At 40.6% G+C, this 72,089-nt stretch overlaps 3 protein-coding genes across 5 annotated transcripts; 1 reads left to right on the top strand and 2 right to left on the bottom strand.

Annotated features, from left to right (window-relative positions):
• The first annotated feature begins 5,751 nt into the window (after positions 1–5,751).
• lnx2b (ligand of numb-protein X 2b) lies at positions 5,752–30,344 on the top strand. Of its 3 annotated transcripts, none has more exons than XM_084041033.1 (10): positions 5,752–6,004; positions 15,347–15,996; positions 18,956–19,152; positions 20,786–20,985; positions 23,019–23,444; positions 23,558–23,704; positions 25,624–25,798; positions 26,412–26,655; positions 28,082–28,243; positions 28,338–30,344. In XM_084041033.1, the coding sequence occupies exons 2-10, from the start codon at positions 15,584–15,586 to the stop codon at positions 28,471–28,473; spliced, it is 2,100 nt and encodes a 699-aa protein (XP_083897159.1). In that variant the 5' UTR covers positions 5,752–6,004; positions 15,347–15,583; the 3' UTR covers positions 28,474–30,344. The 3 variants fall into 3 exon arrangements, with proteins under 3 accessions (XP_083897159.1, XP_083897160.1, XP_083897161.1); XM_084041034.1 differs by having other exon boundaries at positions 15,350–15,996; XM_084041035.1 differs by lacking the exon at positions 5,752–6,004 and adding an exon at positions 14,249–14,450 and having other exon boundaries at positions 15,350–15,996.
• Positions 30,345–34,938: 4,594 nt separating this feature from the next.
• On the bottom strand, positions 34,939–40,644 carry chic1 (cysteine-rich hydrophobic domain 1; the record flags this gene model as incomplete). Its single annotated transcript, XM_084085915.1, has 6 exons — positions 34,939–36,471; positions 36,583–36,642; positions 37,097–37,153; positions 37,610–37,765; positions 38,724–38,778; positions 40,493–40,644. 6 exons carry the CDS (start codon positions 40,642–40,644, stop codon positions 36,421–36,423), a joined length of 531 nt encoding a protein of 176 aa, XP_083942041.1. The 3' UTR covers positions 34,939–36,420.
• A 2,486-nt stretch (positions 40,645–43,130) lies between these two features.
• Positions 43,131–46,364, bottom strand: cdx4 (caudal type homeobox 4; the record flags this gene model as incomplete). The annotated part of the gene is made up of 3 exons (XM_084041767.1): positions 43,131–43,382; positions 43,904–44,049; positions 45,899–46,364. The coding sequence occupies 3 exons, from the start codon at positions 46,362–46,364 to the stop codon at positions 43,131–43,133; spliced, it is 864 nt and encodes a 287-aa protein (XP_083897893.1).
• Positions 46,365–72,089: the final 25,725 nt, after the last annotated feature.

The following is a 72,089-nucleotide window of genomic DNA, read 5'->3' on the forward strand; positions in this document are numbered from 1 at the left end:
CACCACAAGATCCTTCACACCTGAAAGGCATTATAAACTAGAATGGAGCATGGGGCACATATCTCCGCCAGGCTTGGTTGTCTACCCAAGGCTGTGTACGTCGTGGGTTGCAGCCATCAGGACCTGAGGAAGCAGCAGGCGCAAATAGCATTTCTACGACATACCACGGTTTAACTTTTCACATTTGTGGCATCCCCTATGGACGTAGGTGAAGTGAAAGCACTTTTTGAAGTGTTCTCTATAGAGGCCCCTCAATAGGTATTTCAATTTCGGGTTGATTGGATGTTACGTTCACACTATGCAATTTCTTTGCAAGAAATAAGCCCCGCCCACTACATTTGGAAGCCAATTACAGGAAAACAGTATTATGGAATATCCATATTTGAGATTGCAGTTGGAAATGAGCTCCAAGCTAAATCTGGCATGTTTACATGAGATCATGTTCAGTTGATTGAATGTTCTTTAACGCATTGTCCCGTCCAAATAAACAAATAAAGCAAAGTAAAGTAAAACCTGTTTGATGCTCTTTGTCACATATCAACTCTAGAGTTCATGTGTACCAATTTGGTGAAAACCTAATTCTTCTGCAAAACAACTATTTGAAATATATAATTTTTCCCCACCACGGCGGCGGTTGTGGGTTCGAATCCACCGTGGTGCATTCGGCTTTGTCGAGCGTCTAGCCGTGTTCGAGGGAGGTAAGGCGGGGAGGGTGATAATTGTCATTGTATGTAATCTTACAGGCTGGGGGGGGCACCTGTCAATTCAATTCAATTCAATTTTATTAAAGTGTCAAATCACAACAAGTTGTCTCAAGACACTTTACATGTAGAGAAAACTCTCTGCTGTCAGCAGAGAGTGTTGGGCGGGAGGAGTAGGACGAAGGCTTTAGTCTACGTCCTCCCGGTGGGGGCTACTCACTGGTAGGTGAGTCAGTAGGATACAAGCAGTGACCACACAGAAATGTGTGTGGGGAGGAATCCATTTTTGTTTTACACCTTTAAACTTGTCATGCTCTGTGGCACGTATAACATTGCTAAGCAGGCCCAGTTGACCTCGTATTTGGAGCAAGATGTCAAGAGGAAAACATCTAAATGACTATGAAAGAGGGTTCATTATTGGGGCACAGATGGCAGGAGCTTCAGTCACAAAGACTGCTGAACTGGCTAGTGTTTCAATAGGAACAGTAGCTAAAATGACATGCGCATTTCCATCTATGGGAAAGACATCAGTAAATAGGTCATAGCTCACATTTGATGAGTCTGATGCTCATGCATTAGTGCAATGTGTAAGGAAAAACAGAAAAACAAGTGACTGAGAAAGTCAATGCAACAGCAGCAGGACATGATCAGATTGTCAACAAGAACAGTCTGTCGACAACTACATATAGAGGGCTCAATTGCTGTGCATAAACCCCTCATTACAAAGGTTAGTGCACATACGAGAGCACAGTGGTTCAAAAACCATAGGCACTTTTCAGAGATGTTGGAAAAAAAGTGATATGGTCAGATGGTGAAGGATGGGCGAGTGAAGTTGACCTGAATGCATGAACCCTACAGTGAGGGGCTCCGTTGTGCTGTGGGTGCATTTCTTGCCTATAGTGTTGTCACTGCAAATCAATACAAAGTTATTCTGAATGATCACCTTCGTCCTATGATGAAACATTTTTATCCTGTAGGAGTGGTCTCTTCAAGGATGACAATGTCACCAGGATGACAATGTCCCCATCCACAGCACACGAGAGGTCACTAAATGGTTCGATGACTATTAAAATGATCTGAATCATAATATGCTATGGCCTTCGCAGTCACCAGATCCCAACCCAATTGAACACCTATGGGGGGTTATTTTGACAGACATTAGACAGTGCTCCTCACCAAATGAGGGAATATCTTTAGTTAGAATGGTGTTCTATCCCTCCAGTTGAGTTCTAGAGACTTATGCCATGGTGCGTTGAAGCTGTTCTGGTGGCCTGTGGCGTCTACTCTTAACACCATACTACTTTATGTCCACTTTCCCTTTCATTTGTCACCTGTCTGTATATTTATACCGTTATTCTGTCAAGCTGTGGATGTTGAAATGTCATGATTATATTTATCTCTGTACTCTATTTATGTGATTATTTGGACTCAATAGTTAAGACTTGTACCTCAGTTTTTCCTTTTTACTTGCACTTACACACTATATCAAGCCGAAGAAACGAGAGCAGGCCAGGGTATCATTGATCTCTTTACAGCCACACTCCATTCTAAAATCATTAAGATGTAAGCCTTTCTATTTGAGACATAAAGACTTCAGCAGAGTGAGTACAGCTGCCCCCATGGTGTGACTTTCTCCTCTCTCCCTCCAGAGGATCTTGTTTGTGTTGAGGATGTTTACCGATCCCAGGAAAGACAAACAGGACTCTTTCTTGTTTGTAGGTTCCCTGGCTCAAAGAGGGGGCCAGTGGGGTGTTCTTTCTGTGTGCACGTGAGAGCGAAAGAGACAGACTGAGGAGGATGTATTTCATTGTTAGTTCTGTGTTTGCCTTGTCTTTCCTTTCAACTCACTTCCACCAGTTCCCGCCAGAAAACAAACCAAATTCAATGTTATGAAATTCAACTTGCTTTATCATCCTATCAAAAATAAACAGACTGACCTTTCCAGAGATTTCAGTGATCTCACTTTGGAACATAATCATAACAGTGGGTGAACACAAAATGATGGTTTGTAGCATCATTTCTGTCCTACATTCTAGTGCACCTAAACTAGTTGTTTTGTTCTCTCTCTCACACACACACACACACACACACACACACACACACACACACACACACACACACACACACACACACACACACACACACACACACACACACACACACACACACACACACACACACACACACACACACACACACACACACACATTGGTGTTACCATAGCCTGAATTATATCTATTATTTGCGTGTTATTCTGTGTTGCTATGACATGTTGTGAAGTATTAATCAGGCATTACTCAAACCCTAGCCCCTGCCTAGACCTAACCTCTAAATGCTTCATCTTAATACTAACCCCAATTTGAATCTTTTCCTAATTGTAAGCTTAACTGACATCTCTGTAACGCACACACGCGCACGCACGCACACACACACGCACGCACGCACGCACGCACGCACGCACGCACGCACGCACGCACGCACGCACGCACGCACGCACGCACGCACGCACACACACACACACACACACACACACACACACACACACACACACACACACACACACACACACACACACACACACACACACACACACACAATGTAATGCTACTTCAGTTGACCACATGGTGTCGCTCTCGATCACCAATACCCACTATTAATCAGTCTCACTGAGGGGCTTAGCAGCCCACTTAAGGTCTACTAATATCTCTGGTGAATCAAATAATGTTGTAATAATAATATTAGTTTTAAATGTGATGGGTAATTAACGACTGGAACTGGTGTGGCATACAAACACTGCACAGTAGAATCCTCAGCTCGGAGAGTGTAAAAATGTACCCAGCTCCATTTAGATCAGTGTTAAAGTAACACTGGTGTGCTCTTCATATTTTGATGATAGTCATAGTGTGTCAGGAATGTAGTGGGGGATAAACTACTTAGATTCAGTTTATCCACCTTTGTTCCTCTCATTAAGACAAATTGTAAAATATTCTAATAATTTAGACAAAACCATGACAAAAATACATGACCTCCATCAGCCTTTTTTTTGTCAAAGACAAAATTGATTTTGATTTTCTTTGGGTCTCTTTTAGCCCATCGGCTAATTTTCCAAGAGTCCAGTTCACATAAAAACATAACATTACAGCAGCATACAATAATGATAAAAACAACAACCAAGTATTACAGCATAGACATCAAAATACAACTTCACACGCACGCACGCACGCACGCACGCACGCACGCACGCACGCACGCACGCACACACACACACACACACACACACACACACACACACACACACACACACACACACACACACACACACACACACACACACACACACACACACACACACACACACAAATCACATGCACACAGCATGTGCCTGCATGCCCATGTATGATACACATACCAGCATCCTACAGCCCACTGACAGTACAACAATTTAATTGAAAAAAAAATGAAAACAAAAGAAAACAAAACAATAATAAATCAATCAATAACAAACCAATCTACAATAGTACCTAATGTGACAAAATAGTGTCATTTCGTGAGGATGAGCCAGCACTTCAGGTTTCCTTCCTGAACTATAAATCATGGGGGAAAACAGATAAACACAGACACATAGAGGTTTTATGGCAGACTTCCCTTCCATTGCAGGGGGTATGGCACTTTTAAACTGCGTTACTTTTGTGTCAAAAGTAACTGTCTTAAAGCCTGTGTGATTCTCCATCACTGATGCCTACAGCAGTGGTTCTCCAGCTTTTCAGGCCGCGACCCCCCAAAACAATCATATTAAACTGGGGATCCCTCAGACCCTCACCCTGACAAGCACTTGGTATTGTAGGAGTTGAGGCATTACATAGTTTGACTCAGTTCCACAGATACATATGGTGAAAAAAGCAGATCTACAAGCAATTTTCATTTTTTTTGTCTCTTTAGTATATTTTGTTGATTACTTTTGATGCAGTAATGGTCTTATTTCTTTTCTTTCTTTCTTTCTTTCTTTTTTCGGTACTACAAAGGTCTTAAAAGTCCTTAAATTGTCACTTCACTGTTATCTGGGGACCCTCCCCCCAAAAAAGAAATCATGTGGGGACCCCCATGGGGGTCCCGACCCATAGGTTGAGAACCACTGATGCCTACAGACATAAGAATGTATTAATTTAACTACAAATAAAATGACATAGCTGGCCTGTGACTAAACAAAGGCATATGGTTCATAACAACATCAGCATCAACAACATCACAGAACATCAGTTTAGGAAATAGGCACTGTCCCACATATTTCTTTCCAATATCCTGCCAACTTAAAAGTGTATTTATTGTAGAATATTTCAACAAGTGAATTCCAATTAATCAGGCTAAATCCTTTGAATTATAATTGACATAATTACTTAGACATATTTGGCATTTTTTAAGTTAATTCTTATACTATATGGTATATTTGATATATTCCATTTGAACAGATGTTATGTTACCCATAGGGCGGGCAGGCAGGCTACCTTGACAGATGTGACCTGTGTTCATATTTGCATGGATTCCATGGACGTCAGCTCAGACCATGATGGAAGAAACTCACATGTTTTACTAAGTAAAATTATCAATATTGCAATGTAGATATACTCTGTTACATGTATTAAAAATGTACTTGAGTAAAAGTACAAAAGTATTGGCATCAAAATATACTACGTAAACAATACCTCAAAATTGTACTTAAGTACAGTACTTGAGTAAATGTGTACACACACACACACACACACACACACACACACACACACACACACACACACACACACACACACACACACACACACACACACACACACACACACATATATATATATATATATAGAGAGAGAGAGAGAGAGCGAGGCTTCTCCATGTTAAACAGATGTTATGTTACTCATAGGGCAGGCAGGCTACCTTGACAGATGTGACCTGTGTCCATATAACCTCGCATCACCAGTCTTTCCACCTAGTGTCCATATTTGCATGGACTTCCTGTGGTGAACGTCAGACTGTGGTGTGTGTGTGTTTGTTGTTCGAAACTGGGACTGTTGCCCAGCCAGCCTGAGCCTCCGCCTGTGTGATGATGATGATGATGATGAACCACACCTGGGGGAACAGCATTATGACCACATTTCATCGCGCTATGGTGATCTAACGCGATGCTTCGCTAATATAGACGCTCGTCTAACGTTTTTAGAAGTTTTTTTCCCATTTTAATTCGGGATTCATCGAGAGTTCTTTGTTTTAAGCAGAGCAGAGCTAGGCTAACTTACTTCCGGGGAAAACCTTTACAGGTAAGACGAGTTTCGGTCTTGTTGAGTTGACTCTGTATCAGGTTATGTAATGTAATTCAAAGCAAACATGAAACAATGTGGCTGAACATGATGTTCCTAATGTAACACCTATGGTGAAACTTATGGAATAGTTTTATTACAGATAGATTGACACCCGTGGTGTGGTGGAAAGTAACTAAGTATATCTACTCAAGTACTGTCTGTACTTGAGTACACATTTGAGGTACTTTTACTTTACTGGAGCATTTCCAATTTCCAGTACTTTTACCACTACATCTCAGAGGCAAATACTATACTTTTACTCCACTACAATTATTTGAAAACTTAAGTTACTAGTTACTTTGCATATATACATTATTATATTATAAAACATACATTAACCACTTTAGCCCTATTTTATTATAGGCTATTTGAAAATAGCAGATCTATAAGCTCACAACACGTCGCGATGCTTGTAGGTCTGCATTTTAGTACTTTTCCTTTTGATGCCAATACTTTTGTACTTTTACTCAAGTGACATTTTGAGCACAGGCCTTTTACTTGTTACAGAGCATTTTTATATTGTGGTGTTGCTACTTTTACTGAAGTAAAATATCTGAGTACTGAGTACCACTTCCACCACTGACAGTTTGACACAAACAAAAAAAGGTTTTAACAGTTAAAGGTGTTCGCAACAAGCCGGGGGCCATCATTACTGTATGTGTATAATACATCATGATGCCAGTCAGGTGTGCGACACAGAGAACAAGCAGAGGTCTGATTTGTTCCCCACGTGTGTGTACTTTTATGACCTTCTCTATCAGTTGGCTCTATTACAGGTGGACCAAAGCGACTGTCACTATAGCTGTCAGTGGAGGACATTGAATTATTTATGGCTTCAGTTCAGAGAACACCATGGCTACTAGCTAGCCTACTTTTATGGCCACTAGACCAGCAAGAGGCTCTCAAACTTTTACATTTCAAGGACCCATCTTAACTCTGACAGTGTACAAATGGACCCTAATTCCATTTGTACACTGTCAGAGTTACAGCATTGTAAGGGTCAATTTAGAACCCCTTCAAGGAACCCTGAGTGTCCATGGACCCCACTTTTAGAGAACCACTGCACTTCCCCAGCGCCTGCGCCTCTCTGTGTTTTCAATAACAACAATACTAACTTTGTGTTGTTGTTGTTGTTGTTGTACATAACATGCTACCCCAAAGTTTGTAGCACTTTTGATAATGTGCAACACCCCAAGACTGAGGAAAAGTTGAAAAAGAAAGAATGATAGAGCAGCCATTTTATCACGGCTCGGCTTCAATAACATGTATTTTGTGCACATTTTAAAATTTGGTTAGTAGGCTATAAAACGATGAGTAATTTGCCCAGATGCAGTATGATTATGCCTCAAACAGTTGTCATGTTTTATTATTTATTTATTATAACATAATTAGTTGGCTATTTATCATGTAGGGTAGGGTGTAGGCTATGTCCTTGGGTGGCATTGGTACCGTACCGTACCGTGCCTGTTACCAACCTTTCTTATCTCGTGGAAAGATTCAGGAGGCTGTATTGATGACTTGGCTTATTTGGTAAGAGCAGCACTGTGAATGTCCATGAGCTAGTGCAGTGGTTCCCAAAGTGGGGGTCCCCACATTATTAGCTTAATGTGCAACATTATTTTCTCACTCAATGGTAAACAAAGTAAACCAGCATACAGTAATGTATAAGTGTATACAGGGTATCTGCACATTTCTAAAGTGACAATTTAAGGGCTTTAAATACCTTTTTAATACCAAATTGGTCAAATTGTCATATCACGTTAGAAAGAGGCAAACGTTGTTCAGTAGCCGATCTACAAGCTCACAGCGGTGTGAGCTTGTAGATCGGCTACTTTCACAATTTTATCTGTGGAACCGAGTCAATGTAATCCGTACAATTCCAAGTGCTTGTCAGGGTGGGGGGGTCCCAGTTCAAATATGATCATTTTGGGGCGTTCCGGCCTGAAAAGTTTAGGAACCCTTGAGCTATTGTAATGTTCTGCAGTCATGCATATGACTAAATATAAAGCAAGAGGCCTTCATTGCAACGTTTCAAGTCACCGTTTTAACTGTGAGAATTTGGAGAGAGGGTCTTTGTTTACAATGAATTACTATACTTCTCACTGTTCCTGTTGAATGGAATGGAATGCCATGTTTTAGAGGAATCCTTGTCTGAAACGTTAATGCCATGGGTGCTGTTTTAGACCAGTTTGGTATGCGTAGATGGACACTGGTCTGCTGTACAGTGGGAGGTTTAGAGACCCCATGTATGAGCTTTAGTCTACAGCAGTGGTTCTCAATCTGTGGGTTGGGACCCCCAGGGTCCCCACCTGACTTTGTGGGGGAGGCGGGGGGGGGGGGTCCTGGAGAAGAATTATTCCATATACTATATTCCATATACTATATTGTTATTATGGTTGCCATTTATCTAATCTAACCTTTATATTTTACCATATATTAAATCACTTGGTGTACTTAACACATTATGATATTTGGTAACTTGTAAGCGCCTAAATGTCTCCACTAGGCCTGATAGCTATTGTTCATGTTACAGCCTATCTTGTTATGGTTCAGCTAGTCCTTGAAGCAGCTACGGTATAACTATGCTCTTATAAGCCTGTGTCTCTTGGCTGAACTACTCTACCACTGACATGAGTGTTACTGTACTTCTCCCCATGTTGTACATAAAGCATAACCATCACCACCTAGAACATTGTATTGACTCCTATTTGCCTCATCAATTGCTGATTGATCTAGAATTCCATGACAGTCCCCAGATGACAGTCTCGCCCTCTAGGCTGCCTCATTCACTTGAATGGGGAATCTCACTTCCAGCTGAAACAGTGCAACTTGTAGTAGTTTATAATGGCATATGGTTATATATCACATTTCACAAGACATTGTACCCTGTAGGTAATAGAAATCAATTGGCTGAAAATGCTTTAACAAGTCTTAACTTTATATCCAAGTCGCACTGTTTCAACCAGTCTAGTGAATGAGGCAGCCTAGAGGGCGGGCCAAAGAGTACACTGACCGTTTGTCACTGATCACATGACCCCAACAATCATTTTTCCAGTTTTAGGCAACATAGAAGGGGGGAGGGGAGACTTTTTTCTTATCTCCACACAACAGTTCTAAGGTATATTATGACATGGTTCAATGTTGAAAACGAGTGGTATTCCCCCTTTAAGGACTTTTAAGACCTTTTAATAGCTAAACAAGAAATGATAGTCATATATATCAGCTCGCAGCAAGCTAAACCCCTTAAAGTACTGTCAACTACACTGTTTCAGAGACTAGCGAATGTCATTCTTATTAAGCTATTAATTGTTATGTAATACAATCCTGATATGATCTAATAATTGAACTAGGCTATTGTATCAGACAGATCGCTGACAACGTCGTCAGATGGTGGAGGGGTGGCCTTTGTAAACTGTTGTTGTTTGGGCCATTCATCAATCAAATAGACGGCTTATCAGACCGTCACACTGATGAGTAGCAGTATGTGCGCAGTTTAAACAGAGCGGCCTGTTAAGCGTTCAGTCTGGGTTTAGATCCCGTCTACTGTGTCCGATCATTTCCACTCGCATATACATGAACACAAACGGCTGTTTCTGTGTCCACTCTAGACCGGATATGCAAATTACAAAGGGAATTGGACAGTGTTTCAAACGAGGTCCAAAAAACATCCCATAACCGTTTTCTTCATCGAACACGGCCAGCATAGCATTCTGACTAAACACAGAACACACTATGTCATACATGTGTTTAGTAATGTACTTTTGCGTTCTATCGTTAAATAAAACCATATTTGCCCTTCTGTGATCCTGTCCGCAGAAACGCTAAACAAGATGGCTGCTCCTACAAAAGTGAGCTAGCCCTTTGATTGGCTGGCCGAGTGAGGAACAGTGCCACAGATTTACCGTAGAGAGAGAGATATATATATATATATATACACACACACACACACGCACACGCACACGCACACGCACACACACACAGTGGCCGAACACAGTATCCCATCGACATTTTCAGATCCCATATGCTGCGTAGTTGTTTAGATGCCATATTCTGAGAGGACATTGAGCCCTCATTGGCTGGCCTTTTACCAAGGCCAGCCAATGAGGAAAATGTGTTGAGAATGTGACGACTAGTTGCACGTCTCTTTACTGATCAGCCCTGCGAGCTGAAAAAAAAGATTGCTGCATCTAAAGTAATCAACAAACTATACTATAAAAACTGGTGAAACATTGGCCAAATTGTCAAATTATTATTTCTTATAATAAGAAATGGACAAAAAAAAATCTAAAAATAGCCGACAAGCTCACAACGACTCGTGTTACGAGGCGTTGTGAGCTTGTAGATCTGCTATTTTCACTAGTTATCTCTGGAGCCGAGTCAAACTAAATTGAATGGCTCAACTCCTAGAATTCCAAGTGCTTGTCAGGGTGGGGGGTCCCCCGGTTCACATGATTATTTTTGGGGGTTGCGGCTTGAAAAGGTTGGGAACTAATGGTCTACACTACAGCAAGGGTTCCCAAACTTTTCAGGCAGCGACACCCCCCAAAAAAACATATTTGAACTGGGGACCCCCCCACCCTGACAAGCACTTGGACTTGGAGGCATTACATTTAGTTTGACTTGGTTCTACAGATAAATATTGAGAAAATAGCCATTTATATATATATATAAATATAAATATAGTATAAATCACTTGCAATATGTTACGTAAACATTCTTTATTTTTAAGCAAAAAAACTTCTCAAAACCTATAAATCTTGAGAAGATGGCTCGTGCACAGGTGATGTTGCTCATTCATCCTTATGGTCAAATCAGTGCAATGCAAATATTGTTCATTGCATTTAAAACATTTGGATTTGCATGTTGTTGTGCAATAATGAAAAAGCAATATTGATGCAAGGAACAAGAACAATATTTTAAAAAGGAGAATATTTTTAAATAATAAGGTATAGGCTACTTGTTAGAAATAAATATTGCTTGACACTAACATTTAAATAATAATTCATATTCCAACTCTTCACTTGGTAATGCATTACCCCAAACTGTTTGCTACAAATGTCTTCTAAATGCTAACAGTTTTCTGAAAAGCTTTTGTTGCTATATCAGTGTGGTTCTCAAACTTTTTCAAGTCAAGGACCCCCAAAATGTATTTGGCCGCAGACCCCCATCTGAAAATATTTTGTTCCAGGGACCCCCAGAAGCAAAGTCTGAGTACAAATAAATTCCCTTGAAAAACTTTTTTTTTTATAGATTTGCACAAACATTCAAGATTTTTCAAAAATAGCAGTTCTACACGCTCATGCCGTGCTATGAGCTTGTATATCTGCTATTTTTGAAGTATAAAATAATGGTTATAGCTAAAATCTAAAATGACACGGATGCGTTCCCGGATTAAATTACTAGGGTCTGGCACCGTGCAGATTATGGTTAGAGACATGACACACCTCCTGTCTGGAACAGTCTGGCAGCCAAGAAGGGAAACTTTGCATGTGTTTTTTGTCCTCACCTGTGTCACAGAAGGTGTGTCAGCACATGTGACTCACTCATGTCAACAATGTGAGCAAGTGATTTGGCTGAGCTACAGTGTTGCCTTGTCCGCCTATTATAAGCGACTTTCACTTCTTTTGGGCTTGTTTTCATTCACCTGGTTGCTTATTTCTCTCACAAAATCTGGCAACACTGCTGAGCTATGAGGGAATGCCACCCCTGGTAATCCTCTCTTTGGAGAGACTCGAGGACACTTGGGTCGAAAGACATTTCCCTAGAAAGCTTAGAAAGTCACATGATTGCTAGGCATTTCATTTGGAGACTGTGTTGCCGCTTCAAGGTCACTTGTATATTGTGTTGGAGTAGATTCCCATGCTTTTACTTATCTTATCACATTCTATGCATAGCATTCATGTTTTAACCAAGTAGAGATTCAGAATCTGTCAACTGCAGTACACTACATTGCTCCACATATGGGGAGGCAGTGGAGCATATTAAGCTGACTATATTATAGTCAGCTTGTTGCCAAACTTGCCTTTTTAAACACAATTAAGGAATTTTTCACACCATGAAACCAGATTTCAAATATTTCATATGCTGTTAAATGAAATATTCATAAGTATGTATGAATACATATAAGTATTCATAGTGATACTACTGCCTACATGTGCAGGGGGCAAGCTATTAGAGTCTTAGACTGTCCACATTCTCTATGTGTAAGGAGCAACAACAAAAATGATGGCGTCCGTCCATGGATGTCGCCTTACGCACTTACATTCATGATTTACTTTATCAACTGCATTTGTTCTTTGTTAGGATTAAAATGTGTTTGGAAACGTTAGAAGGTGACGTGGCTTATTCTTAGTCACAAACTGACTTTGATTGCAGTCTTGATTAAAGGTAGTGTAAGTGATATTTTTTGTTAAAAGGTTAAATATATATATTTATATATTCTGATAGGAATTATCGCTAGTATTTGTTCTGTCACAGGGGTCTCCCTGTCCCTCCAGCTCTTTAATAAACAGAAAAAAACATTTTCAGGTAGGTGACAAGATTTAAGCCAATCGGGAGAGAGTACCTATTTACCAGCTTTTCACACACTATCCCTGTCTATCAATCTCTTCACGTAGTCGTACTATGTAGGCCACATTTTGAGAGCCTGCAGAATTTAACTCACTAGCATAGACAACAAGTTCAGGTCAGCGGCAACACCTGTAATTTGGTATTCATATTGAATAAACCACTCTAGTAAGTTTGATGCATTGTTTTTCTTACGGAAAAGGAACGTGATAAGGATGTGACCATTCAATCAGGGAAAGACTGATAATACTGAATCAGGAAGCTAATGTGGGTGTCTACATCATTGTATTCAAAACGACTCCATTCCTGCCATCCGCATTAAAAAGCAATGCCTGAGTTTTAAACACAAGCTGTGTTTTCAAATGTCTCCGGGTCAAAAATGGTAGAATGGTGTGGATGATAGCAAAGGGTACAACAACAACATCCTGTTTAGCCTGCCTGAGTTAAATTGACACCCTGCATTTGACAGTACATTGACGACACAGGGCAAGCAGGAGGCCGTCCATCATCATCTCCAGGGCCACCGCTTGGCTCCCTGCACATATAGCCACTGCTCTAATGAAGACATGCGCTGCATCCTAAACAAATCCCAAGGGTCCGTTCTCTGGCTAACAATGCCTGGTGATTTTCCAAACGTCGGACCACATTTTGTCATCATTTAATTAAATAAATACAACGTAAGGTATTGAATGAATGTGATCACCCGTCTGTTCTTCTCTGAGCATGCCATGTCCTTTTCAATTAGGCAATGCAGCCTATTTAAAATCATCTAGTTTATTGTTAGATTTCCGCTATCGGATCGCATTATTTTGGGGCTGGCTACAAGGTCATGTAAATTAAATTCCCTGCTAAATTGAGCACACCCTGGTTTCTCATTTGTTTGCCTCGCTGTGTTACAGGATTCATGACCCATATCCATTACAAGAATAGGTATCACCTGAGCAAAGTAAAAGAAAGGCTGTGAAGGACAAGTCCTGCATGACCTAAGTGAGCATCTGTATAATTATATGTGTGTGTGTGTATATATACACACACACACACACACACACACACACACACACACACACACACACACACACACACACACACACACACACACACACACACACACACACACACACACACACACACACGCGTATATATGTGTGTACATGTTGAGTTGTGTACTAGCACGGGCGTGCACGCTCATGTGCGTAACTGGTTGATCTATCTCTCAGATGCTCTTGAGTGCTTTGCCTGCGGTAGTGCGACATCATCAGCCCATAATAAACCATACCCCCCACTCTTTCTCTCTCTCTCCCTCCCTCTCTCTCTGTCAGACAGAAGCAGACTGAATGTTTCTCCTTTCCTCTGAACTCCCCTGTGCCTCGTCACACCGCTCTCCCTCTGCCGTCCTCCCAGCCAGTGCAGTGGGAGGGCATACACACACACACACACACACACACCCACGTATACTGACTGAAGGGCTTGATATACTTCCTTGTGTGCGGTGTCACGCACCAAAAATAGCAGATCTACAAGCTTTTCTGCTTATAGATCAGCTATTTTCGCTGCGCGACATCCATGTACAAGTAAGTATACAAAAACCTTTTATATTCTTTTCCTTCCCTCCCCGGCTATCTTTTGCTACATCCCCCTCCCCCTTCTCTCTCTCTCACACGCTCTCTCTCTCTCTCACTCACTCACTCACTCACAGAGACGCACATACACATTACTCTGAGATGTGCTGTTGAGGTAAAGGCTCTGGTTTCATTCAGGCTTTAGGCAGCCAGCATAGCGGCTAGGTTGGTTATGTGCAGAGGCTGCTGGGTGCTTGACAACACAGATATCATCTCAGGTGAGTGGAACAATACAATGCTAACACGGAAGATGTAAATGATAACGCCTTATATGCTTTTTATATCCACCTGACCTCTACACAGCAGGGGTCACACAATGACCAGTATTCGAATACAAGGAAGATGTTTTACTGCGGCACAGTTTAGTTTAGTTTTTTCTGAGGGAGAATTTACATTTTGACAATGAGCAACAGGACAAGTTGTACATCCATAATCTATTTATAATGTGATTTTGCTCCTTTGCTGTGTAGCATCTGATTTAGAAATGTTTCAATAAATACCGATATAATATTTGTGAGCTTGTAGATCTGCTATTTTTACAATATTTATCTGTGGAACAGAGTCAAACTAAATTGAATGCCTCAACTCCTAGAATTAATAATAACATGTATGAGTGGTAAGGTTGGAGTATGTATTCTGATATGGAGAGAGTCGCAAAAGTTTCTCAGAAGAATGCATTTGTGATCGGCACACTCTGTAGGAGAGGGAATTAGCGGGGATTAGGAGACCCACAGAGGGATGCAGACCTCTGTTGATTGGGCGCATGGGGGTCATTAGTGATGGGGAATTGGGATTGCATTTCTGCCCAGTTCTTATGCCTGTGTAGCTCCATGCCTTTGTTTCTTTCCATTAGCAGGGCTTTGACTTTAGCCCCTCTGCTATTTTCCTGCCTCTTTTCACGCGGCTTAGTCCTTTTGATGAAGCCCACGGTGATATTTATCTGAAATGGGAATTCCCTTTGTCCCTCAGGAAACTTGCTGAGAGGAAACAGCTGCCGCTTGCTGCCATATTGCAGGTCCTATGTGGATTTGTGTCATTTCCTGTAGAGCTGGCTGGTTTGGTTTGAGTACAAAGAATTTCTTCAACAGCAGACCTTTCTCTGTTTTTCTCTCAGCAGAAAGCCAAAATGAAGTCATGAAGAAGACTGGGTGAACAGTGGATTGTGACGTGGGTCTGATGATCTTTCCAATGGATTCAACTGGGGATGTACAAACCGATATATAGAATAGACCTTATGAAGTAAACTAGAGACCAACTGCTCGAGGAGATAAGTGGGCCGTGCAGACAGACGCATATCCCTTCCTGTGGAGCAGAGGAAGTTTGGACTGGGGTTCCTCCTCGGCCAGCGGCCATGACGGAGCCCAAGGTTGCCAGCAGCAGCAGTGCTAATAACAACACTGCGAGCCTTACATGGGCCCGGGTGTGTAAGGAGTGTGGCCAGCAGCACGAGGGCCAGGAGAGCCACCTGTACGAGTACCAGGATGAAGTGGACGATGAACTGGTGTGCCACATCTGTTTGCAGCCTTTGCTCAGGCCCATGGACACTCCCTGTGGCCACACGTACTGCTTCAACTGCCTGAGCAGCTTCTTGAAGGAGCAGGACTTCTGTCCGGTGGACCGCCAGCGGCTGCAGCTGCATCAGTGCCGGCCCTCCAGCCTGCTGGTCAGGAACCTGCTGGACAAGATGACCGTACTCTGCCCCTACAATGCAGAGTGCGAGCAGCGCATGCAGCGCTGCGAACTGCAGCCTCACCTGCACAACAGGTAAGGGGCCACTGAACAAGGAAAAAAGCGGGGATAGTGATGCTGATGGGCTGACATTTTAGGTTGCCCCAGTATTGGAGAGTGGCGTAATGCATCATATACGTTTATCATGCTAGATAAGAAGAAAAAAATAGTAATTTTCACAAGCATTTCACAGCATTTTCCACAGAAGGATGTTGATGGTTTCTAATATTATATTTCTTGTAGGGCTAATGTTCAATTTGCAGCTATAACACTGAATAGTCTTATGTGCTCTCTGAAACAGCAATGAAGTTGTGCTGTAAAGTTTGGGGTACAAATACAAAATGGTGATCTTGACTTCTCAAAATATGAATCGTATTGATGTAATTGTAGTCATAGACCCCATGAGCATGCAAGGCCAGTGTTTGCCAATTCATGGGAATTGGAATACTACATGGGAACACTGAAAAGGGGTTTAATAAACATGATGGGGAATTTTCCGTCAGTATGGGTCCGGAACTACTGGTCAGGAACCTGCTGGACAAGCTGACCGTACACTTCCCCTACCATGCAGAGTGCCAGCAGCCCTGAGTCTATTGACCGATGACCCAGTCATCAAATTATTGGCTCAGGAATGCGACAAAAACAAAAAACATTCCATGAATTCAAGGCTTCATGGCTTCATATTGTAAATATAGTTAATTTTATTGGCCATTATAATCATTAAAGGTAGGGTAAGTGATTTTCTTTGGTTAAAATAAGTGTTGAATAGCTCTATATTCTGATAGTACTCATTGCTATAGAGTGTTTGTTCAGTAACAGGAGTGTCCTTGTCTCTCCAGCTCTTTATAAAACAGAAAATGCATTTTCGTTTTAGTTTCAGTTTCATTTCCAATTTTATCCAATCAGGATAGAGAACTCAATCAGGATATAGATTAAACAAGTGAAATTGGAAGTGATGACACTAAGAAATGAGCATGCAAAGTTGGAACTGGAAGACTATAAAAATGAAGCTTAAAAATGGGTACTTTCTCCTGATTGGCTGAGATTTTGACACCTACCGGAAAATGTATTTTCTGAAGAGCTGGAGAGACGGGGAGACTCCTGTTACTGAACAAACACTCTATAGCAATGATTACTATCAGAATATAGTGCTTTAACCTTTTAACAAAATACTTTTTGTTTTAACCCAAAAATATCACTTACCCTACCTTTAACATTAGCAATTCAATTAAATTCACATGAACTGTGTGTTTCCCTTTTAATGTATTCTATAGGTAGGTTTATTTTGGCCCATATTTCATTTTAGCGCTTGGACTCTGCAAAAAAAAAAAAAAGTCCCTACCTGAAGGAGTGCTTTAGTTTTAAAGGTGGTGAAGTCATGAAGAGACAGAGAGACTACTGATGCGCCCTTGGGCATGTAAAATGACTAGTTTCTAAGCTGCCTAGTTTCAAATGTCACCCTTGTATACGGCTGCTAAAGCTATTATTATGTTTTAGTGTCTGACACATATTCCTGGTAGCTAGTGAAGATATTAAATGTTAGTAGTTCACCCCAAAAATGTTTCTATCAATTACACACCCCATAAAATGAATTATTTTCTATCAATTACACACCCCATAAAGTCTTGAATTCATGGCGATTTTTTAGTTTTTGTCGCATTCTTAAGCCAATAATTTTATGACCGGCGGAGACTCAAGAGTCCTACTGAGTCTATTGACCGATGACCCGGTCATGAAATTATTGTCTCAGGAATGTGACAAACTAAAAAATCTCCATGAATTCAAGGCTTCATGGGGTGTGTAAAGAGAATAAGTACCTTTTTTGGGTGAACTACTCCTTTAACATTTTAACATAAAACGTGCACCGTTATTCATTCACAAGCTGTTGAAAGCCAGCCTTCATGTTTTTCACGTGGTCTGGTCGCTGTGGTGCTTATCGTCTCACGTGGCCAGTGACGCGATCACTTGTGGGTAAACTAAGGCTTCGCTGTCATAGAGGGTCACAGTCCTGCTGCAGCCTCCCAATGTAAACAATGAGGAGGCAAAGTTCAGCCACCAGGAACAAACAGCAGTACTAGCACTGAATGACTGACTTAATCAGACTGAACCTGTCCCCCACCACAGACTCCCTGCAATGCAGTAAAATAGTGTGCTCATCTGCATAGCGCTTCTCCTCTGAATTCTGTATGTGAATCTAGTCTCTCTCTCTCGCCCTGCTTTACTCTACCACACTGACAGAAACTGTACTTGACTAGCCCCCCTGTCCTTTCTAAATTTCAATCCATTTAGACCGGGAACGCATCTGTGTCATTTTATAGATTTCTTTGGCTATTCAAAAAAATAGCAGATATACAAGCTCATAGCGCAGCGCTGAGTGCCACATTATGAGCTTGTAGATCTGCAAAAAAATGTTTTAATCTTGAGATTTTGTGAAAATCTTTGAATATGTATTTTTTTTAAAGCGAACATTTGTAACTCAAATCTTAGCTTCTGGCGATTCTACAAATGTCTTCTAAATCCTTGCTGTAATCAGTGGTTCTCAAACTTTTTTCATGTCAAGGACCCCCAAAATTATGTATTTGCACGTGGACCCCTCCCCCCCCCCCAGAAGCAAATATTTGAGTTAAAAATGTATATATTCAAAGATTTGCAGAAATGTTCATGATTTTTCTAAACTAGCAGATTTACAAGCTCATAGCGTGGCACCGAGCGCTACGAGCTTGTAGATCGAAGAAATAAAATAAAAATTACACACGGATGCATTCCCGGTTTTAATGGATTAATCTTTCTAGCCCATTAAGCCTCCTGCACCCTTTAGTTGTGCTTCAGAACAGGACTTCCCTGCTCATTTTATATATCATTATCATTGATTAACATGAATTAATGCTCTGTGCTGTTGGTGGGACCAACAACACAGATCAGTAGTTGAAATGTGTGATAGATTTTGCTTAGATCTCTTGTTGACTGTATGAGTTGGATTATTTCCCCCCCTCAGGTGTCCTGTTTTCAAAAAGATGAGGGAGGAGGTGGAGCGAAAGAAGAAACCGTCCTGGAACGAGTTAAAGGGGATTAAGAGCGCCGAGGGAGAGTCGTCGGCTGATGCTAAACACGCCCCTGTACCGTCGAGATCTTCCGTCCGAAGCCAGGCCGAACCTGGGCTAATAAATCCTGCCTATGAGGAGAGCGAAGATGGTATGGAGTCATTTCACGAACCAAACGCTAATGCCTGTTTCCCACTGGCATGTAAAGCGATGAATCCACAGACAATGTCATATATTGCCTGTTGATTGCTGTGGCTCATACAAGTGCCTCCAAACAGACGTGTGTGTGTGTATATAACAACAAAAATCACGTAAAAAGAATAATAATGAATCAGACTGCTTGTGGAAACCGGATATGCCCTTTAGTATATATATATCTGCGCATACGCACGCTTTGTGAATGAGGGAAATCCTCTCTTTTTTGCCAGCTATTTTCTATCCAGCAATGTTATGGAGTGTACGGCATGTGGGAAGGGGGCCTACAAAATACTATAATGACATAGCAACTGTAAGAATAGTCATCCAAATTGCTGTTGAACTGTTGATTGGTGTGCAAGTGAAAGGGATGGTAAGCATTTGTCAGAGGTGAAGTGCTCATGGCAGGAGTTGTCAAAACAGTGGAAAATATACACATGTTTTAGGCCTCAGGGTTTTGATTTTGACGCACAGGTGAATCATCATCATTAGAACATGGAACAACTCGCATACGTTATAGTTGACTGGTTCAAAGACACACCTGCAAGGCACCACGGAATCGGTCCAAAACGTAGTTTACAGACACCTGGTAACTCCTTAGTTCTCGGAAAAAGCTTACATCATCATTCTCATCGACATTGTCTGGATTTACAATTGCTCAATTATTTAGATGTACCTGAAGAGGGAACACTAACAGATTGCACAATCAATCGTTATTCCCCCCTTTAAGATTTCCCTATTAAATGAATTATGACTTATGAGTCTGGCTGGAGAGACTTGACACAACTAACCTCCTTCTCACAAGAAAACATCACAATAAAGGTAGCAAAATAACCACTGCAGCTGGACTTAAAGAACTATAGAAGGGTAAAATCATGGCCTTTGTACGCTATGATGTAAGCCTCCCAGCTGCAGCTAATAAAAGTAATAATGGGTGTGTTTGATTTAGGTGTGCCAATATGCAAGCATTGCCAATGCTGTTGGACGTTTTCATCGTGGGAAATGTGAACGGAATAACTAACAACATTCTTCGTACTGCTCTGTCTAGCAAGCCAAGTCATTCATTCAAACAAATGTTTGTAATAACATTTGTTTTCATCATTACATAACATTATGCAGTCATAACACATTCTCTAATGACTTCTGCTTTTCACAAATAGAACGACATTGCTGCCTACATGTATACAAACACATGATCAATATATATTACACTCAAATGTCATTATGGACAGTTTGGAGGAGCCCCTGCCATGTATACAAAAAACCCCGGCAGTGTTTGGGGGTACAGGGGCTTTCACATAGGAAGGGGCCGTCGCCCAGGCCGCTTTGCTTTAGTAAATTGTATTAGCTGTACCTACGTTGATTATATCACAGTGTACTAAGGTCAGCCTGCCATGTTTTTAACCTTCTGTAGTTCTTAGCTTTTACTGGAAAAAAAAGCTGTTTTTCCCCCCTGTTTTTATTATATTGTCATGAAAAAGCAGTGTAGATCTTAGGGATATGTTGTAAACAAAACTTCATGTGTCACTAGTAAGATCCTCTTTCCTCTTTGCATGCACTTTCTAACCCATGCACCCCATGCCCTCCAGACAACACCCCCCTGCGGTCTAGTCTGGTTTCAGAGGCCAACGTGGTGGAGCTGTTCCGAGATGAGCCAGAAGACGAGTTAGGTCTGCGCATCGTGGGTGGGAAAGACACCCCGCTGGGCAACATAGTCATCCAGGAGATTGTCCGTGACTCGCTGGCGGCTCGTGATGGCAGGCTGGCCCCAGGGGATCACATCCTAGAGGTGAGGGAAACTCTTAACATGTGGCGTCGCTCGCCGACACACCACCAAGAATCCGTTATTTTCAGTGAAGTATATACTTTGTTGAGCAACAAAGTACATATTAGGCTTAAGCGATGATGAGGGTGTCTGGATGAAGTAGCTCTTACTGTGAAGTATTCCACATCTCCTCTGCTGTGTGACTGAATAAAAATGATGGCAAACCAAAAGCACTTTGCGTGCACAATTTGTCCTGGTTCAGTCCTGAGTATATTTTGTACACAAACACTTCCATCTTCTATATCACCTCCTCACCAATACACAATGTTGTAAACATGACATTTGAAAGCAAGGTCTAGGAAAGCAGACTTTCAAGATAAACAAGTTTAGCTCCATGGCAACCGGTGTGGCTGTGCACTTCAGGGCACCTAGGCCTGGCTTTAGTGAAACATTATTACTGTAAGCAACATTTACTGGCTACTGTCACTGATCCCCTCTTCTTTCAGAGGATCAAGGTTCACACCCAAAGCTAACTGGAACCTGATCTGGCTGTGTATGGCCTTTTTTTTTGTCTTGTTTTGCTCATAGCCAAGTCAATTAATAACACTGCTGTGATGTTATGCTGGTTATAACTAGGGCAAAACATCAAGAATGATAATGAAGTACAATTTAATAAGTATAATCAGTTTCATCCCCCTTATGAAAAGCTATTTTATAATGATTTGTTTACATGGCATAGCAGTGTTCTGTTCATAGCAAACCATGGAATTATGAAACCAACTGTACACGTAACAATGCTGTCTTGCGGTTTGCAATTGCATAGAGCAGAATGAAGGTGCAAAGAATTATTATAGAGGGGATTTCAGTAAGGTGCGGCTTCCTCTCTTCCATAATCTGTCTCCTTGGATTTCTGCCCTCCGGCTGTCCTGGAATGTAGTGCCACTGTAAACTGAGCTCAGGACAGATTCACCCTGAGCTCCGTTACCCCTGCCTCAGAATGCATCTAAAATGCAATGTTTCCTCAATGCCCACCAATCCCAAAGCTGGAAATGAAAGTAAAACTTACCAGCTAACCTGCCTCAGGAGTTGTAATAGTAGACCCCCACCCTCTCTCTCTCTCGCTCTCACTCTCTCTCTCTCTCTCTCTCTCTTTTGGCTTTTGTGGAAGCCAGTGCATGTAAACAGATATGTTTTAGGTGAGTGAAGATTGCATTCCTAATTTCTTGAAACTGAATCTCTCTCTTCCCCTTGAATCAATGCATTGATTTTGTGAAGGCCTTTTCTCGAATGAGATTTGTAAAGCAGGCATTGTTTTGACAGGCAGCTATTTTTAAAGGTGATAAAATGACAAAGGTCCTAAACAAAACTAATGAATTTTTGGACAAATATGTGCTGTTGTACTATATCAGACTATTCATGAGATCTTATTGCATGAGTTTGATTTGCTATGATTCAAGGCTAAGAAAGTGGCCAACATGTCAGATTCCCAGAGTGAACAGCTACATTATCATAGCATCTTGAAGCATTTTAATAGAATTGTCTAGAAGCAGAAAAACAGACAATGTCTAATCTAATTGTCCTTCATCACATGGGCCATCTTGGCTGCCTTTGTGTACAGTATGTGCATATACAATATACTAGGTCTGGGTGGTATTGGTAGAATCAAATATTGTGCTATATTTTTTATGTGTTGATAATGTGACAATGTTTTAGGGATGACTATTTAGCTTTCACAATATATGTACTCCATAGACTTCTATGAGCAATTACCATCAGTAAGAAATGTGGGTATGGTAATCATACGGGTTGAGGCATTTGTTTTTCATTTCACTCAGCTAGAATTGTCTAAAGGGTTCATACAATGTTATAGCTTTACCGTAATGTAGCTTTTAATAACAGGAAAAAACAACATGTAACAACAACCAAAATCCCAACCTCATATCACAATGTTGATATATTTTCCAGCTATTATACCCTGCATTGTTGAAGAGACCTGTTTTTAAAAGTGACAGCGTCTCTATCTCTCTCTATCTCTCTCTCTGGTGTCATGTTTCTAGGTGAATGATGTCAGTCTGGCCTCCGTCCCCCACGGCCGGGCCATTGCCATGTTGCAACGGCCATGCTCCGTGCTCCGGGTCACCGTCATGCAGGAGAAGGGCTTCAAGCCACGGCCTGAGCACCACCCCGCCCTTTCCACCACTGCCACTGCCTCGCAGTCATCTCACAGTCTCCATGGCAACGCTAACACCAATAACAACCCAGGCACAGTCATCCATGTGACACTGGTGAAGCGAGAGCGCTCGGAGCCACTGGGTATCAAACTCATCCGCAAATCGGACGAGACCGGGGTCTTCATCCTGGACCTGCTGTCTGGAGGCCTAGCAGCCAAGGACGGCAAGCTAAGGAACAATGACAAGGTGTTGGCAATCAATGGACATGACCTCAGGCATGGAACCCCTGAGAGTGCTGCCCAGATCATACAGGTATATGTTGCAGTTAGTTAGTGCTGCCAAGATGAGTCTTCAAATACTTGATAGGATATCTGATGATCTGGGAAGGATATATGAATTTGTTAACAAAGTGAATGTGCCTGCAGGCTAGTGAGGTGCGGGTGAACTTTGTGGTGATGAGGCATGCAGAGGCCCAGGAGGAAGGAGGCAGTAACGGAGAAGGACCACAAAGCAGAGCAGCCAGGAGGGCTCCTGAGCCACAGTACTTCAGACGCCGCTCCACCTACATGAAGGTAATCTTGAAAGACCTCCTAGAACAATGCCACTTCTGACAGATTTTGAAACCTCAAATCTGAAAATGTGCTCAAACCTGTAGTCATACATCGTACATAATGACATAGACGATGTCACAGGCTGGTGACTTGAAGTCAGAGTCCGCAGTAGTCCACTGTTATGCTTCAAGCGTGCAGTACTAGAGTTGGCCACTAGTTTATTCTTGCTAAAAAAATCCACTGCGGTCCTGCTGGCTTGGTTACCAACCACTGGGCAGGGTCTCTGCAGACACCACTGGGCCATAAGTAATGATTGATAATTTTGGGATATGCATGCTATTTCACCACACCCCTGCATGAAAATAATCAAGTCTCAAACCAAACATGTAGCTGCTGGGTGGGCGTTTTGTCAACCAACGGTGGTGGTTGGCGGTTGTCCAGAACCACTGATCCAGTGTCCAGACCACCAGATCTGACCGATATGCCCATATATATATATATATATATATATATATATATATATATATATATATATATATATATATATATATATATATATATATATATATATATATATATATATATATATATATATATATATATATATATATATATATATATATATATATATATATATATATATGGCATATTTGGAGATCCGTTTTACCAGAACGGTTCAACCGCCGATCTGACCGATACTATATACTGATGATATCAGGGATCTCCATATGTAGGCATAAAAGGGATAAAACAGATGTCCATAAAAGCCACACAGACAGACAGATACAGGGATCTCCATATATGGGCATGAAAGGGACACAGTTAGACAGATGGGTACAACGGGTACTCTGACAATGGGTACAACGGGTATTGCATAGGCGGGTGGGGCATGGATTCCCAACTTGCATCGTTCCTGACGTGAGTAGTCCCGAGTATATTATATACCAATAATCACACTTTTTCATTTTGTAAGATAAGTTCTTACTCAGAGACCTGTGGCCTTGCTATTCTCTTTCAGCATTCCTTAGCTTTGAAAAAGAATGGAGACAGAAGTACGTTTCCCATTTTACACCTCACACAAAGCGTACATGACATACAAAAATGGGTGTATGTATGTAACAATAAGCAGTTCCATATGTGGTACGTAAGGGTAGTCGCCACACTTTTGTGGGTGACACTCGGCTGCAATGTATACGGACTGTAATGAGAAGCAACTCCCCTCCCCCGTTGGGAGCAGACGCCTGTGCCGGTGAGGGGAGATAAAAGCCCTTCTCTGGGGCCTCCCTCTGTCCTGATCAAAAGAGCCAGGGTGCTGCTCGCTCTGCCGCTATGGGGCCACTGTCTTGTTTTGTTTGGTTGTTTCTTTGGGTGACAGAGGATCAAAGCTGGTGACAGTTAGCTTTCGCCTGCAGAGTGGAGTCTTTTTAGTCTTGCTGAAGTGGGTGGGTTCCCTGCTGGGGCAGGAAGAGCCCTCCCCCGTCCCGTCCCATCCCATCATTGCCCCCACTCCCAGACCTACTCTGATGGTTTACAAACTCTGGAGGAAGATGGTTCAAGCTGTCAGTTTCCACACGTCTCTTCCATTACGAGAGCTTGGTGTTGATCCTCACACATTACCTCTGCCTTTACTTCTCGGCTGCATCTCAAATGCTTCACATTTGTTTGTACGAGTACTTTTAGGAATCCAATAGGATACAATAGGAATCGGCTGAAGTCTAACGATCCCAGAGATGAAAACTCTGGATCATTCATGAGCATGTTCTCCGCACACTGGGAAGCATTGCATATGATTTTCACATCTTCACAATAGAACAAAAAGGGATGCATGTTAAATATTGAGTTCCCCTTTAGTATTTGAGCCAGCCAGACGTGCACAAAGAATAGACCAATGGGGATCTTTGTGATGTATCATATGAAGTGTGCCATTCATTGCCGTCTAGGACCCTCCAGGTGGCTTTTCCAGCCAGGAGAAGACGGTGAGCTTGAAGAAGGAACCTCGTCTTTCTCTGGGCATCACCATCGCTGGGGGGCGGGACTGCCGCAGTCGCCTACCCGTCTACATCACCAGTGTTCAGCCCGTAGGCTGTCTGCACAGAGATGGCACCATCAAAACAGGTGCTTACTGTTTTCAGACATATTTATTCATTTGAACTAGTATATTTTTTAACATTGCATCTTCTACAAATAAAGTGATTTGACCCCAAAAGGGCTACAAAGGTTGGGTGAACTGTTTTTAAAACCATAATAGACATCGGGGTGGCGCAGGGGTGATACTCCTGCCCACCACTGTGCCGGGCATTCCCTACGAAGTACAAACACAATTGGCCATGTTTGCAGAGAAGTCAGGTGGGGAGGGTGGTTTCTGTAGCTGCATTAGCATTGCCGTGTGTTAGGTTTGTCGGGGCACCTTTTCATTGGGGAGCAGAACTGGAAGTGATAGCGTGTTCCTCATGTGTTCTGTCCTCCCAGTGAAAATATGCGGAGCCCTGTCAATGTCACAATGTCTACACCCTCCCCTAGACCAACTAGTGGGGGTCAGCCAGGGCTTACATGGGGGAATCGGCATAATGATTACATTTGAAAAAATAGATGTACTCTTTATTTTCCCCATAACATCAACTTGAACAGAAACTGAATTGAACCCAACCGTGATGAGATGCGTGTCTCGTTCAACATAAGATCCTCCAAAGTCATCTTGATGTTTTCCATGTTATCTGGGCGGCCTTAGGTGACATTCTGCTGAGTATCAATGGTGTAGACCTCACCCAACTGACCTACAATGAAGCGGTGTCGGTACTGAAGGCCCAGACGGCCCACAGTCAGGTGGTGTTGCGTGTGATCCAGACCATCTCAGAGAACCCGGAGGAGGATGGCGAGGCAGGCAACAAGGACGAGCTAGAGTCTGGGGAGAACTCGCGAGATGATGACCTCAACTGGACCCCACTGTGGACACGATGGTTGGGACTGCCAAGGTACAAACATCATCAGAACACACTTCAAAACATTTGAAAATAATTAGGTAAACCACTAAAACCCTATATACTCCTTTTTCCCCTCTACATTAAAGGTAGGGTAAGTGATATTTTTGGGTTAAAACAAAAAGTATTTTGTTAAAATGTTAAAGCACTATATTCTGATAGTAATCATTGCTATAGAGTGTTTGTTCAGTAACAGGAGTCTCCCCGTCTCTCCAGCTCTTTAATAAACAGAAAATACATTTTCTGGTAGGTGTCAAAATCTCAGCCAATCAGGAGAAAGTACCCATTTTAAGCTTCATTTTTATAGTGTTCCAGTTCCAATTTTGCCTGCTCATTTCTTAGTGTCATCACTTCCAATTTCACTTGTTTAATCTATATCCTGATTGAGTTCTCTATCCTGATTTGATAAAATTGGAAATTAAACTGAAACGAAAATGCATTTTCTGTTTTATAAAGAGCTGGAGAGACAAGGAGACTCCTCTTACTGAACAAACACTCCAGAATATAGAGCTATTTAACACTTATTTTAACCAAAGAAAATCACTTACCCTACCTTTAAATCACTTCACCGTAAATAGGCGATCTAGGCCTAGCTAGCCTATTATGACATGCCCAAAATAGGGACGTTAGAGTTCATGTGGTTAATGTTGCACAGCCTCAAAGGTGTCAATAACATAATTAACATAAATAATTTGTCATCTTCTTGTACTAACCCCGGTGGAATAATTATTTAAGTATTTGGTAGCATGATGCTAATCTATGTATAAATTCCAAATCTGTGTGTATCCATGTCCTTTGCCTATCTCGAGAACCGTCTTAACCAATCGCCTTGACATTTGGCCGACACCCCAGTGTCAAGTATTAAGTCAATCTGATCAGCGGTTGTCAAGAATTGGTGTGCGCCATGATTACAAGTCACTGCAAAGAAAAGAAGGACGGGCATTGGGCAGCCCCCGCATATGACACAATATGACATAAATGATGCAAGGGCCGAGTGTCGGCCACGAATGACGGGTATGGGCTTGTACTGATGTCATAGTACCCGCTGATAGCGGGTACTGCACTGGTAATGCATAATGCTACCGCTTTGAACCCACCAAAAAAGCGTCCGCACACACGCTTTATTGTGCGCGCAGGTTTGTGCACGACAGTTATTGCTAAACCTAGCCACAGTGGGATGTCTGGTCAATGCATTTCAATGATAATGCGCACAGACAAACATTTTTCCTGCTCTCCTTCACGTGTGCGAGTGGAGCGTCCATGCACGGCCAGTGAGAACCCAGCTGCATTCAATAACATGGATCGGAAGAAAAGCAACGTCTGTGTGCTTATGCTTGCGCACCTGGTGGGTTTCAGGGGTAACAGATTAGCCTTCTGTTATCTCTCTCTCTCTCTCTCGTCTATTTCTTTGATATTTCAGTCACATGCACTGGTGCCGTGACATCGTGCTGCTGAAGACCAACAACGAGAGCTGGGGCTTCAGCATCGTCGGGGGTTACGAGGAGAGCCACGGTCAGCAGCAGCCCTTCTTCATCAAAACCATTGTGCCTGGTACACCCGCTCACTTTGACGGACGCCTCAAGTAAGTTACCCATTCTGTTATTTTAGAAATCACACCTCATCGCAACTAGTCACTGAAGCCCATATTTACCGGCTGAGTCTGTGGTTCTCTCTAGGTGTGGTGATGAGATAGTGGCGGTGAATGGTGCCACCACGGTGGGCATGAACAACTCGTCTCTCATCCCAATGCTGAAGCTACAGAAGAATAAAGTCACGCTGACCGTGGTGTCCTGGCCAGGGAGCCTGTTGTAGCAACATGCACACATACAGACTACTTTAACCACTTAAACACTATTCAAAAATAGGACAAGCTCATGGGCTTGTAGATCGGCTATTTTTAAATATTTTTGAATGTATTTTGTCTATAATGAAATGCCCCAAATAGGGACTCCCGGGTGAAAGTGGTTAACCCATAGCCTTTTCTTCCTCCCCTAACCCCCTTATAAAACAAACACCATGCCCTGCGCAGCTGCAGACTCCACAAAGCGACTCACTGTCCCCTTTTTCCACGACAGATTCTCACAATCTTGTTTTGATGTGACATTCTTGTAAAGTTGAACGATCACTGAAGTTCATTTAGTAAACTTTTTATTCTCTGGCATAGTTTGTGAAGACTGTAGAATAGATTTGAATGCACATGCTCTGTCTAAAGTGGGATTTCTTTTGTAGCGGGTGTGCTCAAAGGGCAGTCGATTGTATAACTCAGTGATCAAAATGGGTTAATCAGTTTAAGATGGATGACAATCAAACCTAAAAGTAAACTGCGAGGATCACCTTTTTTTTATTGCTTTTTGTTTTTATTTTTACCCTGTCTTGGAAGACTTATGCAATAGTACTTTGCGGATCAAATGTTTTTATTACGTGTTAATGGTGATTTTTGATTCAACTGATTCGTGAGTTTCATCCGCTGACATTATCCAAAGATGAAAGATTCTGTATGTACGTACTAATTTTATGGCAATGAAGAAATCTGAATGACTTGGTATGGTGAGGAAATGTATCACTGATGATGTGAACTGATGCCAAAGTCAGGTAAATCATTCTGTCCATTTCTTGTCTACTACTGCTACTTAAATTTTGTGATTGTTAGTAGAGTTATATATCAAAAACTGTTACAAAGTGCTTTAGAAAATAATGAAACCATGATGGACGAAGACATTACTATACACATAGCCTATATTATATGGTGAAAACATATTATAATTTAGGCATTGTAAAAGCTAAAATGTGTAAAACCGTTAGCAGTTATACTTAATTGTACGAAGGTGTGTCTAGGTGAAAATAAAATGGCAGATCTACAAGCACACGTGTCGCCTCGCGAAGCGTTGTGAGCTTGAAGATGTACTTTTGAATAAATTCATGACCAAAACGGGGACGACAGGTTGCAGGGTGTCCCAAGCCTAAAGGGTCCAGATTTCAAGGACTCACATTTTGGTTTGTAGCCTAGATTCTGGGATGTAGGGGGCTGGCTCAAGATGTTGGACTGCCCTTCGGTACATGTTGGATTATAATGTCTTGAGGTGTATCAAGTGGACAGACCCAAGCCTTAAAAATAATTCGGAAAATCTTAACAGGCAACTTGTGGGAATTGGTCCTGTAATGTGCTTTTAGTCTTTATCCATGGATATTAAATGACTGTTTATTTTGATTGTGACTGACTTCCATTACCACTGTACTGTATTTTGCTTCAATTTCTGTACAATGCCTCATACTGAATGTCATTGATAAAGTGGGTGCCTTGTATACATCGAAGAACAGATCAAAAATGAATACTTGCCTTAATTGCCACTAAACCAAAATGCTGTTAGTTTTTCCCTTTATCTACCATTCAGCTCTTTTACTTAGAGAGAATGTTTTAACTGTCACTAAGTACATTGGGTTTTGCTGAAAGTTTTAATAGTTAATAAATTGTAGAAAGGTAATATTGCCTTGCCTTGCCCTACACGTAGCTAAGGTGGTTTATGTTAATCATTCTTTTTAGGGCCGTGTAACATCAATGGCCTTTTGGTAAGTGTGGAAGTATTCTAAATATTGCTTCATGAATATTTTTTCCCTGAGTAAAGAGTTGCTGTGAGATATTATAAATATGTTTTATGATGTTCAATAAACTCATAAGGAGACAACCTTGTTTTTTTTCTCTTATTGAGACAACTATGCTTTGCTTTGTAGGGCGACTGTATCGTGCTGGAAAAGCAGGGAAAAAAATGTTTAAAATAGCAGATCTACAAGTTCACAATGCATTGTGATGCGATACGTTGAGCTTGTAGATCTGCTATTTTTGGGGCACGACATGTATGAATTCTGCATTAGGTTCATGTCTGAAAGTGTAAAGTATGTCTCTCAAAAACTACAGTGAAGGGTTAGGCTGTGACCCAATTTTGTACTAATACCATACATAAAGTATGTAGTGGCTCCTTAACCGGCAGTATCATACCCATAATGCATTGCATCAACAACCATGGCTGAGCGCAGCCATTAAAATGGGTGTCTTTAGGCATTCGTTGAAAGTCGTTACAGGCATATAGGTGTTTGCCAGGGTAAGGATCTGGAGGGTGCTTAGCCATTGAGATTGTATGACTTCAAGATGAATCTTTGTGTGGTGGTCACCGGACTCTCTTTTCCCAGTGTTTCGCCCAGGTGGAAGTGGTTTTGAGGTTAGGTTTAGGCATACTGGTAATTTCTGTGAGGTTATACCAGTCCCTGGTGGTCACATGTTAACTCCATCAAGCAGGATGTAATTGGGTTGATTGAGAACATGCAGGCTCAGAAATACCCTTCGTTTGTTTTTTCTGTTGTGGCAAATATTTAGATAAAAACCTCACTAATGTTTCAGTGATTATATTTTGATTATACAATAAATTGAATTGTACTGTATTTATGCTGTAAATGGGTAGACTTTGATTATACTTACACCTGGCTTGTAGGTGTAGATCTGTAGGCTATATTTAGTAATGTGCTGGAAGGGAAACTGTTGCTTTAAAGCTGGAGTAAATATTAAAAATACAATAAAGACTTACAGATTATTATTATTATTCAGGTGTGATCTCCCAAGGCCACCTGGGCCTTGCACTCATGAAGCATGGTCTGACTATGGTACACATTAGAGAGAAGAATTTATCAGATGCCACCATAGAAGCAACCATGTCAAAGCATGTTTGAACTAGCACCATTGGCATGACTTAAAAGGTTTGTGTTGTGTTGAGAGGTCCATGGCATTGCCTCTTCAACTTGTTGTATCATATGGGAAATAACTTAATTGCGACTGGATGTTCTGCTTAAAGAATAGGTGGCTGTGAGATATTCATGGTGTGCTTTACAGCCACTTTTGCCATTGTTTTTTGTTGTTGAATGCTGTAGTGTGGTTTGATTTGTCAGATGCAAGATTGGCAAGTGCCTGCAGCTGTGGTCCCAGGGGAGCAGAAGAAGGTGTGGGTGGGCACAGCTGGCTCCACGTTCACACGTGACAATGCTCCAATTGGTATTGTTCTTTTCCTGGGAAAAGGCTGTAATGTTTTGAATGATGCACACCATTGTACACCCAAAAAACAAAAAATCAGACTCTGTGCAAAGGCAGCATGTGTGCTTCCAATGTCAAGCACCAGCGACTACTCCGCTGCATCAGATGTTTGCCTTCTGCAGGCAAAGCGTCCACTGCAGAATCAGGCCTAGATGCATTGAAAACGAATTTCTTTCATGCAACTTGGCAGCAAATGAGCTTGACCAATCTATAATCAAGCTATCACAGTCATTATTTAAATTAAATAATTATCATTTTCTGCTTATTTTCAAAGTAAAGTAGAACTATGCATAAAAAAACATAACTGGTTGCTTTTTCTCTTTTAAAAAAAAGATTGTTTTAGTTTTTCTAGGGAGGCCATGACCCCAAATACCCCCCCCCCCCCCCCCCCCTGCATTCCATGGGTTCTCCAGTACCCAGGCTGGGAGCAGTGCACTTTAACAAGCCATGTCATTCTCCAGAGACTGATGACGGCACCAATCCATCACCCTCACATGCTCAGAGGTGTTTTCCAAGAGCTTTTCCAATCTTTCCCCCTGGACATTGGCAGTCTTTTAAGCTCAGAACAAAAGGGAATGAACACACGTGTACATCTTCAGCCAACACTGAACACATTGTGCACTGTGATCAAGTCAGTCTGAGGTTCAAGTCCCGAGGGTAGATATAGAATAATAAGTCAAGTTCAAGTCAATTTTGTCAAGTCTCTAAAAACCAAGTGAAGTCAGAACAGTCAGAATCACCAGTGATAATTTAATATCTTGATTTTACTACTTGATGGTCTTAAGGGACAATGGCATTTAGAATATATTTTTTCCGGTCAAGTGCAAAACATTTTCCAGTAATCAAAATGCAAGTCCAAGTCAAGTGTCATGTCGCCTAGAACCCAAGTCTATACGAGAGGCTGCTACCATCAACCTAGCAAGTAAAGCCAAGATACATGACTGGGATATCCTCCTACGACACAACAATGAAAACAGCGCCTCCTAACAGACTCGAGTCCCGCCACGCCTACAATAAGGTGGCTCAGGAGATGCTCCGTTCCATCCCGGAGGACTTTTCTCCAAGTGCATGGCTGCAGGCATCCTGGAAGAGGGATTGGGAGTCAGCCTGGACCTGGGAGATTGCGTCAAAGGGGAAGATCTACCACACCGGCAATGGACTCTGCTGAACCGTCTACGTACCGGGGTCGGCTTCTATGAAGAAGTGGGGCTTGTCAGACAGCGCTGCCAGCGAAGAGCCTGAGCAGACTGCAGAACACATAATGACCACCACACACAGACCACCTTCGGAGGCCGGCCTCTTCCAAGTGGGACCAGAGACGAGGGCGTGGCCTCATGAAACTGAGTTGGACAGAGGATGATACACGAAAGAATATGTCTATGTAGACATTAATTTAAAGTCTTTAAAGACTTATCGGAGCAATAACATTTACCCATCTAAGCTATTCCCAAGCTTTGCTTGATTCTTGTACATTTTTTATAATGATTGATGCTCAGTGCCAAGCAGGGAAGCATTTGGTGCCATTTTTACAGTCTTTGGTATGACTTGGCCAGGGAATTGAACCCCGATCTCAGGGCGGCCGGGCACTCAAACCCCTAGGCCACTGAGCTGGTGCGGGATCTCTGTACAAGTATTCTCGTACAGACTTTCTAAAAGCCAAGCTGTAGGCCTAGTGTTGTCCTCCTGAGTCTTGCATAACTACTTGGCCTCTGACTGCACTCTGGGGACATCACTCATCTGAAGTGCCACAAAGAGTAAGTGGTACAGGCAAGACCCCACAGAAGAGGCTGGTGAATGTAAATCTGGGCTGCAGAGCATGCCATGGACAACTCAAGGACAACTGCTGTAAATCAGTGTTTTCCAAACAGTGGGTGGGGACCCATTATTGGGTCCCAGACCCATTTTTATGGGTCCTGATTAAACATCCCTTTTTTTATTGTTTCCTACAATTTGTTAAATTATTTATAAAGATAAAACAAAAAGTAACAATTTTCAAAACTTACATATATTAAAAATCATAAAAAAATGTTATTGTCACTAGTTTCCCTTTTGGATCTTGAGCTAAAGACTTTGGGAATCCTTGCTTTAAATCACCCAGTAAGGCCACCACAGTGTAAGATTGTATTTTTGAAGAAAATGAATACATAAAAACACATCATAATTCATGTTTTGTCTCAAACATTTACAATTTCAAATAAATATAATCACTGCAAAGTGCATTTATGTGTCGGTCAATAGACTTGATATTCTGATTTGCTATATGATGCAGGAATATTGTAGGTGTGCCAGATTTCGAGAAGGAATCTCACAACTACAAAACGGATACCAATGGCTGACCAGGCTTACCAGTAGGCTATAAAATAGTCCAGTGTACATTGTAAACAGAGCGTTCATGGCTCAGTCTGCCCCCTAGTGCACAGACTCTGTCAGCTCCAGGGATGGTTCAGGTTCTTGTTATTGTGTTATTAGTCATTTCAGTCCATCAAAAACAATTTGCCCCTGTATGCTAGTTATCGGGCTATTGACTGAGCTAGTGTTTCGAAAACCAATCAGTGTGAAATTATGTGTTGAAGCATAAATAACCATGTAATGGGATTTTCAAATAAACTAATCATTAAGGACAGTGGTAGTCAAATTGACCAAAAATAACTTCCTGTCCAGTCAAAATGTTTATCACCCTTAATGTACTGTATGTTGCCATTGGAGTCATCACACAAGTACAATAATGAAGGAAGAATGAAAGAACTGACCACGTGTCTGACCAAGAGGCATGATAAACAGTAGAATATCTAAGAGGTAATGCTGAGTTGAGTATATATTTGATGACAGAGCATTTGCCATTCCATTATTGGAGTACTTGCAGAAACACCTCATGCCCAATGAAGACTTCTGTCCACATTCCCAGCTCAAAGAGCGAAGGACAATGTAAAATAATGAACAAAGAGGTCCATAAATTTAACTACAATGAGACCCACTCCTGCATACAGTGGATTGTGATATACAGTAAGATCAAAGCATTTCTCTGAAATCTGGTCATGGTACCATGGCTTTAAAATAGAAACAGTTGGTAATAGCGTTTATGAATTTCACACATCAAGTAATTACAGGCAATCTTGTTAACTTGACGGTTTAACACCTTGTTAAACATGACAGATAGCCATGTCTCCGTTATGTGGCAGGAGGCTTTGGGGAAAGTGCATTACTTTTTCCACTTTAGTAAATGGAATGGTTTCAAGTGAAAAAAAATGACAATAAATAAAATTCAAAATCAAGAATTTATTTCCTCCATAGGGATTTAGTCATGAACATTTACAGGAATTGTAACTGGGACAATACTGGGAGGAGGCTTCAAAATGTTACCAGTACAAATACAGTCCGACCTGTACCGTGGTTCATTTACTATTCCAGAGGCACTCTTAACAATGCAATGAATTGCAAACTCTCCGCTAGGACTCAGGGAAAACAATACTAACACTGGGCAGAATGACTAACGAAGGAATCTTTAGCTCAATATGCCATGTATTGTAGAAGTATGTGCTTTAGAACACAGCACAGGGAAATACAAAACTATAAAATAAACAAACACAAAGCTGTAATAAAACAATAGACAAATGATGAGAATGGAAGTGCACAGCTCAGATCATTGTGTAACCAACACGTCATGAAGAGATGCAGACATCCCCAGTTAAAATGGATGACACTTGACTCAACATCATCTCCTTCATTGGCAAAATAAAAATCGCGCAAACAACATGCACTACTAGTGTCATAAGAATAGTCAAGACATCAGATATACCACAGTCCGAAATCCTGACATTTTGATGAGCTCAAGTGCAATTTATCAGTCCTAACTCTGGCATCACATACATTGTAATGTAACTATATGGCTTACTAGGTAAACAGGTCCATATAAACTGGAAAAAGGTACATACTGTAGACATCTTTCATAAAACAAAACTATGGTACAGCAATATATTGGCAGACCAAACTAAAGAGCTATGTAACTTTATGTAAACAATGGTATACCACTGTACAGCTTACTCTAACATGGTATTTACAAGTCAAGTTTTTTTTCCTCCTTTCTTTTTTCTAGCTAGTTCCCATGTACAGAGAGGGTCAATACTAAAGGAAAGAAAAACACATAGTGATGACGTACACTGTACTTTAGGCAAAGTCAACCATCTCATTTACTTGCAAAGAACTAGGACCAAGGAGAGGAAATTCAACAAACATTTGAATTTGTTGATCAGCCCAATGCCTTTCTCCTCCTGTTACATGAATATATATATATATATATTTATTTTATATATAAGGCAAGGATTCTTACGGAGGTTGGCGGCATAAAATTCTTTGCAAGGGACTAGAGACAGAATTGACGGGATATAGGTCAATAGTTCTTTGGGGTAAATGCACTTTTTTTGAAAGTTTCGAGATTCACATATTTGTCATTATGTAACAAAGAAAATATTAGAGTGCAACTTAGGGAACATGTCTATTTTTGTCAGGATATGTGCAAAATCTGCTCTAAAGCAAAGTGACGATGTTGCAAATTCTACTGTACAAGGTACTGGGAGACGCACAGTATCATCTCAAGAAGACACCAGTGCACCTTATTCCAACATATTTACAAGGCACTAAGGATAGGATTCAAGGGCCACACATCCAGTCTCATAACAGCCTCCTCAGTCTGGTCGGAATATAGGATATTTGGGTAAGAATTCTATAAGAATTACCTTTGAAAGGAAAAAGTATAAGTTCAGTATAAATGTTGTTGCCATAATGAATCCCAATAATGTGCATGATATGTTTGTTTTAGTAGTGTCAGACTCTGAGCCTTTACTTACGTATTCCATCATATTGCTGCTTTCACATTTTCTTTTACTAAGTTTCCAGTGCAGCCCCAGCTGATGAGAGGAGATAGGACACACATTGTGAATGAACAGACACCGTAAGACACCCACACCCACACACACACACAAAGGAAAATCTGTCTGAAATCTCCCCCTCAGTGTGAGAGGTAAAAGGCTGTCTGCTTTTGCTGGGGTCAAATTGTGGCCAGACACCCTGAAGAGCTTCCTTTATGTCTGTGCACAGCAACTAGCGGTAATTTGTTGCTGTGAGACAAAACAAAATTAACATGGCATTTTACTGCTGACCTCATGGTCTGCTTGGACCCCGAGAGGACCATGATCAGGCTGAAATAGCTTTGAGCGGAAAAATGACTTGTTTGTGGCGGCTAAAGTTTACATAATAAGTCAACAGTCATCATCCATCAATCAGGTACTCACGCAACACTAAAACACAGACAATTAAACACGTTCAAACAGGTGCTAATATGCAATTTGTCTTCTCTCTTACCTTGTGGTATAATCGGTTATTTTCCCACTCTAACAACTTTTGAATGGATCGTCTTGTCTGTAAGGGGAAATGATAATGTTATATGTTAACCTTGCTTATTCTAAGTCGCTCTGGTTAAGAGCGTCTACTAAATGCCTAAATTGTAAATACATGGTATGCATATGAGCAAAGAGTAACAGAACAACAACTCACTCGTGCACTGACTTTAACAGATAACAGTAAATAACCAGTATTTGCATTTATAGACTGTAGTGCCCTTTTACCAGCCAGTAATTTCCACTTTGTAGTCAGGAACACTTGGCAGTAACACTGCCTTTAAGTGACGCATCACTCTTGAGCTGGGCTGGAACTGTGCATCATTTCTACACAGTCACTAATTGATCATGAGCTGTTATTGGCCTCTACGCGTCGACCAGTAACTCTGGATTGCTATAATAGTCCCAGAGCAATTAGTGCTGATTTAAGGGAGAGTTGAACTGTGCAGCACGCGTCACAAGGATGGCTGATACTTACTCTCTTGTTGAGGCAGATAACGGGCCATAGACTGCAGCCTACTGTACAGCAGCAACACAGACAGCCGCAAAGAAGCCACTTCACATTGACAGGCAAGTTCTTCCTCAAACAAGCATTCACTCTACTGATGCTGGTTTTGAATTCTTCTGGAGCTACCTAGATAAGGAAGAATGGACATCAAGAATATTAAATGCCCACGTTCCAATGGTTCTGAAGCATGGGTATTAGGTCATCACTTTTCACTAAACGGTAAAAGGCACTGAAAGAATTCAAAGGTATCACTGTTCCCTGGTTGCATTGAGTTGAGATTCCTAATTGCTCAAAAGAAACCTGTCCTCAAAGGATCAAAGGGATAGCCTTTGGAAAACAAACAGGTAGATATTTGCAGATGTTGTCCAGAGATTTGATATCTCGTAATAAGTATGCCTCTAACTTGCTAACCAAGATCTTGACAATTCAGGGCGAGGAGGGACTCAAAAGAGATAAGCTCAGTGCCTGTGGCAGTGCCGGCCAAACAACATGAATGGATGCTCATTCCTCGCCGAGTCTGTACGCCATAAAACAGGGGTCGTAATCTTTTATGACAGGATGCAAAGGTCTCTTTGCAAACAGCCAAAGACCTTAGAATAAAGCCCAGCAGGGCTTGATCTGCACCCTTCAATCATCATAATTGTGACCTCGTCCATCACATGTCACCCTGGGTCACAATACTGACGGTACACTTTATTGCCCCACACTTCCCTCTGTCCGATCTTACCCCTACAGCCTTTTTGTGTTTCAGTGTCCGACCCAGGAAGCTTTCCTTTCTTGAGGATGGCAGAGTCTTTATTTCATTATTTTATCACCTGGAGTTGTACCTTCCCAAACACCAGGGTCCCTGCCAACTGAACTCCATAGGCGGCTTACTCATTTACAGAGCTCCACTACAACACATTCAGGCACTTTGGATGCACTGTGGTGCGTTTCTCAAACTGCATCTCCTCAGATCAAAACCAGTCCAAGAGGTTTGATCCAATGCCCAGAAGGACAATGGATTCACCATGGTCTTAATTCAACCCACTTGGAGTCAACAAGACATTGCTGGAAGTGCATGAATAATCAAAAACAAGTGTACCTTTCCTGTGAGGACAGAGGGAAACTCTGCATCAAATTTGTTGCTCAATCCAAACCTGTAAAAAGTAAAAAGTCAAAGGTTACATTGATTTCAGAATTAACCTTTATCCAAACCTAAAATAACAGGCCATTGTCATGAAGAAGCACATTTTGTACACAAAAATGACATTCCTACAATCTTAAGACACTTTAATGCAAAACACTTTGTCCCAAAACAATAAACCAGCAAACTAAGGCTCTATTGTTTGTTGTCATGAAAAGGCTAAATCTGAAGCTGACAATGGAGACAGACTGGATCCAGGCCAGGCTGTTCGTTTGGGGCTACTTGTGTGTAGCCCCTCTGAATGTGTCACATTCAGAGTTAAAGAAGCATGTGTGGCCCATTTACATCAGTATCTAACAAATTATTTCTCAGCATTAATAATACATATCAGTATCCAATAAGACTGACGTTAAAGTGAGGGTTAGGTTCAACAGTTAACTCCTCAATTGAAAATGATGACTGTCTGTTCAGGGTGAAAGACATCATCTAGAACTGGAACGATGAGATTGTTGTGTTGCATCTCCTATATTGTGATAGATCTTTTTGGATTATTGTATTTATAACATGTACACATATTCCATACCTATATTCAACATCATTATTTTTGTCACCGTGCTTTAGTGCTTATATATTTTGCTGACATTTTTTAGGAAGGCCACCTGATAAGCCTGTTTGTTTTTTTTTTGGGGCCATCTAGGACATTCTTATTTTTTTAGTTTTTTAAATTTGTACCCCACTATTTTTTACAAATTTGTCTTAACTTCTCTCACGTGTTTTTAACTACGGCATGTGCAAATGAACTAACCTAAACTAACCTAAATTTGTGAGCTGAAAAGAGCTCGGCTATTTTCAGAATATTTATCTGTGGAACTGAGTCAAAGTAAATGTAATGCCTCAACTCCTACAATTGTAAGTGCTTGTCAGGGTAGGGGGTCCCCAATATGATTATTTTGGGGGGTCCCCAGTTCATTGAGAACCACTGATGTACAGTATAGACGTAGTAGAGACAGTTGTAGAATTCTGTACTAAATATAATCTAACAACAATAATCTTCTCTTACAGGGGAGTCTTTTTAAATGGGGGTCCGCGGCCTATAATAGGCATACTGTACATTTGGACTGGAGGTCCTTGACGTGATGTCTTGTGTGAGAGAACCACTGGTAAGTCTATGTCACATCAGTCTAAAAATAACTGTTCAGGCTAGATAACTGACAGCTGCTTGTAAACAAAACGATGCAACAGATTTATAGGACAAGAGCCCGGGGGGTGGGGGGTCTATTAAGCTCAATAGATATTACATCATCCTGTCAGTCATGATGATGATGATGATGATTGTGATGATGTTACAGTTGAACAGAATGGACATGATGATGAATGATGTTAGTCATCAAACTAAACTGTATGACGACAGGCAGCTGACTGCCTCTAGTTAACGTTATACAGCACATGACATTCATCTCAAGTTAATTACCCAGCAGTTAACGGTTAACTACCTTACAGTTACGTTCCCCTGCTGGCCACACACACACACACACACACACACACACACACAGGGACTAACGGTTATCTCTACCTGCACCACAACGTCGCCTGTACTACACTGTCTATCGGTCTAAGCTCGTTGTTGTTATGCTTAACGTTAGCTTTAGCAGCCAGTTGTTATGATGAGGCTAAAGGACTAAAAACATGGCGACAGGGACCGTCGGAGAGTGTTCAGCTTGGCTTACACTGTGATGTGTCCGGCCCCTCGCATGACCACGGGCTCGGGGCAGTATCTCGGCAGGTGCTCTTCGCTTACTACATGCTCGTCGTCTTCCTCGTCTTCTAACTCATAAATGGTATCAAAGTCCGCCATGTTGGGCAGCGAGAAGACGCTCATGACGTCTTCGTCATGGCCAGGCTGCGCACGCACCGGCGTTGCCAGATTCTGCGAGAGGAGCAAAAATGAGCAACCAGGTCCGTGAAAACAAGGCCAAATGACGCGTCTAGGCTACGGCTATTTGAAAATAGCTCACGATCAGCTTGTAGTTCTGCTATTTTCAAAAAAGGCAAAAAAATATCGTGGAGATAAAAGTAATTTTGGAACATTTTTGATACATTTTAACAACACAAATCTTGTATGGGGTCCCCGGCACAAAATATTGTCAGGTGTGTGGGGGGGGGGGGGGGGCACTAATTCGGAGGTCCATGACAAGTTGACATGAAAATGTTTGAGAACCACTGGTTTAAACAATATTTAGGAAACAAGCGGAAGCCCAAATAAGCAACTATACACTTATTTACACTATTAAGAAAAAAAAGCACAAATTCGCTTATAATAAGTGGACATGGCAACACTAACACGCACTGAGCGAGAGCGCGCCTCGCTCGCGGAGCAGCTGGACCTTGCGTGCAACAAAAAAAAAGAGCTGATCTACAAACTATCAAGGCATCGCACTGCGGTGCGTTGATAACTTGTAGATCAGCTCTTTTTTTTTCTTTTTTGCAAGTGATGTTCATGGAATGGGAGTTAGCCTATAAATGTGGGTTTATTCATCCCTCGGCGAAGATTAAAAACAATAAGCTTTGTATAAACTGCCTTTATCTGGGTTAGGAGGGGATTTAATTACAACTGTATTTAGCAGTTAACAATAACCTACTGGAAGTCATGCACTTTCAGGTTTGAACATATCTGAATCAATCTAGCATTTAAAAAATATATAAAGCAATGTGTCAAATGACTTGCAGACTGAAACGTTTACAATTATGCCAAGGTGATTCAATCTATTTGATCAACCCATAGGCTATGCTAGACTATACTGGTCTGATTTAAGGAGCCGTTCTGATTAGTCATTTAATTCTAGTCAGTGGTGTAAACGTACATGTACTCAAGTACTGTACTTAATACACTTTTGAGGATTTTTACTTCACTGTAGACTGTAGTGTTTCCAATTTGCAATACTTTTACTTCTCCACTATATCTCATGCAAATATTGTACTTTTTACTCCACTACAATTATTCGACAACTTTAGTTAGTTACTTTGTAGATTTTGATCATTATTACAAAATATGCATTAACCACTTCAGCCCTGCGCATACTTAGGCTATTTGAAAATAGCAGCTCTACAAGTTTGTAAATCTGCTATGTTCAAGAGATTTTTATATTTGGAAACTTGTAAAATGGGACATTCTGCATGCTTATGAGTGGCACAGGACTGCCACTCATATACTGTAGGTGCCACTCAGGCTAAAACCTAGTCCAAATCATATAGGAAACAAGAAGTGCTTCTGCAAATGCATGTGCAGCATTGTAGTGCCCGTCAAAGTAGGTTTAATTTTTTTATTAACTCGATGTGTGGATTATTGTAAAGCTTCGTCTATTAATATTTGCTATCCCATTTAGAGCCTTCTAAAGATACCCTAAAAAGCAAACAATATGGTATGTAAACGAATGCTTTATTTTGTCATTGTATATATAATATTTACAAGGTTCAAATAAAAGTCTACTGCCTTTGTAGACCATTAGGCTAAATTATAGCGTGTTTTTCTACTGTCCAGTCCACATTCAAAAATAAAACTGCTGGAACTATCGCAAAATAGCTTCTATTTACACGTTGAATGCTGCCATTACCCACAGTCTGGTTCTTTTATCCCTGTTTTATTGCATAAATTCCGATGGCCATTTGCCTTTCTTCGATCACATTTAATGTAGTCGAAAAAAAGGCAAATGGACAAAGAAGATCGTCCAAGAGATTTGAACTACAGCTCATTGGTCCAGTTACATTTCACTCAAATGTTTCTAAATTCTCATTTTATTAATAAACACATATATTCGTCACAACATACAAAATGATATTTATAACTCAGACACAAACAATTTAAAGCACTTAATTGTAGTCAAACATGTCAATTTTTGCTTCTTTTCTTGGAATTATTAGAACTATTCTATATGTAAAGAACAAATAAAAAAACGAAACGATATTTCAAGAGCCTCCAGCGTTTCGTTGCTATATATACATCATCCAGCATTTCGTTGCTTGTTATAAATCATCCTTTTCCTTGACGTCAAATCCATAGCAAATTCATTGTCCATGAATTGAATACATAGGACCACAATGGAAACAAGTCACCAGGACTTTTTTTGTGTTATCCTTTTAGCCTTAATGTAATTACTATACCACGTGCCGTTTACATTTCTGACCAATAACGTATTCAATCAATCAATCAATCAAAATGGCATGTGCTTATTATCAAAATAGCATGTGCTTAAGGATGTCTTTGAGTCAATCCCCTGGTTGCCTGCGTGTATCCAAGTTCAGGAAAGGGTCCTCTCACTGTGTCGGAGTGCTCAGTTATGTTTGTAGATCGTCCAAAAAAAGGCGAATTTACCGAGTCACTGTAACTTGCTGTATATTCCTGATAGGTGGCAAGGTGTTCAAGGTGTTCATTGATGGATGTGGTGGTGGTGGGTAGAGAGACCCGTGAATATCCGACGGGCTGAGTGACCCGGGCACCGGCAGGGGACTCACTGACCCCGGGTCACTGTGCACTGACCCTCCGCTCCCATCACACTGGCCCAACTTCTTCTTGATTAATTTCCTCTCCTTCGCTCTGCGATTTTGAAACCAGATTTTTACCTGCAAAATAGAAAGAAAAGAGTTATTTTAGACTGTTGGCATTAGGAATTGAATGTATAGGTTAATATCGTGATGTTTTCTTTTCATATTAAACCAGTGGTGTAAAGTAATTAAGTACATTTACTCAAGTACTGTACTTAAGTACAATTTTGAGGTATTTTTTACATCTACTCCACTACATCTCAGATCCAAATATTGTAATTCTACTCCACTACAATTTTTAGTTCGGCCATTTGAAAATAGCCAATCTCCAAGCTCATTGTGTCATGATGCCACGCATTGTGAGCTTGTAGATTTGCTATTTTCAAAAGATTTGTATACATTTGAAAACTTTTTACTTTTACTTTACTTTTTACTTTTGGTACTCTAAGTACATTTTGATGCCAATACTTTTGTACTTTTACCAAATACATTTTTAATTCCTGAGTATTTATATATTGCAGTATTGATACTTTTACTTAAGTAAAACAATTGAGTACTTTTCCCATCACTGAGCACAACCATATAAGGCCAAGACATACCTGTCGTTCCGATAGACCCAGATTGACCGCCAGTTCCGATTTTCTTCTAATAGTGATGTATCGGTTGAAGTGGAACTCCTTCTCCAGTTCCAGTCTCTGGTGGTCGGTGTACACCACTCTGTACTTCTCCTTCGTTCTCGTTTTACCTGAGAATGCAACAAATAGGTTAGGATGTGGCCCAAGGGAACTTATATGTTATTTTTTAAATTTAATTTAATTTGATTTGATAATCTTTATTTTGAAATTGCAGGTAAAAACAAAATAAAAACAAACAACATGGGAAGCCATAATATATATTTTTAAATTAAGTAAACGAAACAAAAACATTGAATTAAAACCTGTGATCATTGATAATCACCAACATGTTCAAAAAGCAGTAGGAATTAGTTAAGACTTTTTAGTCTTTCATCTAAAAACTGAATGGACTGGTTCGTTTGTTAAATAAATGTGTTACATCAAATGATTTCCAGGCTATCAGTCTATCTGTCGAGACGATCTTTATAAATTGTCATAAATCCAGATTGTCCTGTTTTATCTGTAGATATGCAAAATAGGCTTCTGATCTTTGCTTTGATGTCACTTTGAGAAAACAGCAGTGGAATGCGTTTCACGTAGACTGTTACCTTAACATCAATTGATATGTTAAGAGGAACACGGGACACATAAAAGCGAACATGCAAAAAGATAAAAATCTGGTTTTGCCCTAATACCTCGAATAAACATCTATGGAAATAACAAGACCATATTATGATTGGCTTTACCTACTGGCAATTGATGATACATTATTTTACAAGTTGCGTCATGTTTGCCTACTTTGAAATATAGTCGGTTATAATAAATCACGTAGGCTACGTTCTATATTGCCAGACAACAATGTTTATGGAATTTTACGCACATTGCGGTCACGCAGGTGTGTTTAAAAAAAAGAAACATATTAAAAATATTATTATTAAGGCTTATATAGGCTAGATATGTAAATCTTTATGTAGTAGACTTTCGACTATAACCTCGCCCAGGACATGTTGCTGTGAAAAACGTCACTCTTTGTAGCAATATAAGTCCCCAAGAGGAAGAGAGTTTGGTGCATATCAAAGCGGTGAGGTGCTGTGAGGAGAGACAGCCCTGAATATGACTGAATAAAACCCTCAAAACCTGAGACAATGTCAACAGGGAAGTCGAACCAACTCACATCTTGTTTACAAGCGTAACGAAATTAGCATTACAAGTGAGCTTGGCACCCGATTTCTCGCACCTTTTTTATTTGATTTCCTCCGCAGCATCTGCATAGCAGCCCACACAGTAGTAGGCCAAGCAATAAGGGCCGTTTTTTGTTATAAATAAAATAAAATCCCCTAATCATCTGTTATTTATAACTTATTATTTATTATTTAGACTATAATGTATTTTATAAATGCTGTCGGAAGCATATGCAGCTATTGTATACATGCATTGCATGCAGTCTCATGTTTAGAAATAGGCCTACTCAGCTGATTTACAGGTCAGTGATGTCAGTGAACCCGTACCCCACCCGTTCTTCACATTTCTGTTTCAATTATTTAAATTATTACATATTGCCCTTTTCTTTTATGATGTCTGTCGGTATAGGCGAATTTCTCCCGGCCAGACATTCTGTATAGCATAATAGGATACCTTCGTTTATAAAATAAAATCCTGCAGAGAAATATATTTTGTCTTTCCTTTTTTATTATTTATTTTATTAGTCTATTTTACCCTACTTATTCTGTAGCCTACTAATTCTTTACCCTTACCTGTACGCCTATAGCCGATTGGTTGCATCCTTACTGCGCTGCTGCTATGACAACTGAATTCCCCTCGGGATTAATAAAGACCCATCTACATGGCAAGATATCTAAGTTTCTCCTAAAAACTCATCATTTAAATACAACGAAGGCAATCCCAGGTATACCATTAAACGAGTTTCTATCAGATCATGGTTAGACAATTTCAACGTGATCATTAAGTTCCCGAACTCACCAGTGGAAGACGATTGTACAGTTTTGCTCATCCATTGGAACGAATTGCGCCGTTCTCTGTCATCAGGAGAAAGTTGTGCACCAACGATAACGTTATTTTCTGGCGGTGGCTGTAACACCACCGAGCCCGGAGCGCCGTGCATATGGTTGTACTCTGACGAGCAGTAAGAAACCTGTCCGGGGGGAGAGTTGTTCATGGGCGTGGGATGGGTGACGTTAGGGGGCCCCAGGCCGTACGCTCCCCAGTCCTCCCTGCTGGGCGCTCCGTACGTGGGTCCCCAGCTCGCCGCGGACTGTGCGTGCGCGTGCGTGTGCGTTTCCATGTTTGGCACATGATGGTATCCAGAAAAGTCGGGATATTGTGGCGTGGAGACAAAGTTCTGTGGAGGCAGATTGATGCTCGGTCGTCTGACGGGCCCTTGGTGATACATGCTGCTTTCCTTATCCAACAGGTATCCCACATACATGATTTGTAAATAAAACGAAATAAATGAAGAAAACGGAAAAGTAAACTAACCCTATAGCCTACTTATAATTTCCCCAATAGAAAATAAATAAATGTATACATAAAAAGACTAGACTAACTATCTTGAGGCGCCATAGTTGCCTCCTATTTTGCAACCGCAAGCAATCCTTGTGTTGTGTCTCTGATGTAGTCCAGAAGCGTTCCCAAAATGATATGCGTCCTAATCCTTATTCGGTTTCACGTGATCTGGCTCCTGTGCCAAGGTGGTGCAGGTTTATAGATCTGCTGCCTGACGTCTTGGAGAGCTGGTGTGTCAATGAATGCATGGATGCCGCTGCCAGCCTTAACTGGCCCTTCCTGCGACGCGTCATCACCTGACGGTGGGCCTATCCCGAACATCTGAATAACTGACCACATGAATAAATTAACATAAAAGCCTTTCATCTGAATGTCCTATAGCACTGTTTCCCAAACAGTGTGTCGGGACCCATGTTTGGGTCACGGACCAATTTGTATCTTTATTTTTTTGTTTCCTACATTTTGTTTATAATTATTATTATTTCAAAACATAAAAAAGCAACAAAGAAATATGAATTAGAAACGAATTCAATGATTTTTCTAAATAATTGCATAAATAAAAGATACGTATAATTAAATAAAAAACAAAGAAATTCCATAAATTAGAAAACAAATGTTTAAGAAGTAGTGAAAATAGCCGATCTACAAGCTCACAACGCACTGCGTCGCTACGTGTTGTGTGCTTGGAGATCTACTAGCTTCACTAGTTTGAGTCCTGCATGGGATATCTTTTGGGTCTCGAGCTACAAAGTTTGGGAACCACTGCCCAACCATGCACAGGGATAATACACTCAGAAACACTTTTCTACTGTTCCTTCAAATAAGTCCTGCTCATAGGCCTATGGGGTGGAGGTGCCTAATTTATATTGCGTACACAATTAAAGTTAATACAAATACATCTTAAATGTTCTGCAGCACAGATTTCTCACCCTATGTCTTTTTTTAATGTATTTAAAACCTATGTTGAATTGTAATTGCATGTCATGCTAATAGTTGCCTGATTTCACACCAGGCTAGCCAATGCATAGAGTTATTTGCTGTGCATCTGTTCTTTAAGTTAACAATTAGCCTATTGATCGTTTATTTTCACGATAGTTCTCTGGCCCATAAAGCTGTTATCTTTCAGCATGGCCTTACATCGCATTTGACGCATTAACCTGTTTGTTAAGATATTCATCTTAATACAAACGAGGTGCAAAGTATTGAGAAACTTTTCTTCTTGTTTCAGGGCGAACCTACAAGTGTTGCACGTTCACACCTCAAGGTCGCACTTCACAGCTAATTCCGGTTAAAAGGAAACTCATTGTGGAGCGACACCCCCCACCCCAAACGCACGCACCCAAGCACGCACGCATGCACACATGCATGCACACGCACACACACACGCACGCACGCACGCGCACACACACTACATTGTCATCTCTCCACCTAGGTTTACACGTCGACATCCCCCAAACTCGCTGCCAGCGTTGCCATGTCGGCTTATTACAAACAACTTTGAGCTTGTTTCTCTGTCAAGTTGCTTCTAAAAATTGGTAGTTGCGGGTTGCAGTTTTTTTGGGCTTGTTTCTTAAGTGCAGTGGCATATTTGGGCTTGTTTCCTAATGTAGTTAAACCAGTGGTTTTCATGTCAAGGACCCCCAAATGAATATACTGTATAGGCAAAACCTTCCTGGGGGCCTTGCAGTTCATTCATTGATGTAGGCTACTCGTTGAATGGAGAATGATATTCTTGGAGCAAATAAGCACAGACCATCAAATATATTGATGATTATTATAAATAATGTTAGGCTGCTTCCTTATCAGGTATGACACTAATTTGGCATATGGCTCAGTTCCATTTGATTTGAGCCTTTAGTGAGCCGAGATAATTATGCAATATAGGAGCACTCTGAACGGAACACAACCCTAATTGATATTATGATGACAATGATAGCCATTGGTAACAATGTGAAGGAATTGATCAATTATGGCTTCTACAGATTTCATTAAAATGTCACTCTCATATTAGGCTATTGTAGTAGGACTCTTGGCCAACAGGCTATAGCCTACTTAAATGAGCCTACCTTTTCATATTATTAGCTATTATATTAATAGGTCGTTTACGATGAATAGCCTAGTATGCTTTTTGCTTTATATATGTAATAATTTCCATTTCTGCATTTGGGCCGCTGTTGGGATTGTGGAGAGACTTTAAAGTCCATGCTGTACCTGGATTAGGCTACATGCAATCTGGGAACCCATCGCCAAATGAAAAGGAAAAACAGCGCCCTCTGCTAGCAGAATCTGTTCTTGAGAGATGCATTGATGGTTGTTGCTGCCCTCTTGTGGACAGATGCAGTTCTTCATATCAACCACTTCAGCCCCATTAAATCTAAAAGCTTGTAGATCTACAATTTTTGCTATTTTTGTAATTAGAAAAAATAAAGTAAATGAATGAAATATTTTGAAAACTTTCCCAAAATAGGGATGCCAAGGGTTAATTGTGTTTAACTAGCCTAATTATTTACAATATCTACTCTGTTGCACTGGATGTAAAGTGGTAAACACATTACATTTTAGTCTTAACTCTAGGCTACTAAATTTAAATTACAATTCAATTAATTATACTTCCCTGTTCAGTGAGAGTGTCTCCACAATTGTTGGGGATCTGATATCTTCCATAAAACATTCTAAATATAAAACTGAGAGACAGTTCTATAACATGCAATTATGATGATGTTAATTTACACAATATCCTGGAAAGATCATAAACGGTTACAAAGTTATAGACAAATACAACATAATATTTCCCATATTGCCTATTTTACACCAATCAGACTGCACAGCTAATCTTTGCTATACTATATGCCAAAGGTGTAAAGTGGCTGAAGGTAATCTGCGTGATACAGTGCTGTCCTTTCTTGGTTTATTTCTGGACGTTCATTATAACAACCACCATATGAGAAAATAAATCGTCAAAAATTGCAAGTGACCCCAACATTTGGAACCTGGAAGCCGTGGTCACCATAAGTGTGATGGATGGCATTGGGACCTACTGTAACTGCCAGTCCATAAAAGTCAGGGTGGTAGCTGTTGTTTGCAATTCTCAGAGGTGACTAGGTGGTCTTCTGTCACATTTGATCTGTACTTTCCCCCAGGGGTCTATATTTGGTCCCTCCTTTTTTCCTCTCTAAACCAATCATCTTCCGATCTACAACCTGAACCTATGAACTTGTAAATCAATTTTTGACGAATGTTTTTGTGTTTGTCTAGTATGACAGAATAGGGACACTAAGGTTCACCATGTAACTTGAAAGCCTTTGTGTGACAACAGGCTATAGTGATGCAAAATCAGCAAAACCCCACTGAAACTCAGTGATTATAGTCTTTACCTGGTCAATGCCATAGACTGTAAAAAAGAATGGACAAAGCCACTCCCCTGCTTTCTACAGAACGAAAATGAAGCCGATAGTTCAGGAACATGCATTCCTCCATCGTTAATATATACAGTTGGCCACGCCGGAAGTCAAACGCTATTGGTTGAGACCAGACACGTGACCAGCGAACCGGAAAACACCCCCAAAAATGCTATTGGTTGGGTAGCTTGTCAATCAAGAGCGGGGGCGGGGAATGAATGCTATTGGTTGTGTAGGTTGTCAATCAAATCATCCCGCCCCTCCTGGAGCATAGCCTACTTTATCGTCAATTTTAGAATAAATGGGACCATAATTTAGCAAAACGCATATCATGATGATTGAAAGGAGACTTTAAACTAGCGACTGGAAGCATATAGAATTTATGACAATTTTTATTACGGTAAGAAAATCTAGTCTAAAGTTTGTCAAAAACCCATTCACTTGCGCTAAAATAAATTCTTTCTGACACTTCAGGTCGGCACAGGGTAAAACAGCGCCACTCTGGCCATTCATAAGCTTCCGTGTTGGCCTCATCGTAAATATCCAAGCCTTGCCCCTTGGTCAATGCCCGCTGTCCAGCTGCGCGGACTCTTTCTTTTGTATAGAGCGTGCCAACGCGTCATCACCACGGGGGGCGTTGGCATTGGGCGTGGCATTGGGCAATGTTAAGTCAACCTGGTTTTTAAAAGATGTCCGCCGCTACCAAAAGACACTTGTTGACGCCCATTTCAGGAATTTTGGCACGCTCTATAGCACTGGGTCTGATCATGTGTGGAAAGTAGCATCTTTGCAGTTGGAACAGTTCATCTAGCTTGACTTTGAATGACTGCAATGCCTTTGCATTGCAGCTGAAATTCAGCTTGTTCAGCAGCTCTGTCAGGTCTATGAGGAAAGCCAAATCCAGCCTCTACACATCATCCAAACATTCATATCCTGCATGTTTGGGCCACTTCAGAAAGTATTTTTTCCTCTGCCTTTAATCTAGCCAAAAATGTCCCTCTGCTCAGCTAACGGACGCACCAAGCCCATGTGGTCCCTTTCCTCCAAGTGTGGACGGAACAGCTTCCTTTGTAGGCTGCGTCCTTCATATTCATTATTTTCCCACATATCACTTGCTAGTGGATAATGCAATGATAGCGAGATAGCAGAGAAACTGCAGGAAATCAGACCTAAGTTTCCCCAGTGCAATGAAACTACTGGCACAGGCCACCATGGCTATGGCGCCATGAGTTTTTAAGGAAACAAGCTTTAACAGGGGAAGTTCAGCTTTGGTGAGGGAAAGAGGGAACTGGGGGAGACCTTTGTAGTCCTGTGTGGGAAATTCAGTTTCAGCTTCACCCAGCTGATGGCTGCTCAGATGGTTATGATGAGGCATTTATTAACATTGAGGCATTGCCCCTACAAAGTCCATGGACACACTGAAAATGTCCTCACCTCTTGTGTGTCCTTTAAGTGTCAAAATTGTGAACAATTTCTTGCACTCAAGTCAACAAATATTATGATGAAAATGTACAGCTCATCACTAATGTCTGTTACACCATTCCAGGTCCACAAACAGTCAAAGATGCATCAGTACCTGTCTGCAGTAGCTACTGCAGACAGGTACAAAATAACTGTCATTTATATACAAAATACAATTGTCACAACTGTCATATATATATATATATATATATATATATATATATATATGATATATGATATATATATATATATATATGATATATGATATATATATATATATATATATATATATCATATATGATATATATATATATATATATATATATATATATATATATATATATATATATATATATATATATATATATATATATATATATATATATATCATCTATCATCTATCATCTAATATATATATATATATATATATATATATATATATATATATATATATCTTTTTTTACCAAATCCTCCCATGGGCCAGATTGGACCCTTCTTGGGCTGGATCCCAGAGGAAAGGACATGGGATCACAGTCCTGCAAGATTAGATTGTTAGTTAACTTCAGTGATGCTATGCTCATTTGAGAAGTGGTTGCACTCTCTATTTTAATGACGTGACGCGCACGTTGCTTAACACCTACAGTACAGGTCACACGATGGGCAATTGATATGCATATAGGCTAATTCCTATGTTAATGTACCTGGCGTGAGTCGGGAGCCTTTGTAAACTTTGATGAAGTGTGAATTTAAAGTAGTTTTAAATCTATGCGTGTGCCTGCACGTCCCCCTGGCCAAATAAGTGGTTGCACGGCGTGCAACCGCGTCCACTGAGCATTGCACCCCTGGTTATCTTGTGTGCAAAGTTTGACATTTTGTACTGACAGTGGTGCTAGAAGAAGAACTAGAAGTAAAGGTCACATGGGGTCAGCAAAGTCAGTGGGCTCCATCCTCCGGGCAGCATAAATGCTCTCTATTAGGCAGTCTATTAGATACTGAGGGGGTGCTCCTTCCATTCCGACATCTCGCCACTCCGACTAGTGGCTTCCGCGTGCCGTTAGGGTTAGGGTTAGGTATAGGGTTCGTTAACGTCGGAAAGGCGACATGCGAAATACACCCGATACTGAGATATGTTGTGTGCAAGTGGACAATTTGGCCTAGAATAAAGGCAAAGTATTAAAGGCTATTGAGCAGATGAGAATGTGTAGGAGAACATTAAAAAGTTAACATTTCGATCTTAGAACAAGAACAAGTCAAAGTTTGGTTTGAGTTCATTGTTGGAGACCACTTTGGCAGTCCTGGGCCTGTGGTAAGAAAGCAGCTTGTGAAGCTTATATTCAAAGGTAGGGTAAGTGATATTTTTTGTTAGAAAGTTAAAGCCTTATATTCTGATAGAATTCATTGCTATAGTGTTTGCTCAGTAACAGCCACCCCCCCATCTCTCCACCTCTTTAATAAATAGAGAATACATTTTCAGGTGGCACATTTCCAAACAATCAGGAGCTTCAATTATCAGCTTCAATTTTATTGTTCCAGTCCCAATTGTGTCTGCTCATTTCTTTGCGTTATCACTTCCAATTTCACTTGTTTATCCTGTATCCTGTATGAGTTCTCTCTCCTGATTGGATAAAATTGGTATCCCAACCTGAAAATGCATTTTTCTGTTTATTAGCTGGAGAGATAGGGAGACTCCTGTTACTGAACAAACACTCTATAGCAATGATTACTATCAGAATATATAGTTATTTAACACTTATATTAACAAAGGAATATCACTTATCCTACCTTTAAGTGTGTATGTTGTCAAAAAGTTGATTGAGAGAACCATTTCAAGTTGTTGTACTCTGTATAACCACTGGAGGGCAGCTTAATCTAACAAACGATGCCTTGATGACGTTTCATGTTGAGCTGTTCAAATGTAAGCAGCTCTTAGTTTTTAGACAAAACTGGCTGATGTCTTCAAACAAAATAATGTTACTGTATCCTTGCTTATTATTGCCTGTTATATTGCATAATGTACATAGGCCTATATTGTTTCCAGCTACCTCTGCCTAAATACCTTTATATTGTTGTTTATCCTTATATTTTGAGTCAATAGTTGCAAATAATTTAGATGTTTCTATACTGTTGTGTTATTCAGTGTAGCATAGCATCAACCTCGATGTCACAAACCGGGCTAAAACTAATATAAGAGGAGGAGATAACAGTGGCATGTGTAATCAGTAGGCCTAGTCTATGCAGTGTAGGTAAAAACATTGTTGTGGGTCGGTCTGTCTGTCTGTCTGTCTGTCTGCAGTGGTGTAAAGTAACTTTAAGTACATTTACTCAGTACTGTACTTACAATTTTGAGTACTTTTATTTTAATGGAGTATTTCCAATTTTCATTATTTCTACTTCTACTCCACAACATCTAGAGGCAAATTGTAGGCCTACTTTTACTCCACTTTTGTGATTTTACTTTTGGTACTTTAAGTATATTTTCATACCAAGACCTCTTCCACCACTGTCTGTGCGTGTGCGTGTGCGTGTGCGTGTGTGTGTGTGTGTGTGTGTGCGTGTCCAGTGTCCAGTGCCACCCATGGTATTTGTAGAACATGTACCAGGTGCATGCGATCAAGACAAGTGTATGTGATTAAAAGGACACAGGTGTTATGTGATTATGGAACATCATACAAGTAAAAAAGACAGCAAGGCGGTGTCTCTGTGTGTTTGTATCAAACACTACAGTGTGCACATCTAATTTTAGGGCCAGGTGCTGGATATCAAGAGAGACCGAAATAGGTTAAAAAAATGTTCGTACACTGGTTTAAGCTCCCAAACACTTGTATTAATGGCGCAACGTCTTTATCAGGCAAGTTTGACACACACAGCAACATAATATGTTACTGATTGATTGATTGATTGATTGATTGATTGATTGATTGATTGATTGATTGAATGAATATTTTATTAACAGTTTGAAAAAAAAAGCACAGAAAGTACAGTTCTGTTCAACACTGTACTTCTGTACTGTACTGTACTCATCAGTGGAGTATTCCATGCCTGGGCAGAAAATAGATTAAATAATGATCTGACAGTGACAAACCGCTGTGACAAACAATAATAATAACAACAGTATCAAAGCTGAAGTACATTCCAACTAGTGTCAAGTAAATGTATCTACATGCGATCAGTTGGTGAGTTTCAAATAAGATCCTCTAGATGGTGCTGTTGAATAATTTATATTCCCTTCTCGGTCATTTCCTACACCAGGGGTCTTGGACGTTTTTCAGGCAAAGGACCCGATAGCTAAGAGAGATGAATCAGGGACCCCACCACAATTGTGTTTCAGATTAAACTTTTTTTTATAGATAGCTTCATAGACTTGTTTGACAGCACAGTCATCATCAGTGTTGTGTTGGATTCATGTTATTGTGTATTTTCAGACATTTAACCACTTAAATCATCAATAACTTAAGTAACTAACTAAGTAAAACCTTTCACTCTGCTTGGTCTGCTAACGTGCAAACGTGTAGATCTCCCCTCAGAATAGGGATGCTAGGGTTCAAGTGATAAATGTAAAAATGTTTTATTTTGGGGGGTGGGGGGGGGGGGGGGGTGTAATTGATAGAAAATAAAAAAAAAATTGGTTGAACTACTTCTTTAATGCCTATGTCAAAATGTGTCATTGAGGAGGAGTTTCTTGTATTGTGGAACAGAGAACGTTCATTATACAGCCTCCTCCTGTATTTGGAGACAAGAGAGAAGTTTGTCCAGGTTTCATAAGTTGTGATGGTCGGCAGATGTGCAGCTCAAAAGAGCATACATTACTGTCATCACTGACAAGGTGAATGTGATTGTATCCAGAATGTTTAGAGCGGGGGTCATGGTAGGTTTTCTGGTTCAGGACTGAGAGCACAAGTGTAATCTAAAGCCTCTTGTGGATGTTCAGACAAGTATTGCATAAGCTCATATTAAGTCTCCCTTTCAATTATTCATTGTTGCATATGGAGCAGCCTGTGGCCAGAATATACATCAGTATGTTATCACAAAACTGGAATTTTGGCTCTCTGGTTTTGCAAGAATCCAGGCGCTAGAATCAGCTGTAATGTAGAACTGGCTTCACCTACCTACAGTATCTTGGACGATTCAGGGGTCTGGTTTTGATCTACAAAAGCAATGGAATAAACACACAGTGACAGCAGGATCCATTGTCCAAGTAAAATAATCTGACAGGTTTGAAAGACAGTCACTATAGGCTATTAAATGCAATCAGTGTTATGTAGCGCATTAACATAATTTTAAATTACTCCCATGGTAGCAGTCTCACTGAATGGACTCCGTGGACATAATAAGATTCCTGTCTTGCTCTGAATTGAACGTATGGTGTTAGCATTGTGACAGTTCACAGGATAATTGGATTAAGACAGTCAAAGACTTCAGTTCATTGCATAACTCACATGTTGTTGAAGTACACATAGTGTTTCACAGCAGGAGTGGAGGTAAAACATGACCTTCTTACTATTTTTAGAAGTGTAGCCGACATGGCCAAGATATGAGCACCCACTGCTTGTTATCCTTCATGTAAACCATATGTATCCTGAAGTCTCAGTGGGATGCTGTAAACACAAGTCAAGCAAGTATTTTGATTATTTTATCCAGGAGATAACAGGAAGAGAGGGGCACAAGATCATTGAAACCATTGTTTCTCACTTGCTATTCGCGCGCGCTATTATTGTACTGACAATACTTTGGAATTATTTGTTTTTACTCCCAGATTTGGGAGTCTTTAGTATCATGTCAGTATCATGTCATTATCATGGTCAGTATCATGTCAGTATCATGGTCAGTATCATGGTCAGTATCATGCCAGTATCATGGTCAGAATCATGTCGGTATCATGGTCAGGTTCATGCCAGTATCATGGTCTGTGTCATATCAGTATCATGTCAGTATCATGGATAGTCATGGTCAGTATCATGTCAGTATCATTGTCAGTATCATGGATAGTCATGGTCAGTATCAATCATGTCAGTATCATGGTCAGTATCATGTCAGTATCATTGTCAGTATCATGGATAGTCACGGTCAGTATCATGGTCAGTATCATGGATAGTCACGGTCAGTATCATGGTCAGTATCATGTCAGTATCATGGCCAGTATCATGGTCAGTATCATGGTCAGTATCATGGATAGTCATGGTCAGTATCATGTCAGTATCATGGTCAGTATCATGTCAGTATCATGGTCAGTATCATGGTCAGTATCATGGTCAGTATCATGGTCAGTATCATGGTCAGTATCATGGTCAGTATCATGGTCAGTATCATGTCAGTATCATGGTCAGTATCATGTCAGTATCATGGTCAGTATCATGGATAGTCATGGTCAGTATCATGGTCAGTATCATGTCAGTATCATGGATAGTCATGGTCAGTATCATGGTCAGTATCATGGTTAGTCATGGTCAGTATCATGTTAGAATCATGGTCAGTATCATGGTCATGGTACACAGCAATGAAGAAACACGGCCAGCGCTGGGCAGTTAAAAAATGCATAGTATCTAAATCTGACCATGACAACAAAAATTCTGCCGATATTAGTTGCAACGAGATTGAGCCATCAGTGTAGTCTTGTTTTTTAATGTGTGGTATTTTTTATTTATTCAGTTTACGGAAACCACGACCTGTGGCACAGAGGCTCTGAGCTGGCTGAATCACCCTGGTTGAACCTCACTATAAATTTAAAGTACGGAGGTGAGTATGTCAATAAATACAAGTGCATTCGGAACGTATCAATACATACACATCCATTCTGAATCATGGGAGTATAAAATAATGAGCCTTTAAGACAGGCAATCTGTATGACAACAATATTGAACATCACATCTATACTACTTTCTACCAGCCTATGTTCCTAAATAGCTGATTTGCAATGAACCGAATAGCACAAAGGAAAGCCAACCCCAAGATTGATTTAATAACTGAAACAGCATCAGTCAAATTCAGTCATGGGGGCTGGAGTTTGGTAGAAATCATAGAATGCTGCATGGTGGACAAAATAAGATGTTGATGGTTGAAGAATGTTCAGACTATATTTGAAAAGAAAAAAAAACATAAATAAGGTCACATTTATTTTGGTCGAGCACTTCATGTGTTATGTATTAGGGGGATGAGATGAAGAAAGTTCAGATATAAATTTTAAAGTCTCACTGTAAACCACAGCCAATTGAAACAATAGCAAGTCTGTATCAGTCATTATTTTTGCATTTGACAGGCTGGCATTCCAGCAGGGGAAACACTACTTGACTAAAAAATATATTTCACATTATTTACTTTATTCATAGCATGTGTTTGCCCTCTGTCGGTCCCTATTTGCTTGCTATGGGCAAACCAAAAACAGACTCATATCATACAAATTTAATTGTTCTGATGGCCAGCCCCTGCTTCCATTATGTCCACATTTCACCGTTTTCATGAACATTCATCTGTTCAGACGTTTTATACAGTATATAAATATATATGGAAGACCATATGAATCCAGCTATTTTTCAGCTATATGCAGCCCAGAGGGATGGCTTATTCTAGGCCATTCAAAGTAGAAAAACAGTGAAACCAGCTCACCCATATTACCCCATTGTTTACCTCCCGGGTGGAGGGTAGAGGGGTGCATAGAATGCACACCATGCCTGTACAACAGAAGGGCATGGGAAAAATGCTGGGGGCCACATCGTTGTGATTAATCTAATGATGGCGGGTTATTTTTTTTAGCACAAGTACATGTTTGTGGGTTGTTGCAATGCTAATCCCCTCATTGGGGCACTCTGGCTTGGTCTGATGCTTTTCGTCTTCTGTTGGACCACATTATATCCATGCCACCACCCTCTTATGGTTGCTTTGTGGCTGCACCATGCTTGTGACTCTGGTGGAATTTGTGGCAGTGAATTGGCTGTCTGACCTTGTTTGATCCGGTACAGTATGTGCCAGAGTCTTCATGCTACATCACCAATGTTTGCAGTGGTCTTGTGTGGCTTAAATTACCATATATCTTTCATGAAAAATGTTCATTTCCAGAACTTTGTTTTCAACTTTGTTTTCCTGATTCCTTGATCTGTGAACTTTTTCCAATTGAGGAGCGACAGAAGAAATTATTGTTTTCAGCTAATGTACGTACATACAGTATATGGCAATTGTCTTAGGAGTATAAGATCTGATTGTAATAACATTTTAAATGGCACTGATTGAAAAAACAACAAAAACAATGCATTCTCTTGATATAATAGTTTGTATTCTCAGAAATGGTCAACCACAAAACCCAGTAGCCCCTACTGTATATGCCTGCTGATTTACTGATGTGTGACTGTTTGCTCTCACGAGTTCTGAAGCCCATTTCACTGGTGTCTTTATTTAGGTATACATGTTGTTGACTCGGTCTATGATACTTCCTTGCTTGTTAAAGGTGGAGTGAAGTTGGGTCTTCTGTGGGGACTGCATCCGGCTCATTGTTCTGCATTTAGGTGAGAGGCGCGGATGTAGCATACCCACCATTCACCTTCTTGGGATGGAGTCTAGGGAATTGAATTGTGTGGCCATTAATATAGAGGGACATGATTGTACTGTATGGTCAATGCCCCCAAATCAGTGCCTGATAGGATTTCAAGCTGCATGTCTTTCCGTCGGATTAAGGATGTGCTTTGGCACTGTTTCAGTGGTCCTGAATGTGTTATTGCCTCTGTTTTAATGATTAATGGAGTGTTTTGCTGCAGAGGGCTGTGTTTGCTTTGGGAAGGGCCCGTGGAAGTGGTCAAGGTAGGGAGGGGGCCATTTTCATAACTGCAATTGTTCAAGAAAAGAAACAAAAACAGACCTCATAATGAGTGAGGTATTAAATGCAAACTAGACGTTTTTGAATTAGAGGAACACTAAAACCCTAATCCCTCCTACTGGGGGCAACAGCAAGTTCTTACTAATTAAATACAATAGAACACATTCTAAAGTCATGTACAGTAGCCTACTCTTTTATTGGAGCAGTTAAAGCACTTTACAACGCCTTATTCCATTTTTAATCAAATTCTTCTTTGGCTTTTCAGACGACAGATTTACTGTATGCTCACTGGTGTTTTATTAGTCAAGTTTCTCATTGCAGAGTTATAATGATGACTTGTCTTGACATTCAAATTTATATGATGTTGTTTAATGCATTTCCATCTCCTTTGAACTGTATTTAAATCCATGAAGACTGCAGCAATTATTTAGAAAACGAAAACCTTTCACCTGGGAAAATGACTGGAATAATAAGTGAAATACTATATTCAAGCAAGATAATTCCATAATCAAAATCTTTTCAAAAATGTGTTTTATTGCTGTAAGAGGGCATTTTCAGTTACCCCCCACCCCACCACACCACGACCCCTCATCATTAGTCTAGAAACATTACATATAAGATACTCCACAGATATTTGGCATCACACTGTCATCTTTGATGCATAGCTTTGAGTCAGGGGAGTTGTATTGATTTTTGAATAACCTCAAAATTGCACTCCTCCTGCTGCCTTTATGTTTCACTGTTTCAATACCCCTGGCTGAACTTTGTCACTGTGTCTTGCAACCTTATTGGATTAGTCGTTTAAGGAACAGCCTCAGTGGATCTGGGACGGTATTGCTGCCCCAAGGCTCGGGAAAGTTATTGTCTTTTTTCGGCCCCTCAGGAAATGGGCAGGATGGTCTGCAATGCTTCTATCTGTATGGAAAAGTACTAGGTGTATAGATGCACAGTTAAGTTTGTGACCCAAAGAAAAAAAAAAGAATGATAGTCTCAAACCCCTCCCCCTTTCAACATCCTTCCCTTGTTTGTTTACATTCCACATCGTGGAGTCATCTATATCGGGGCTGACCTTTGTTGTGTTTTTCTGCCCTAATATTGGTGGTGGCGCCTTACACAACAAGACACTCACCTTTACAGTAAACATAACTCTCCTGGGTGATGAACGGAGACAGTTGGGGGTGTCCAAAATGCCCTGTAGCGTGTGCTCCCACCAGGCACGCCCTGTGCCGGTAACCAGGGGCGTTGCAGCCCCCATAGGAAGCCTTCTGTGTGGCGTCCTCCGGTCGTGACCAGGATGATTAAGAGTTCCTTCCTTTCCTGCTCCGAGGGAGCATGGTCCTGGTAACAGACAGGCTGCCGACACCTTGTCCAGCTCCGGAAGAGTGTCTCCTAGACTAGAGTCCAAGGGGTGTGAATGCATACTGGTAAAACATGACTTTGGTTCTATCACCATATGTGAATTCAAGTGGGTTTTATTATCGGTTCAAGCTGGAAAGACCTGAAAGATTGTTTTGCTGATTCATTCTGCTGCGGTTTAGAAAATTCCAGTGAAAATGGTAGAGACATGACATTTCACCATTGATAGGAAATCGAGTTTGTTAATCAAAGGTCATTATGCTACATTTTCCACCATTTCGAATTTTATTTAAAAATCAGCCGTAGAATCGGAGCAGCAGGAGCGGCATGTCGGTCGCTGTAAAGCACTGTTGTGACCAAAAGAGAGCTGAGCAAGAAGGCAAAAGCAATCTTAGTCCCAGTCACCTATGGCCATGAAGTGTGGGTCATGACCGAAATAATCAGATCACAGATACAAGCGGCCAAAATGAGTTCTCTCAGACGGGTGGCTCCCTTAGGGATAGGGTGAGAAGTTCAGTCACCCGGGAGAGACTTTTAGTAGAGCCGCCGCTCCTTCACGTGGAAAGGATAGCCAGCTATGGTGGATCAGGCATCTAGTATGGATGCCTCTTGAGAGTCACCCTAGGGAGGTCCTCTGGGCTAACGTCCCACTGGGAGTAGGCCCCGGGACAGACCAAAGACGAGGTGGATTATATCTCCATGCTTGCCTTGAAATATCTCAGTATCCCCCAGGATGAAGTAGCTAATGGTGCCCTGGAAAGAGAAGTCTGGAGCTCTCTGCTCTCTGCTCTCACAACCTGACTCTGGATAAGCGGTTGAAGATGGATGGATGGATGGATGGAGGCTCATTGCCTTTACCCTGATGCAGATGTATCATGATGTTGCGCATTTAACTTCAATAGTAAAGTGCCCATTTGCACTATAGGGGATGGAAAGAATACTCTGCGCCAGGATGTAACTGTAATGCCTTGTGTAAATGGATAGATGACTTGGGCCATGTTTCTTCATGAGTCAGAAGATGCAGCAATAGAGGGTACGATGCATTTGACTCATTCAGTGTGGTGCAAAAGAATTATGAATCAAATAATTTGTCACTTGCATTTGTCACATGAAATTGTTCAAAAAAGTATTTTGTGGCCACGAGCTATAACTCATTCCCATATTTTGATTATTTTGTGGCCACAAGATATAATTAGTTTTAGGGTCAGTGACAAAATGGGGTTGGCAAGATGACAAATGTAAAAGTGTGTGTGTGTGTGTGTGTGTGTGTGTGTGTGTGTGTGTGTGTGTGTGTGTGTGTGTGTGTGTGTGTGTGTGTGTGTGTGTGTGTGTGTGTGTGTGTGTGTGTGCGCGGGGTGATAGGGAGAGAGAGAGAGTACCTAAAATGAGTGACCCCGAATCCTATCATTACATATCACCAGGAGTATATTACTTTCAGAAGTGGGGGAGCAAATCTCTTTGCCAAAAATAGCCGATCTACAAGCTCACAACGTATTGCAGCGTGACACATTGTGAACTTGTAGATCGCTAATTTGGGCCGAATCCTTGTCCACTACACCCCTTAGTAACCAGAAGATTCAAGGTTCAAAACCAGGGATGAGTTTTTGTTTTCTTTTTCCCAAGTTTGTGCCTGGCTCCGATTCTTCACTGAAGAGCGTGCAAGAGAACTGATTTAGCAGGAACCATGGTGGTACAGAGGTTAAGATGCAGACTGTGAAGGTAGTTGGTTCATTTCCACCATTTGTAAGATCTTCACTCTGCATGTAAATCCCTCTACACTAAATCTCTTTGCCAAAAATAGCCGATCTACAAGCTCACAGCACATTGTGTGACGCTTTGTGAACCAGTACTGTAGATTGGCTATTTTGTGATATTGTTCCCCCCAGAATATGGATGCTGGGGTTCAGTGGCTTTGACCACTCTCCATTCTAAATTCTACAAGGTTAAGTATTTAGTTCTGACTTGCATCTTCCATGCTTCTGTGGCATGAGAGCTGCATCAGTGGATTGTAAGTACAAGGTTTGAGGTTCAAGACCACCATTAGGCAATTTTTCACATTTCCACTCTCCATCTAAATTCTAAGGTTAAGGATTTCGTTCTCACCGGCATCTAACATGCCAGCGTGGCACAAGCAATAACAGGTGTCAGGGGTTTAACTTAATTAACCGAAGGCTAACATAGGAAAGAATGCTTCAAGAGTACAAAGAGATATTTGCAGAGAGTGATGGTGTAATGGTCTAATGATCAGAGTCTCAGCACAGTAATTCCATGTTCAAATCCCACTTCTCCTATAGTTCATTGCTTTTCAACTTTACCTGACTGAAGGACAATATACAAAAGAACGCTTCAACAACACAAAAACAAAAACAAAAAAATCAAACAGACATCTGCCTTGAGTGACTGAGAGACGGTGTAATGGTCTGATGATCAGGCTCTCAGCACAGAGATTCAATGTTCAAATCCCAGGTCAATGTACATGGTTAGTGTGCTTGGGTAGCTCAGTCGGAAGAGCTCTTGACTACAGGCCACAAGGTCATGGGATCGATTCCCAGCACAGGAAATTCTCTGCAATCTTGCTCCCATGGGTTTACTGGGTTTTTTCTCCTTTAAATGTCCATTGCCATTGACAATGCATTGGTCGCTTAAAGTTAAATATTTCAAAAACTACAAATCATTTCAAAGTAAAACATCTCAAGGATGCATGTCCACAGTAAGGTGGATTTTTTTAACTGTGAATGGAGTTTCTAGGTGAAAGTGTTTTTTTGAGGTCCCAAAATCTTCCATCAGCGTCCATTATAAATCTCTGAACTTTTAAAGGAGTACAATTCTAAAACTATGAAACATTTCAAAGATTCCTTTTCAGGCAAACATGTCCACAGTAAGATGAACATTTAAAAGTTTGAATGGGGGTTCTAGGTAGGTGTAGGTATGTAGGACTAGTTTGTACTTTTGTCCCTTTAATTTCTTTCTGTAAAATTTCAGCTGGGAGGAGTTCTTTCAGACATAACCCCCCACCTTTAACTATCAGGAAACTATCAACCCACCTTTTAGAATTTAGATAGAGTGATGACAATGTTCTTCATGAGGTTTGATCCCTGAACCTTTTATTTATAAAACCCTGAATAATACCTCGAGCCACACTAACATGGAAAACTCACGTAAGAGTGCAATACCTAACCAACCTCTTCGATTTTAGAATGAGAGTGAAAAATTATATTAAGGAGTTTCAAACTCTAAACCGTCAGCTTATAAATCCCTGGTGTATCTCCTGAGCCACACTGATATGGAAGGTGCAGCTCTAATTCATGACTATAAGATATGACAATAACGGATTTGTATTTTGATGACATTAAACATCCCTCTATTTGCTCTCAATGAAAGAGTAAATCTGGGTGCAGAGAAAAATGTTCCAACAGATGTTTTTTTTTAACAATAACTGTTGTGTTTTCTTGTTGTATTTCTTGTTTCTTAGTTATACTCTGTGTTTTACAATACAGTTGTGTTTCTTTACATATTTTAGAAATATATCTTCTTAGTTCCTTCCTAGTTTTACACTTGTGTACCTTTTGTTTTGTAGTGATGTCTGAGTTATTCCTGTTTGCTGCTACCTGTCTTGTCATTTGCCTGTCATTTGCGAATGTTGTTCACCTGTGCCTTGTGTAGCCCTAGCCAATCGTGTGTTGATTGTCCATACATATGCACCTGTGTCTCCAATGTGTTTCTGTTTGCCCTTCACTGCCAGTGTGTTTGTTGTATGTAGTTGTCCAGTCTGTTTGTTGTATGTGAGTATCTTAGTGTTTGATCTAGTCTCCTTGATTCGGTGTATGTAGGCTATCTTCTTGTGCTTTTACAAGGGAAACTTGCCTTCCTAGTCCTTCTCGTGCTCCTTGTGTTCCCTGGTTTTTGTCATAATAAACAAAAAGAAAACTCCTTGTATCTGAACTAGTCTGCCTTGGTCTTTCTGTCCTGCACTCCCTCCTGACTCGCATAGTGACAGCAGTCTTCATTACTTTTGGAGTCTCTCACTCTCCCCTCTCACATTTTGGCTTGTTTGTCTTTTGGTTTGCATCCATCATCCTCCTTACTTCTAAGACATTTTAATTTCAATGACCCCCCATATCTCTGAGTGTACAAATGGACCATTAGGGGTCCATTTGGTTCCATTTTGTACACTCTCGGGAGTTACAGAAATGTAAGGGGACATTTAGAACCCCCTCATGAGGGTCCCCTGGACCCCACTTTGAAAACCACTACTTTACACACATCCACTACAGATTCTGCAGACTAATTTAACTCATAAACAATTAGTTAATTAGCCTTTGTCTTTATATTCATAATCAATTGTGTTTAAGTGTATTGCTCTTATTTTGTTTGAACTCTGAGCCAGGTTCACAATCTTGATTAAAACTGCCAGTTTTGGTCTTCCGAAATTGATAAATGACTTTAAGATATGACAATAACGAATATGTGTTTTGATAACATTAAACATCCCTCTGTTTGCTCTCCAACCATCTGTTGCATTTTTTTTTCAACAGATGTTTTTTTAACAATAGCCTAAAACTCGAAAAAGTTGTGTCCTAATGAACCCTGATCATCAGTGAATCTAGTAGATTCAGTCATTCTGTCAGGGGGAGAGGTGTTTGCTGTAGACTTTCAACTTTTGACCTGCCACCTCTCCCTTAAACCTCAAATATTACCTCGAGTTTCTAATTAGTGTGAAAAGCCTGGTGGCGCAGGAGAAAAGGAGAGGTCTCGCAGGTGGAAGGTTGGGGGTTTGAATCTTGGTCCTGGTAAATCTCTATCTTTGCTCTTTTTAAGGCGAGGAGCGTGGAATCAGCCCACCCTCTCCTCACGCCCTCTTTTAGCTCCGGTAGGAGGGGGAGGAGCATGGGTAAAGCCCACCTCCAGTGGGAGGAGCTTAATAAATTTACATACTAAGTAAAGCAATTTGTGTTGTATGTTATTGACATTATTAGTATTATAGCTGACTTATTTGTTATTTTTTTGATCACGGTTTTATGTTTTTTTATTGAGGCACTTTGGAGTTTTGTATTGATTGTTGTTTTGGTTGTTTGAGATATTTTGTATTAGTTGTTGTTTTGGTTGTTTGAGATATTTTGTATTAGTTGTTGTTTTGGTTGTTTGAGATATTTTGTATTAGTTGTTGGAGTTGTCTTTTGTATTAGTGGAGGTTTGAACCCTGAACCTTTGGTTTATTAACCTCTGGTTCTTCTAGTGAGCCACGCTGGCACAGAAGAAGCAATTGGGGATGTAATACTTAACTCACCTTTTACAATTTAGATGGAAAGTGAAAAATGCTCTTTCGGAGCTTTGAACCCAGAACATTCGGATTATAAAGCCCTGATTTATCATTTGAGCCATGTTGGCATGGAAGGAGAAATCGGGAATGTAATACTTAAATCACCTTTCACAATTTAGATGGAAAGGGAAAAATGCTCTTTGGGAGCTTTGAACCCAGAACCTTTGGATTTCAAACCCCCGATTCATCTATTGAGCCACACTGACATAGAAGATGTAATCGGGAATGTAATACTTAACTCACCTTTCACAATGTAGATGGAAAGTGAAAAATGTTCTTTGGGAGTTTTGAACCCAGAACAATCAGATTATGAACCGCTGATGAATCATTTGAGCCATCCTGGCATGGCAGAAGCAACTGAGAATGTAATAATTAACTGAGAACGTGATACTTAACCCACCTTTTAGAATTTAGATGGAGAGTGAAAAAGTCCTTTAGGAGTTTTGAACCCTTAACAACCAGTTTATAAATCACTGATTTATCTCACATGCTAGCTGGCATGGAAGAGGCAACTGGGAATGTAATAGTTAACTGGTCTTTTAGAATTTAGATGGAAAGTGAAAAACATTCTTTGGGAGTTTTGAACCCAGAACCTTCAGTTTATAAACCTCTGATGTATCATTTGAGCCATCCTGGCATGGCAGAAGCAACTGAGAATGTAATATTTAACTGAGAACGTGATACTTAACCCACCTTTTAGAATTTAGATGGAGAGTGAAAAAGTTCTTTAGGAGTTTTGAACCCTTAACCACTGGTTTATAAATCACGGATTTATCTCACATGCTAGCTAGCATGGAAGATGCACCTGGGAACGTAATACTTAACCTGTCTTGTCTCACCCTGTCATTTGCGAATGGTGTTCACCTGTGTCTTGTTTAGCCCTAGCCAATCGTGTGTTGATTGTCCATACATATGCACCTGTGTCACCAATGTGTTTCTGTTTGCCCTTCACTGCCAGTCTGTTTGTTGTATGTAGTTGTCTGTGAGTATCTTAGTGTTTGATCTAGTCTCCTTGATTCGGTGTATGTAGGCTATCTTCTTGTGCTTTTACAAGTGAAACTTGCAAGTGCCTTCCTAGACCTTCTCGTGCTCCTTGTGTTCCCTGGTTTTTGTCATAATAAACAAAAAGAAAACTCCTTGTATCTGAACTAGTCTGCCTTGGTCTTTCTGTCCTGCACTCCCTCCTGACTCGCATAGTGACAGCAGTCTTCATTACTTTTGGAGTCTCTCATTCTCCCCTCTCACATTTTGGCTTGTTTGTCTTTTGGTTTGCATCCATCATCCAACTGCTTACTTCTAAGCCATTTTCATTTCAATGACCCCCCATATCTCTGAGTGTACAAATGGACCATTAGGGGTCCATTTCGTTCCATGTTGTACACTCTCGGGAGTTACAGAAATGTAAGGGGACATTTAGAACCCCCTCAAGAAACCATGAGGGTCCCCTGGACCCCACTTTGAAAACCACTACTTTACACACATCCACTACAGATTCTGCAGACTAATTTAACCCATAAACAATTAGTTAATTAGCCTTTGTCTTTATATTCATAATCAATTGTGTTTAAGTGTATTGCTCTTATTTTGTTTGAACTCTGAGCCAGGTTCACACTCTTGATTAAAACCGCCAGTTTTGGTCTTCCGAAATTGATAAATGACTTTAAGATATGACAATAACGAATATGTGTTTTGATAACATTAAACATCCCTCTGTTTGCTCTCCAACCATCTGTTGCATTTTTTTTTCAACAGATGTTTTTTTAACAATAGCCTAAAACTCGAAAAAGTTGTGTCATAATGAACCCTGATCATCAGTGAATCTAGTAGATTCAGTCATTCTGTCAGGGGGAGAGGTGTTTGCTGTAGACTTTCAACTTTTGACCTGCCACCTCTCCCTTAAACTTCAAATATTACCTAGAGTTTCTAATTAGTGTGAAAAGCCTGGTGGCGCAGGAGAAAAGGAGAGGTCTCGCAGGTGGAAGGTTGGGGGTTTGAATCTTGGTCCTGGTAAATCTCTATCTTTGCTCTTTTTAAGGCGAGGAGCGTGGAATCAGCCCACCCTCTCCTCACGCCCTCTTTTAGCTCCGGTAGGAGGGGGAGGAGCATGGGTAAAGCCCACCTCCAGTGGGAGGAGCTTAATAAATTTACATACTAAGTAAAGCAATTTGTGTTGTATGTTATTGACATTATTAGTATTATAGCTGACTTATTTGATCACGGTTTTATGTTTTTTTATTGAGGCACTTTGGAGTTTTGTATTGATTGTTGTTTTGGTTGTTTGAGATATTTTGTATTAGTTGTTGTTTTGGTTGTTTGAGATATTTTGTATTAGTTGTTGTTTTGGTTGTTTGAGATATTTTGTATTAGTTGTTGGAGTTGTCTTTTGTATTAGTGGAGGTTTGAACCCTGAACCTTTGGTTTATTAACCTCTGGTTCTTCTAGTGAGCCACGCTGGCACAGAAGAAGCAATTGGGGATGTAATACTTAACTCACCTTTTACAATTTAGATGGAAAGTGAAAAATGCTCTTTCGGAGCTTTGAACCCAGAACCTTCGGATTATAAAGCCCTGATTTATCATTTGAGCCATGTTAGCATGGAAGACGAAATCGGGAATGTAATAGTTAACTCACCTTTCACAATTTAGATGGAAAGTGAAAAATGCTCTTTGGGAGCTTTGAACCCAGAACCTTCGGATTATAAAGCCCTGATTTATCATTTGAGCCATGTTGGCATGGAAGGAGAAATCGGGAATGTAATACTTAAATCACCTTTCACAATTTAGATGGAAAGGGAAAAATGCTCTTTGGGAGCTTTGAACCCAGAACCTTTGGATTTCAAACCCCCGATTCATCTATTGAGCCACACTGACATAGAAGATGTAATCGGGAATGTAATACTTAACTCACCTTTCACAATGTAGATGGAAAGTGAAAAATGTTCTTTGGGAGTTTTGAACCCAGAACAATCAGATTATGAACCGCTGATGAATCATTTGAGCCATCCTGGCATGGCAGAAGCAACTGAGAATGTAATAATTAACTGAGAACGTGATACTTAACCCACCTTTTAGAATTTAGATGGAGAGTGAAAAAGTCCTTTAGGAGTTTTGAACCCTTAACAACCAGTTTATAAATCACTGATTTATCTCACATGCTAGCTGGCATGGAAGAGGCAACTGGGAATGTAATAGTTAACTGGTCTTTTAGAATTTAGATGGAAAGTGAAAAACATTCTTTGGGAGTTTTGAACCCAGAACCTTCAGTTTATAAACCTCTGATGTATCATTTGAGCCATCCTGGCATGGCAGAAGCAACTGAGAATGTAATATTTAACTGAGAACGTGATACTTAACCCACCTTTTAGAATTTAGATGGAGAGTGAAAAAGTTCTTTAGGAGTTTTGAACCCTTAACCACTGGTTTATAAATCACGGATTTATCTCACATGCTAGCTAGCATGGAAGATGCACCTGGGAATGTAATACTTAACCTGTCTTGTCTCACCCTGTCATTTGCGAATGGTGTTCACCTGTGTCTTGTTTAGCCCTAGCCAATCGTGTGTTGATTGTCCATACATATGCACCTGTGTCACCAATGTGTTTCTGTTTGCCCTTCACTGCCAGTCTGTTTGTTGTATGTAGTTGTCTGTGAGTATCTTAGTGTTTGATCTAGTCTCCTTGATTCGGTGTATGTAGGCTATCTTCTTGTGCTTTTACAAGTGAAACTTGCAAGTGCCTTCCTAGACCTTCTCGTGCTCCTTGTGTTCCCTGTTTTTTGTCATAATAAACAAAAAGAAAACTCCTTGTATCTGAACTAGTCTGCCTTGGTCTTTCTGTCCTGCACTCCCTCCTGACTCGCATAGTGACAGCAGTCTTCATTACTTTTGGAGTCTCTCATTCTCCCCTCTCACATTTTGGCTTGTTTGTCTTTTGGTTTGCATCCATCATCCAACTGCTTACTTCTAAGCCATTTTCATTTCAATGACCCCCCATATCTCTGAGTGTACAAATGGACCATTAGGGGTCCATTTCGTTCCATGTTGTACACTCTCGGGAGTTACAGAAATGTAAGGGGACATTTAGAACCCCCTCAAGAAACCATGAGGGTCCCCTGGACCCCACTTTGAAAACCACTACTTTACACACATCCACTACAGATTCTGCAGACTAATTTAACCCATAAACAATTAGTTAATTAGCCTTTGTCTTTATATTCATAATCAATTGTGTTTAAGTGTATTGCTCTTATTTTGTTTGAACTCTGAGCCAGGTTCACACTCTTGATTAAAACCGCCAGTTTTGGTCTTCCGAAATTGATAAATGACTTTAAGATATGACAATAACGAATATGTGTTTTGATAACATTAAACATCCCTCTGTTTGCTCTCCAACCATCTGTTGCATTTTTTTTTCAACAGATGTTTTTTTAACAATAGCCTAAAACTCGAAAAAGTTGTATCATAATGAACCCTGATCATCAGTGAATCTAGTAGATTCAGTCATTCTGTCAGGGGGAGAGGTGTTTGCTGTAGACTTTCAACTTTTGACCTGCCACCTCTCCCTTAAACTTCAAATATTACCTAGAGTTTCTAATTAGTGTGAAAAGCCTGGTGGCGCAGGAGAAAAGGAGAGGTCTCGCAGGTGGAAGGTTGGGGGTTTGAATCTTGGTCCTGGTAAATCTCTATCTTTGCTCTTTTTAAGGCGAGGAGCGTGGAATCAGCCCACCCTCTCCTCACGCCCTCTTTTAGCTCCGGTAGGAGGGGGAGGAGCATGGGTAAAGCCCACCTCCAGTGGGAGGAGCTTAATAAATTTACATACTAAGTAAAGCAATTTGTGTTGTATGTTATTGACATTATTAGTATTATAGCTGACTTATTTGTTATTTTTTTGATCACGGTTTTATGTTTTTTTATTGAGGCACTTTGGAGTTTTGTATTGATTGTTGTTTTGGTTGTTTGAGATATTTTGTATTAGTTGTTGTTTTGGTTGTTTGAGATATTTTGTATTAGTTGTTGTTTTGGTTGTTTGAGATATTTTGTATTAGTTGTTGGAGTTGTCTTTTGTATTAGTGGAGGTTTGAACCCTGAACCTTGGGTTTATTAACCTCTGGTTCTTCTAGTGAGCCACGCTGGCACAGAAGAAGCAATTGGGGATGTAATACTTAACTCACCTTTTACAATTTAGATGGAAAGTGAAAAATGCTCTTTCGGAGCTTTGAACCCAGAACCTTCGGATTATAAAGCCCTGATTTATCATTTGAGCCATGTTAGCATGGAAGACGAAATCGGGAATGTAATAGTTAACTCACCTTTCACAATTTAGATGGAAAGTGAAAAATGCTCTTTGAGAGCTTTGAACCCAGAACCTTCGGATTATAAAGCCCTGATTTATCATTTGAGCCATGTTGGCATGGAAGGAGAAATCGGGAATGTAATACTTAAATCACCTTTCACAATTTAGATGGAAAGGGAAAAATGCTCTTTGGGAGCTTTGAACCCAGAACCTTTGGATTTCAAACCCCCGATTCATCTATTGAGCCACACTGACATAGAAGATGTAATCGGGAATGTAATACTTAACTCACCTTTCACAATGTAGATGGAAAGTGAAAAATGTTCTTTGGGAGTTTTGAACCCAGAACAATCAGATTATGAACCGCTGATGAATCATTTGAGCCATCCTGGCATGGCAGAAGCAACTGAGAATGTAATAATTAACTGAGAACGTGATACTTAACCCACCTTTTAGAATTTAGATGGAGAGTGAAAAAGTCCTTTAGGAGTTTTGAACCCTTAACAACCAGTTTATAAATCACTGATTTATCTCACATGCTAGCTGGCATGGAAGAGGCAACTGGGAATGTAATAGTTAACTGGTCTTTTAGAATTTAGATGGAAAGTGAAAAACATTCTTTGGGAGTTTTGAACCCAGAACCTTCAGTTTATAAACCTCTGATGTATCATTTGAACCATCCTGGCATGGCAGAAGCAACTGAGAATGTAATATTTAACTGAGAACGTGATACTTAACCCACCTTTTAGAATTTAGATGGAGAGTGAAAAAGTTCTTTAGGAGTTTTGAACCCTTAACCACTGGTTTATAAATCACGGATTTATCTCACATGCTAGCTAGCATGGAAGATGCACCTGGGAATGTAATACTTAACCTGTCTTGTCTCACCCTGTCATTTGCGAATGGTGTTCACCTGTGTCTTGTTTAGCCCTAGCCAATCGTGTGTTGATTGTCCATACATATGCACCTGTGTCACCAATGTGTTTCTGTTTGCCCTTCACTGCCAGTCTGTTTGTTGTATG

Source organism: Gymnoscopelus microlampas (genome assembly GCF_963454915.1).
Source record: "Gymnoscopelus microlampas genome assembly, chromosome: 18".
NCBI classification, from domain to species: Eukaryota; Metazoa; Chordata; class Actinopteri; order Myctophiformes; family Myctophidae; genus Gymnoscopelus; species Gymnoscopelus microlampas.

Excerpts from the sequence above, each read along its gene's own strand:
- lnx2b (XM_084041033.1), top strand. The coding sequence starts at position 15,584 with ATGACGGAGCCCAAGGTTGCCAGCAGCAGCAGTGCTAATAACAACACT. Across the intron at positions 23,445-23,557 it reads GTGCTGCCCAGATCATACAG|GCTAGTGAGGTGCGGGTGAA; the intron begins GTATATGTTGCA and ends ATGTGCCTGCAG. Across the intron at positions 28,244-28,337 it reads CACTTTGACGGACGCCTCAA|GTGTGGTGATGAGATAGTGG; the intron begins GTAAGTTACCCA and ends GGTTCTCTCTAG.